The sequence below is a fragment of the Lemur catta genome, chromosome 14, assembly GCF_020740605.2.
Source record: "Lemur catta isolate mLemCat1 chromosome 14, mLemCat1.pri, whole genome shotgun sequence".
NCBI lineage: Eukaryota > Metazoa > Chordata > Mammalia > Primates > Lemuridae > Lemur > Lemur catta.
Window position 1 is genome coordinate 9,024,752 of NC_059141.1, and position 72,089 is coordinate 9,096,840.

Here is a 72,089-nt window from a genome sequence, read left to right on the forward strand (position 1 = left end):
GCGCAGTGGCTCATGCCTGTAATCCTAGCACTTTGGGAGGCCGAGGCTGGCGGATCGTTTGAGCTCAGGAGTTCGAGACCAGCCTGAGCAAGAGTGAGACCCCGTCTCTACTAAACATAGAAAGAAATTATACAGACAACTAAAAATATATATAGAAAAAAAAATTAGCCGGGCATGGTGGCGCATGCCTGTATTTCCAGCTACTCGGGAGGCTGAGGCAGGAGGATTGCCTGAGCCCAGGAGTCTGAGGTTGCTGTGAGCAAGGCTGATGCCACGGCACTCTAGCCCAGGCAACAGAGTAAGACTCTGTCTCAAAAAAAAAAAAAAAAAGTACAAAGAATAATTAAAGAAATTTTTTTGGGGGGGGGTAGGGATCAAGGTGTTCAGGCAGAAAGGAAAAGTAGAAGCCTGTATTTTTTGTCCTGTTTTGTTTTACCGCATAGGGATTAGAAAATGTAGTCATACACTTTTGACTTAATGGACTTTATTGAGGTTTTCTTCATGACTGATTGATTACATGCTCAATTTTTGTAAATGTTAAAAGACTACTTGAAAATAAAAGGTCGTCTCCATTAGCTGATATACAATGTATAGCTATTAGATTGACCTTATTAATTACATTTTTTAGATCTTTTAAGTATTTTTTTGTATTTCACCTAATTATTAGGGTAAATTTGACTACTGCCTCAAAAAGACTCAAAAATATACAATGATTCAAATATAATAGAAGTTTATTTCTCACTCTCATAAAATGCCAAAGTCAGAGGTGGTTCTCCTCTAGGCAGTGATTCAAGAACCCAACTCTTTCCACCTAGTGATTCTCCACTGTGTCAGGGGAAGAGGGAGAAGAATGAGTTTCTTAAAAGCCTTGGCCCCAAAATGTCTTATATCACATTGGCTGGAATTCAGTCACATGGTCATGTACAATTGCAAAGGAAGTTGAGAAGTGTAGTCTAGTTGGGTACTTGGGAAGGAGAGAACACATTCTGATGAGCAGTTAGTGATCTCGGACCAACTTTTGTGTGCTAACATAAATGAGGAGTTATGTTTATGTAGATACATAAACCAGTAACATAGCAGTTTATTATGTACTATACATAATTATATAAGCTTTGTTCTTTCTATATGCAGTCATGAGTTCAATGCTCACCACCAGCTGGTGCCCATCTTGTCTCCAGTTATCTCTTTCTGCCCAAGCTCCACCCTTAAATATGCTTTGCCCCTTGGCTTCCTAGAGAATTCTTTCTTTTTGGATTTTATTATCTTCATTGGGATATGTCTTAGTATTGATCAGTCTTTATCTTTTTTTTCAGTGATACTGCCTTTTATCAGTAGATCCTTCATTTCAGGGGGCAGGAAGTTTTTTTCAATGTCTTTGAATATTTTATCTATTCCATTCATTGGATTCTCTGTCAAGGACACCAAGTATCCTTGAGTTGAATCATTCTGTTTTAATGTCTCTGTTTTTGTGCTCTAGATTATGAATAACTCAGCCTTTTATTCTAGCTCTCTTAATTTGTTTTTAGTCAAGTCTGCTCTCTTTCATGCAGCTTCATTAATTTTTTAAAAAGTTCTGATACCTATTAATATTTTTAATCTCTTCATTAAGCTCTTGCTTTACTGAATTTAAGCTCTTCTGTACAGCAAAGCACTTGTTGGAATTACCTGTCGCTATTCCTCTCCCGTCTTTAGGTGTTATGACCTTCCCTCCATTATCCCTTCTCTAGTGCTTACAGTTTCCATGTTGTTTCTCTTCATAGGACACATTATGGTTAAGATCTTCCTTTTCAATATAATGCAAATGAATCACCCATGAACCTTTTCTCATCTTTCTTGGGACTTACTTTCTTCTTAGAGCTTCTGTTTCGGGCCTGAATATGTTAAGTCCTTTGCACATGTTTGGTCTCCTGAGAGGCGGAAGGAGTGCGGAGAGCTCCCCCTGGGGCAGGGGTGGGAGGTGCAGGAGACTGTGCTCTGCTCTTCCTTTGTGCTTCCACTTAAAGTCCTGCCCTTGGGCTCCACCTTCTAAGGTGGCAGCGAACCCCACTGAGGTGGGGAGGGTGCTCGGACTTCAAGGTACATTTCTTAATTCAGAATGGAGCCCTTGGCTTCCAACGGAGATAATCAACCTGGTGTCCACGTTCTACATTGCTTCTGCCTTGCCTGGGAGCCATTTCCACTTCATTCTCAGGACTAGGAGTAGAGGTAGGAATTAGGCAAAATGCTAACCTTGGCCATGGCACTCCACCACTGAATAGGGGAAACTACATCTTCCCTCTCCTAGCATGTTGCCCCTGGATGGCCCTGAGGGTTTCTGCCCTGGGCTCTCGACATTGAGAACTGAGGGAGGTTGTTTCTCCTTCACCCTCTGGTGCCCCTGGTGCTCTGGCCCTGCAGTTACCCCATCCATGGCTCCCTGTCCAGTAGGGTGACCTGAAGCCTAATAGCGGTTGGCTGAGGCAGGGTCTGCCCTATGGTGACACCTGGCTTCTTCCTCCCTCCTTCTGAGTGTCTTCTGGGCTTGGTTTCAGCAGTGGCCGTTGTGGTGGGCAGCCCTCCCGGCTTCCACCCCTAGCAGCCAGTGGCAGAGGTCCCTCCAGTACTCCCACTGCCCTCTGCCGGCTGGTGGACCTCACACAAACTTTCGCTTATGAAATGAGGGACAACCCATATCCTCAGCTTACTTCCCAAGCAGAGAGGAGTGACGTGATTATCCTCCACAAAGATGCCAGAGCAAATTGTTTAAAATGTAAGTCAGATTATGTCACTCTTTTGCCTGAAACCCTTCAGTGGCACCTCCACTGCATCTTGAATAAGATCCAAAGGCCTCACCTTGGCCCACAAGCCCTCCACAGTGTAGCCTCTTCTGTCTCCCCATCATTCATGCCTCTCCACGGGATATGCCACCCCCAAATACACCACCTGGTATATGGATCATTTTTAGCTGAAGGCATTTGAGAGTCAACAGGTGTGGGAGGAGTTCTCTTACCTCCCTTTTTCTGCCTAAAAGCAGGGCTTAAATTTCCCTTAGTGAAGCATCCCTTTGTCCCATACCAGGAACGGGAGAATGACCCATCACCAAAGAGTCAGCACTAAGAGGAATCTGCATAAACAAACCTCTCTAAGATAGCCCTTATCTGCCATTACTTCCCCCATGTATTTCCTAGTCACTTCCCCACAATTCATAGTCCCTCAAACCCAATCCCCCTTCTTTATTAAATTGGTATATAAGCCCCCAAGTCTAACTGCTTCTTTGGGTTTCACTTCTATAAACTCCCATCCACATAAAACATTCATAAAATTTGTCTTCTTTTTCTCCTGTTAATGTGTTTGTTGTTTTCTACCAGCCCCAGCCACTGAACCTAAGAGGGCACAGGAAAAGTTTTTCCTCCCCGACACTGTCTCCTCCTTGCCCTCTCCACCCCATCCACACCTGCCTCCCCAGCTCCTGGAAAGCACTGAGCTCTTCCCAGCTCCTGCACAAATCCTTCCCTCCCCTAGAAATGGCCCCCACTCCCCACCTCTGCATATCTCATCTCCAGATTTCAGCTTAAATCCGATAAGTAGGTCTCCTCTACCGATCTCCCTTGCAGCACAGTTTGTTTCCTCTTCAAGATGTGCTTTTGTGCTCAGCTATCGTACCATCAGAATACAGCCCCCCAAAGGCAGGGACCAGTTCTGGACCCCAAATCGCCCCAGCACCCAGCACAGCACTGGGTACGCAGTAAGTGCTCAGAAACATTTATTGATGAATGAATGCACTGCCCTAAATAAATGATTTGGGTAAGGTCAGGAGCCACACCCACTCCCCTCTGGAGTCCTTCCCATGGTTCTCCCAGTTCCCAACCTCAGGACCCCAGACTTCCAAGACTAAGTTTACAGTTTCACAGACTCGAAACTTCTTCACCGGTCTGTAAATGGGGAGGTGTTTCTCCCAAGAAAAGGGGATGAGGGCCATCTGCCCTCTCATCCTAGACACACACAGACCACCCAGACAATTTCACTTCCTCTAGATGGCCAAGGTAGAATGTTAGAGAGAATCTGAACATCACCTAAAGACCTTCCTCATGTAACTTTCCTGAGAAACTCAGAAACAAATGTTAGAACATTTTAAAGAGATTTGGCATTTTCTGCCACATGAGGATACATAAAGTGAATTAATTATTTAGCTATTTTCTGTAAAGCAGTTCAGTAATACCTTTGAGGCCTCTGTGTTTAATTCTACTAAAGGATTAGCAGTCAACCTAATTTCTCCCTTTCATATTTTACTAACTTTTTTCCCCTCTATGTTTACTCCATTAAAGTCTATAGCAGCATAAAAGATGAAAGAGTGCATTCAATTGTTTTAACATGCTAATTTCCCCAAGCCTGTGGTGCTGTTCAAGATGATTTCTCCTTTAATGAGGAAATGACTTGGTAAATTTCTGACTCCCAATGTAAACTGTTGGGTGTTCAGTTCACAATTAGCCTTGTTAATTAACGTGTTAATTTGATCAAGAGTAGTTTACATTGCAGACCTAAAAACCCGCCTTTCCTTCACTGTTGGCAGCTATAAGGAATCTAGTCAATGTATGTAAATCAAGCATTTACTCCTGTTAGGAAGGCAGAGAGTGCTAACCATAAGGTGATGGAAACCACGCACTTGTAGCAATTCCATGTGCACAGAAACTATGAAAAAGCAGAAATGATAGGATAAAAAGAAATTCATAGTAGTGGCAAAAATAGGTAGAATGGGATATTGGGCAGTGTGGTGGTTAATTTTAGGTGGCAACTTGACTGGGCTAAGGGATGCCCAGACAGCTGGTACAACACTATTTCTGGGCATGTCTGTGAGAGTGTTTCTGGAAGAGATTAGCATTTGAATTGGTACACCGAGTAAAGAAGACGTACCTGCCTTACCAGTGTGGGTGAGCATTGACCAATCCATTGAGGGCCTAAATAGATCAAAAAGTCAGAGAAAGGGCAAATTCTCTCTCTCTTCTTGGGCTGGGACATCCATCCTTGGACATCAGTTCTGACCCCCTATTTCTCAGGCCTTAGGACTTGGACTGAATTACACCACTGGCTTTCCTGGTTCTCCAGCTCACAGATGGCAGAACGTGGGACTTCTCAGCCTCCATGTTCACATGAGCCAGTTCCCATAATAAATCTCCTCTTATATATCTATCTATATCCTATTGGTTCTGTTTCTCTGGAGAACCCTAATACACCGGCCAACATACCACTGCAAACTGCCCCAGTGACCTGAGGTGGCGGCCATGGGTACCACTGAGTACCCGCCTCCCCCAGGAGAGCACCAGGACATACCCCATCATCCATCCACTCACCTGCTACCCACTCATGTGTCCATTCACTTAAACCCTTATTAAGCACCTGATAGGTATAAGACATGATATTTAGTGTTTCATTTAGACAAATGAAGCCTTTTCAAATCTTTTCATTTCCAATCACATTTTCTCAATTTCTCTTTAAAGGGATGAATTTTATGCACATAAATCCCTTGTCTCATTTACAATTTCATCTTCAAGGCTGCAATTCAAGCCCTTTCTCTCCCCATAGAGGCCCCTTCTCCTCCACGCTATTTGCGTTGCTTGTACGTGACTAATTAACTTCTCTAATCATAATAAGCCTCCTTCCAACACTGTCAGTGTTAGGCAAGAACACATCATAAGCATTGTAGTATCATTTCTTAAAAAGTAATAAGGAAACAATAGCTTAGGGTTTATAATTTTACCAACCTTGCAGACATTTGCCAGGAAGAGAGCTGGATAAATAAAATCCAGTTCAGTAGCTAATAGGAAAAAAACCAACACAAATGCGTAAGCAGAGGAAAGGATTGTTGAAAATATGTGTGGAGCCTGCTTGTGCTGTCTCCAGAATAGTGTTTTCAGGAAGGATAATAACAACAGATGACATTTATGAAGGTCTCACTAAATGTTAGGTCTTTTGTGTGAATTGTTTTATTTAATTATCACTGCATTAAAAGATAAGTTTATCCATTATTTCCCTTTGTAGACAGAGAAACCAAGGCATTGCTCAACATTGCAGCCCAGCATAGGTAGCAATGCCCGGATCTTCAGCGAGGCAACCTGACCCCAGCGCCCAAGCTCTCCCATCCCGGCTCTCTACCCCTTTGTATATGGGGGAAACGCTGGGAATTGAAGCTTCATAGGAGGCCAGGTGTAAAGCGGAAATCACAAGGAGCACAGAGCCAAAGGTCCCACATGCTAGTCTCAGTCCTGCTGTTGCCTAATCTGTGACCTTGGATTAGTCACTTTACCTCTGTGGTCCTCTTAAAACAAGAAGGCTGGACTAGATGATCTCTCGTAACTATTCCAGCCCCAAAGCCTGACATATCTACATTACTACGTGGCTGGCTCTGGAATTCATCTGCAGTGTCAAGCCAAAGTTGCTGCAAAGCTTCCCAGGAATTAATGAGAGCAAGGATTGCAGGTGGAAATTTCAACACACCCATGGTGAAACAGTCTAGGCAATCCTGTGCCTGGAGGGATTGCCAGGGAAGATGCCGGCAATCAGACACTGTGGCACCAGAGCCCTCAATGTGGTCGCCTGGAGGACCTGCAAACCTCACAGCACCCTTTACAAGTAGCAACGTATGAACAGACGCATAATCAGTTTCCAGCACAAACAAGATGACTGGGTCACTGACTCCTCCACTCAACAAACAGGTACTGTGTACCCACTACGTGTCCTGGAAGAAACTAAGTGCTAGAGATGCCAGATGATTAGAACACAGAGACAGGAGACAGACATCCAAACAGCCACACTGGGGAACCATGGCTGCCCTGTCTCGGAGCTACGCACAAAACATTTTGAGGAGACAGACCAGGAACCGTTAATCCATGCTCTTTCCCATCCTGTGGCTTCCTCAAACTTGCTAAGCCCCTTCCTTCTGCTTTCCCAGCGTCTAAAGTGTTCTTACCCTGGCCCTAGGGATAGGTGGCTCCTACTCACCCTCCAAGGGTCACAGTGCAAGTCACCTCCTCAAGGTGGCCCTTTCTGATCTACAAGTTCCTCTGTCATTCTCCAGCTTAGTATCCTGTTATCTTTATATTATCTACTGCTGTTTTAAATCATTTGTGTTTACTTCCTTTTTTGTTTTGTACGCTCACTAAACTTAAGTTTCAGGAGGGTAAGTGCTGAATTGGCTACGTTAACCGTGGCATCCTCAGTGTTCCAGGGAGGGCCTGTTGTGTCATTTCAAACATTTTCTGAATGAGCAGCTGTCTGGGGAGGGCAGGAAAGCCTCCACAGGGGAGAGATCTAGAGGAAGAGCAGCATTCCCAGGTAAGAAAAGTGGGGACAGGGCTGTTTATGGGACCAGCATGTGCAAAGACACGGGGGGTAAGACAAAGAAGGGTGGCTCCCTGGAAACTGCCTGATGGGAACTGAGGGCCCAACCTTGAAAGTGTCTGCTCTTCCATCTGTTTTCACTGGGAAAACGCTGAGTCAGAGAACAAACAAAATTTCTCAGTCTAAAATAAAACAAGGCTAATAAAAACAAGGAAATGATGCAAATACAACTTATCGGATGCATAAGGGGGTGGGGGAACCTCACGGTTGATAAAATTGCACATGAAAATGAATCATGATTTGTTTCTAGATTGTTCTACTAAAAAGCGTACACTATGTTTGTCTTGGTATAATTTCCTCAAAGAACTGGCAGACAGTCATTATCACATTCGTTTAATTTATACTTGCTAATAGGCCCACGATGTCACTCTCACCACCCACGAGATCCACTCCATATAGCACAGCGCTGGGAAGAAAAGCCAGGCAAGGCTTGTCTGCCTTCTCCTCTCCCCAGGTATCAGGTGCCGCCTTCTCATCTCGTCCTGTCTTCATTCCTAAGCATGAGTGGATGCAGTTCTGAGGCCGACGGGGGACTTCCTCTGAGTGGCAGAGCATCACAGAAATCGGGTCTGTGGCATCTTCCAGCCCCTACTCAACTGAAGATGCCAAGTCTGTTCCCTCCATGCTACATATTTGCATAGAAAGTATACTCTGGGGCTTCTAGTTTGGGGAGAGGAAATTAACCAATGCTAAATGGCAAGGATGCGACGTTACATTCAGATTAATTCCAAACGTGCTCATCATGGGGTTGGTGCCACAGTGCATACAGCAAATGCATTAATGATGATTAGACACCCTCCTTGTTGAGTGGAATTGGAGAAGTGGTAATTACTGGGAGTTTATGCCTCCTCAAACGAAACAAATGAGCACATCCTTCCTAATAACCCCCACATCTAAGCATCAGCTGCTCCCTGGATTTTCAGCAGATGCCAGCTCCACTGCTGAAGGAAGCATTTCAAAGAACTAAGGCTGGAGACTATCGTAGGATCTTGCTAGAACTAACTTTATGATCGGATTATTCATGGAAGTTGAAGCATTATATCCTATAGATTTACTGAGTTATAAGACACAGGCAAAATTATGCTTTGAAATACCTGTAGATTGAGTACAATAAAGAGTTATTCTGTGTCTTAGTTTGGGCTGCTATAACAAAACAACACAGACTGGATGGTTCAAACAAACATTTACTTCCCACAGTTCTGGAGGCTGGAAAGTCCAAGATCAAGGTGCCAGACAGCAGATTCAGTGTCCGGTGAGAGCTCTGTCTGGTTTGCAGATGGCCACTTTCCGGCCGTGTTCCCACATGGTAGACAGTGAGCGAGCTCTGGTCTCTCTTCCTCCTCTTACAAGGGCTCTGTCCCGTGATGGGGGCTCCACTCTCATGACTTCATCTAAACCTAATTACCTTTCAAAGGTCCCACTTCCAAATACTGCCACATTGAGGACTGGGCTTCCACATATGAATTTGGGGCAAGGGGACACAAACATGCAACCTATAGCAATAAACCATAAAATATTTTTGTCCCCCTTATCAAACTCAGCTCTGAAATCTGTTGAAAACTTGATTTTTTCCCCCACCTAATAACACTTTGATTTTTAAAATTTCAGTGCTCCCCCAAAGGGAAGCTAAACATTTGAATTAATCAGAAACTTCTTAGTAATCAGGTGTGTAAACAATGCCCTGTCCTGTGATTTGAAGTAGTGCTTGTCTGACATTTCTCAGGGCTCCTGGACAGCATGAAATACTCAGAAAGCTCCCGGGGACAGCCGTTCTACAGCTATTGTACACAAGTGACAACCACGTTCCTTGAATTTCCAGGAAAACATGTTTTTTTTCCTGTTTCATTGTGATATACTTAAGCAACTTCTAAACCAAACAGCTTGTGCCCAAGGAATTTCTTGTTTTCTACCAAGAAGGCAGTTAGGGGACATGAGGACCAACTCCACAGTCACAGGTTAAATAAATGATGACTGCACCTCACAAAGATGCTAATGCAAACTGCTCCACTGAGTCTCTGCACAGTCCAAAACACATCTAAGGAGCGTGGGATGTTTCTTCTAGGAAACTACTTTGCTAACATCAATGATTTGCAGGCATTAAATATACAACAGATAATTGTTCCAAGACATAAATATTCTTTCTCCCGCTCCTTCTCCCGCCTCCTCCTGCCCCCATCACCCACCCTGCAAGTACCTCAGTGAATGTATGGTGCCCTTTTATCTATTATTAAAACGATGACATAAAATGAAGGAGAATAATTCAATAATTTGGCCTATAAAAATGAAATGGACTGGGGCTTCTATGCACTGGATCCCGGGATAACACGCTTTGCTCTTCCCAGGACGTCACTGCATTATTCAGCCTGCCCATGTCATGCCTTCCTGCACCTTCCTCCTGCTGGGCTAGTTCCCAGCCCTGGACTCAGGACCACCCTGCAGAGGCCCGAACATGCCAGAAAGTGTGTGCAAGGGAACCTCCACCGGCGGCCCTCCTCCCACGTTATGATTATTTTAATAAAGGCAATGCGTGTACAGGGAGGGGAAAAGAAAACCTCAAACTATACAAAGAAATGTTTAAAGTAAAAAGGACCATTCCCTCTCCTCCCATTCTCAGTCCTTTGCAGAGACATTATCAATATTTCTTGCACATCCTTCCAGTAAAATATTAATGCTTGTAACTGCATATATTTGCATATGCTGTTAAAATATTCAATTAGTCATATTTTATATATATATACTATTCTAGACTTTTCTCTTAACATAGGTTGAAGATCATTTCATATCACATAACTATTATTTATATTTTACTTTTTTATTGTGGTAAAATATACATAAATTGTACTATTTTAACCATTTTAAGTGTATACTTCAATGGCACTTCACAATGTTGTATAACCATCACCACTATCTAGTTCTAGAACTTTCTCTTCATTCCAAACAGAAACTCTGTACCCATTAAGCAATAACCCTCCATTTTCTCCTCCACCCAGCCCCTGGTAACCTCCTTCTACTTCCTGTCTCTACAAATTAGCCTACTTACCTGAAGTAAGTGGGATCATACAATGTGTCCTTTTGTGTCTGGCTTATTTCACTTAGCATAATGTTTTCAAGCTTCATCCATGTTACAGCATGTACAGAATTTCATTCCTTTTTAAGGCTGAATAATATTTCACTGTATGGATGCACCACATTTTGTTTATACATTCACCTGTTGTGAATACTTGGTTGTTTCCATCTTTTGGTGACTGTGAATAATGCCATTAGTATACAAGTATCTGTTGAGTCCCCACTTTTAACCATATTAAATATGAGTATGTAGCTAGGAGTGGAATCGCTGGATCATATGATAAGTCTATGCTTAACTTTTTGAGGAACTGCCAAACCGTTTTCCACAGTGGCTGCACCATCTTACATTCCCACCAGCAATGCACAGGGTTTTGATTTCTCCACCTTGTCCCCAACACTTGCTATATTTTCCTTTCTTAAAATAATAGCCAACCTAGTGGGTGTGAAATGGTATCACATTATGGTTTTGGTTTGTATTTCTCTAATGATGAATGATGTTGAGCATCTTTTCATGTGCTTATTAGCCATTTGTTTATCTTCTTTGGAAAAATATCTCTTCAAGTTCTTTGCCCATTTTTGAATTGTTTGTTATTTTTGAGTTGTACCTTCTTATTTTTAAATAAACTTCTTAAATTGAAACATTACATATATAAACTGCCAAAATCATCAGTGTAGAATGTAATGAATTTTCAAAGTGAATACATTCAAATAATCACCACCACCTCTGTCAAGAGATAGAATATTACTCAGCACCCCAGAAGGTTCTCTCAGGCCTCATCCCAGTCATTACTTACCCCCAACAAAGGTTGCCCTACCCCAATTTCTATCCCTGTCATTTAGTTTTGCATGCCCTTGGGCTCTAGACATCTGGAATCATATATGATATGTCCTACAGGTCGAGTATCTCTCATCCAAAATGCTTAAGACTAGAAGTGTTTCAAATTTTGAATTTTTTCAGATTTTGGAATAGTTGCATCATCCTTACTGATCGAGCATCTCTAATCTGAAAATCCAAAATCCAAAATGCTCCAATGAGCATTTTCTTTTGATAACCATGTCAGCACTCAAATTTTGTATTTTAGAGCATTTCAGATTTTGGAATTTTGGATTAGGGATATTCAACCTGTATCACCTTCTCTTCCATGTCTGGCTTCTTCGACTCAACATTATGAACATTATGCTTGTGAAATGCATCTATGTTGTTGCACAGAGCAGTTTATTCATTTTCATTCCAATAGTATGTCTATTCTATAATTTATTGATCCTATCTCTTATTTTTGTATATTTGAATTATTTCCAGTTTGGGCTAATATAAATATGTAGAGCAGTTACGAACAGTCTTAGAACACCTTTTGGTGATTACATGCACGCATATCTGTGGGGTGTACACACAGGAGTGTACCTGCTGTGTTATACGGCATGCATTTTTTCAGCCTTAGCAGAAGCTAATAGTTTGCAAAGTGGTTGTACTGATTTGTACTCTAACCAGAAATATAATTACCCAGAATAAATGTCCCAATTAATTTTAGTAATCCATTGTATAGATGTGCATAATTAAACTCTCTGGTCTCCTACTGAAAAACATTTAGGTTATTTGTAATTCTTAAATTTTTATATTTTGCTATTATAAACAATGCTGCAATGGGCACCCTTGCACATATACATTAGCAGAGTTTTACAAGCATCACCATAGGGTAAATTCCTAGCAGAGTACTTCTTTGTCAACATGTCTGTGCATTAAACATTTTGACAGACATTACCAAATTACCCTTCCAAGTGGATGCAAACTATGCTACTCCCACTAACATTGTGGGATTGACTGCCAAACACTGCCTCCCTCCCCTGTCCCCAACAACACTTAATTTAATTATTTCCAATTTGATAGGTGAACAATGGCATCTCTTTCTTGGTCCAGTTTGCATTCTTTAATTATGGAGTGAGGTTCTTGCTTTCATTTTTAACCTGTCACTGCAGTCGGTGACAGGAGGAGTCAGCTGTTTAAACCAAAGTTAGGACAAGAAGCTTCCTTCTCACCCCACCAGCAACCTGTCCATGCAAGACAAATGGTAAATCTGACTCAAATTTGGCTGCTGGGCTATAAAGTTATCAGAAGCATCCAGAGCATATCATAACTTCACCCTTTCCAGTATAATTCTTAGCATGCCAGGTGCGAGTTGGGGTCTCGGTGGGCAGCGTGGCTCTCATGTGATTGGCCACTCCTTCTTGCCCCGTCTTTTTCCTAAGAGCTGGTTTGTCATGTCCACTGAGGAAGGAGATGATCACAGCTCCACCACCGTCAGCCTCATGCCTTGTGAGAGGACTCACCTGGGCTGTCGAAGGTCTTCACATCTTACTTTAACCAAGAAAGTTTGAGCTCTGAATTCTCCCTGTGGTTGGGTAACACGTCTGTGTGAAGACTCTAAGGGTAAGTCCCGGGCCAGCTGGTTTTCAGGAAACATGGGAGGCTTCCCTATTATCAGGGCCACAGTAACAAATGCCCACAAACTGGGTGGCTTCAAAACCAGACGTGTTCTCTCACATTCTGGAGGCCAGAAGTCTGAAACCAAGGCATGGGCAGGGCTGCATTCTCTGGATGTGTTCAGGGGAGAATCTGTTCCAGGCCTCTCCCCCAGCCCCTGGTGTTGCCAGTAAGCCCCGGCATTGCCTGGTTCGCAGCTGCACAGCTCCGATCTCTGCCGCCACCATCATCACACTGCCTTATCCCTGAGCGCGCCTGTGTCCAAGTTTCCCTCTGCTTATAAGGACACCAGACATACTGGATTAGGGCCACCGTAACGACCTCATCTTAGCTTGACTACGTCTGCAAGGATCTTATTTCCAAATAAGGTCACATTCACAAGAACTAGGCTTAGGACTTCAACGTATATTTTTGAGGGGACACAATTCAGCTCACAACAGCTGCCTAAATCTGGAAACTTGCCTCCAAAATTTCACCTTTCCAACCCACTTCTTGCCATCAAATGACCCGAGTCATTTTTCTAAGTTATGTCCTGCTACTCCCTGCCTGGGAAATCTGTCACCGCTCCAGCCATCTACAGAATCAAATCGGAACTCCTTAGCATGGAAGTCCCCCGCTCCCCCAATCTGTCCCTTTCTCACTGCTGCCTCTTCTGTCACCACTTCCCCATCATGTTCCCTGCACTTCCCTAAACATACCCTGATCTCTTTTATTTCTATGCCCAGAAGGTTCTTCCCTCATGCATTCTACCTCCTGAACTCTTATTCATGCCTCATGCCATCTCCGAAGTGCTACCTCCTCCAGGAAGCCTGCCCCAAGCCTCCCTGTCAGTTAATCTCTTCTTCTATAATCCAGAACCCACTCCTTGTATTACCTCCTTCTGCTACAGCCAGGTCCTGAGATGTCCACATTCCCAGGGCATCTCTCTTACCCAGGAACCTTGGCCTATATGAGTGAGTGCCTAGCACATAGCAGGTGCTACCAAAGTTTCTAGAAGAGACACATGGATGATCATTTAAGGACAGTGGTGTGAGTCTCTAATTGTTTGCAGCAGAGTCGAGTCGGCACATCCGCATGTCAGATGATCATGAAAACGAATAGGGACCCACCTTAAGCAAACTCTTTTCCCTACTGAAGAAACAAAGACCCCTTGGGCGTACACGTAGCACAGCAACTGAACATGGCACTGACTCATCCATCCCCACTCTGAGGACATCCCAAGGTCCTAGCACAGCATAGTCAGTCCCTGGAGAGGAGTGTCTGTTCAATCAGTTAATCCCTTGCCTACCAAACCAGACCTAGGCTTGCTGGTGCTTGTGGGTGGTCTGACTTGGAACAGAGCTTAGGTAAATCTGCAAATATTAAGCACTTAGCACAGTGGCTCTCACAGAGTGGTGGCTGTTGGTACTGGGTTTTTGTGTTTTTTGGGTTTTTTTTGGTTTTTGTTTTTTGTTGTTTTTGAGACAGGGTCTCAATCTGTTGCCCAGGCTGGAGTACGATGGCATCATCATAGCTCACGGCAGCCTCAAAGTCCTGCGCTCAAGTGATCCTCCTGCCTCAGCCTCCCCAATAACTGGGACTACATGGGTACACCACCACAGCCCAGATAATTTTTTTGTAGAGATGGGGACTCGCTCTTGCTCAGGATGGTCTCAAACTCCTGGCCTCAAGCAATCCTCCCACTTTGGCCTGCCAGAGCCAGGATTACAGGCATGAGCCACCACCCCCAGCCAGATTTTGGTATTTATTACTACAAGGAATGTGAACTTGACTCAAACTTGGTCTGAAAGTGCAGTTCTTTCAGAGGTTGAATTGAGTTCCCTGATGAGCACCAAAAATGTAGCAATTTCGTGGTATTAATTGGGGAGAAATCTGAAAGCATGTTTCCAGAAGGGTTAGTGGCACAAAACTCAGAAGCAGCTTCTTCCTTAGTGCAGAGTGGCCACAGGGCAGGGTCAGGAAAGGCCTGAGAGTACAGAAGGACCTGCAGTTTTCCATGTCCTTCCTGTGCCCCTCTTGCCCCCACTTGGCTCTTTGCCAGTGTTTCCCGTCTCAGCCAATGGCCCCACTGTCCAACCTGGTCTATCAAGTCAGGAGCTTAAATGTCACCCTTTACCCTGAACCTCTCCATCACCTCCCTTTCTAAATCTAAAACTTGTCAATTGCATCTCCTGAATTGCTTTCAAAGGCCCAGTTATTTCCTCCACCATCTCCATTCAAGTTCTCCTCTCTCCCTGGTTTCCTGCTGTGCTCCCATTTCCACATCTGCCCCCTGCCCCCCGACACTGCAGCCAGGGGTTCCCTGTGAGATGGGATCAACTGTGTTTAACACACACACGCACAGACAGTCATTCTTCAAACCTTCTAATGATTTCTCATTGGAATAAAAACAGAGCTTCCCGGCCATGCCTACCAGACCACCCCCCCCAACCCGCATCTTGACTTGCTCACCCCTCACCCACTGCCACACTGGCCTTTTCTCAATTCCTGGAATGTGCGAGCTCCCTCTCACCTCAGGGCCTTTGTACTTGTCCCTCCATCTTTTTGGAATGTTCTTCTCTCACCTGGAAGCTGGTGTCAAGTCAGGGTTAGCCGCCCTCACCCTTCCAGTCTCCCTGCAAGCACCATGTCCCCCACAGCCTTCCCAGCCCTTCTGCACAGGTCTGAACTCCCACTGCACGCCCTCCAGCACCCCGGGCTTCTCCTCGTTTCCGTTTCAGTGCTTCCCTGCGTGACTGTTTACCACGGTGAATGCCCACAGAAAGGCACCATGTTTCTTCCTAACAACGGCGCTCTCCTGACCTAGGTCAGGACCTGGCATGTCATGTGTGCACAGTAAACATTTGCTGAACAGATTCATGATGAATTAGGAATGAATGAACGAATGAGTGCCTTGTCGTTGCCCACGTGCCCACTTGACTGCAGTTCTGTATCCTGCACCACAGAGCAGGGAAGATGACTGGCTTTCGATCACATGTCGTGCAGGAGTCTCGGTGGGGCAACCACTGCAGCTGCCGGGACTGCGAGCCAGTGAACAGCCAGGGCTGCCCCCCACCCCCCCGCCCGCCGCCTTCAAGGGCACCAGCGGCAAATGCTCCCCGAGTAACTTACCTGAAACTGCTCAGGGAAGGTATTTGTGTTGATTTGTCCACTGGAACACTGGAAAGTGCCTGCCAAGAATAACAATTTCCATTTCAGCACAGGTAGCGCTTCTTCTAGCAAAATTACCCACTGGTCTGGCTGCCTCTGCAGGCACCTGTTTGAAGACAGAGAAACGATGACAACAAAGTAGAAAAGGACCTTTTATCGCCCCTCATTTACTATGCCGAGTGAACATGCAGCCGTTCAACTAAAACCCAGTCAAGTAATTCAGACAGAAGTGAAACTAAGAGCAGCACTGGTGACAACGGTGCCATTTACTGCATGCCGGGCACGGTGCAGGACACCCCCTGGCTACACCCTCATTTAATTCTCACCAACACCCTCCAGGTGTGGGTTCCATTATTATCTCCCTTTGACAACAGAATGAGCGGCTCAGGGAGGTTAAATGATTCAGCAAGAGTCCACAGCAAGGAAATCACGCAGCCCAGAGCTTCAGCCCTGCGCCCGTGGCCTGTGTGACTCCAGCAGCGTGTCGTTGTGGACTACAAACCAAGTAGCGTCCCCACGGCCCCAGCTCCCCCACCGTCTGGCCCAGTCCTGCTACAGCTAAACAGAGGAAGCAAACCCACATCTGAATGCCAGCTGTGTGACTGCAAATGCAGATGATCCTCACAAAAGCCCTGTGGGGTACATACAGTACTATCCAATTTTGCAGACGGATCAACTGAGACCTGGGCAGGTTAATTGCATGCCTATGTCACTTCATTAGGAAGTGCCCATTCAGGCATGTGAACTCAAGACTCTGGCTTCAGAGTTCCTTACTTATTTGACTCCCTTTCCCCCATATAATGTGCCACTCTTCTGCCTGTAGGCAGTATCACTCTCTCCCCAGCAGAGGTTCCCAGCAACACCTAAAGAGAAGGGATTAGGGAACTGAGACTCAGGTTGATGGAGAAACTGGGTTTAAAAAAAAAAACAAAAAAACAACCAGCCAGGTTTCTTTGCATTCATGGCAGGTGCTGAATGCAACAATTACTCTCCTCTCTTTCCAGAGATGCTGAAAACATATAAACATAAAGTCTGAGATCATGTAGCAAAATAAAGACACTATTGAAATCACAGGTCTGATTTAATGTTCTATAGTATATCTGTTCATTTTGAGGGGATCAGAAACCGTAAAAGAATTCTTCTATCAAATCTGCAGGCTTTTCCAAAACACAGCCACTGCTGAAACTCTGAAAATGAACCCCAGATTCCTAAAACATTGCCCCCCACCCCCGGAAGTTCTAGAAAAGTGCCAGGTTTCATTGGAGACCTCTGTCAGTCCCCAGACACTTCAGAGCCTGAGGACGCCCTGGGAAAATGGTTCTCTGAGCTGTTTAAATTACATCTGCTGAGAAAGGAGAGTCGCCAGAATACAAGTGAGAAACTCCATCAGTGTTTCCCTGACAATAGATCTCTTCCATCACGACTTCAATTGTTCTCCCAGCATTTCTAATTAAAATGCAATCACTTTTGCATTGGCCCACAAAAGACAGGATCCTGGAAACAACTCTTTCTACATAAAAATAAAAATGGCAGATTTTTAAGAGATACAATCTGCAGTTAGATGTGCGGGATTTGGGCAGCATCCATCCACATGTAAAATCCCACACTTTTCTGACCATCACACCCCAGAATCTTGCCCAGGTGGTCAAGGAGGGTGTAAACAGCTGTCCACTGCAGTAGACTACACAGGGACAAGAATCTTGGTCTAAAACAGAACTTGGCATTTAATAAATGCTTAGTATTTATTGAATGATCAAATAACAAAAGTGGATACAACCCAAATATCAATAGGGAATGGTTAAATGAGTTAAGGCCTACCCAGACAATGGATCAGAGGTTAACTATAAAACAGGAGCCAACATGTAAGCTACCCATCGGATACTCCTAAGGGCAAAGGGAACACTTCATATCATCACTTTTTTTTGCCAGAATGGAAAGGACAAAAACCATGGGGTGGGGCCAGGGCGGGGAGGAGAGAGAGAGAGAGAGAGAGAGAGTGTGTGGCTAAGTGTCTGCAAGAGCACACTGTTAGCAGTGTTACATCTAGGGAGCTGAACTAGAGGAAAAGATTCAGGGAATGGAGACTTCAACTATTTACTTTATACTCTTCTGCTGGGTTTGAATTTTTAACAATCAGTGTGTACTAGTTTTGTAATAAAAAAGTAAATCAGTAATGCAAAAAATAATGTCTGTTGCCTGTTGACTTATAAATTGAGATCGCAGCTATACAAGCTTCCAAGTTTCCAATTCTCTGAAACTGTAGCCTTCATTGGCATCGATCTGTCTCTCCAGAGGTCCTGGGGCTCTGGATTTGACTGTGCAGCCAGGCTCGGCCATCAGCCACTGAACAAGGGTGACAGGCAAGCAGGGGTGGAGTCAGAGGTTTACAGCACAAAGGCTGAGCCCTGCCCAGTCACGTTGCATGAAGCACCAGAAATTAAAATATCTACCTGAAATAATTAGAACAGTCGTGTAGGTTACCTGTCATGGGAACTTCGAGATAAAGCTCTGGAGTGGGAGCCACCAGCAGAAGCTCTACAGTAAACACCTGGCATCCACTGGGAAGCGGGTTATGATAATAAACACAAATGCCTGTTCACCTGGGGGGTCCCAGGCCACAACCTGTGGCTGGGACTAAGAAGGATGTCAGAGGCAGGAATTGGTGGCTCTGCAGGCTACTTTCCATCTCTTCTTTTCTTTTCTATCTCCTCTAGACCCTTCCAAGGGCCTTTCTTCCTTCTAACCCCAGTCCCTAGGGGTTAATGCCGCTTTGCTCTTTTCTCTTCAGTTACCTCTGCTAACTCCGTCTCTTGGGGTTCTTCTTCCCATCTCAATCTTGGCTCTGGAATAAAAGACAAGTGCCCTACTTCTTAGATCTTTAAAATAACCACTTCGGAATCTCTGTTTATTTGAAGAGGGATAGATAAGCAATTACAAAAATATACACGTAGATGATTTACAAAACCATTAAGCAGTGGTTCCAATTTGGGTACTCATCAAAAACACCCTAGAAGCTTGTAAAAGTCTCCAACCTTTAAGACTTCTAGGGTTGATATATGTCCAGATAAAATTTATCAGGTACATTTAAATTTTTTTTCACATGTACTTTAGTTTGTTGAAATTGCTGGAAGAGTTTCTAAATGCACCGAAGTGGAAAGTTAAAACAAGACTGACAGTCCAATTAATCTCATCCCTGTGATAAGATGAGCAACCAGAAAAGAGCAGGAAATAAGCAGAGGACTCAAAGAAGAAACAAGTTTGCACATTTCTATTCCTAAAACTTAGGTTTAAGTGTTTTAGAAAAGATTCCAGATAATATTCTAATTAAATACCAATTGTACAGTCCATTAGTATGTATTAGAGATATGGCTCATTGGCATCTTCTTCAAAATCCATAATTCAATTTTTAATATTTAGAAATTACAGAGAAAAAGAGACAATACAATTCTCCTGTCATTATATCAAACTGAAACACCAAAGACATTAACACACAGGCCAAAACAGTAGCAAAATGGAAAATGCTATTGATTTCAGAAAGAAGAATCTAACATAAAAAAAGCAGTCCATGACAGCTTCTGGGGTTGTTACTGGAAGCTCGGCACTTGTCCTTGAGGCTGCATCAGAAGAACAAGAACAAGTGGTTTGAGGAGAAGGAAAGAGAAGTTTATTACTTTTATGGCAAAGGAGGAAAAATGGTAGACCTTCTCCCTCTCAAAATCTAAATTTCCTGAACATCAGCAGAAATACAAAGCTTTTAAAGGGAGGACCCTCAGTTCTGGGCTATTGTGGCTAACTATTCTAATCATCCCATCTCTGCCAAAGACAGAGCCTGTGATTTCTGCCTACCTGGGGAGCTGGCGCCAGCCTGGGGTGGCTGTGCTATCTCCTGCAACACAAAGAACAAAAAATTATGACCCTGCCCCTCCCAACCACTGGCCTGAGACACAGATGCAGGTTTTAGTTCTCAGGATATTTTAAAGAGACAGAAAATATTTTTGGCAGTTTTTCTTCCAGGCCATTCCCTCTGTTACAGTGTCACAGCTGGAGGAGGTCCCCTGAGGCCCTTCCTATCTGCATCCTCAGCAAGCATCTGCTGTGGTGCAGCCTGAGAACAGAGGTCGCCAGGAAGGGGAAGCAGAGGAAGACGGCAGCCCCTAACCCAGGCTCGGGGCAGAGGATGCAAGACGAGAGGGAAACAGTCCAGGGACCATGATCGTCCATTTGGCCACCTATAGGAACAGATTCTGGAGAACCAGGAACACTTAGGACTTATCAAGAGCCCACCTGGGAGGGGTACCAAAGGCTTCTGATGGCCTCTTCCCTGGACAAAGTACTAAAGTTTCTTTGATTTGCAAGGCATAGATCAATTCTAGCTGGATCGGGGTATAAGGGGAGATGAAAGAAAATTCTTGGAAGGATGCTAAGGTACCTCATGGAGAAGATAGGAACCAGGGAGTTGTATGACAAAGGAGCCTGAGGCTTTCTCTCCAAACCTCCACCATTGCTCATCCAACACTGAGATGCAATTCTGACACGGACCATCCAGAGTCAGCACAGACTCCACAGGGTAAGGGCTCAGTCTCCGACAAGACTGCCTTCACTTCAGATACCAGCCACAAGTTCGGGGATCCCAGGCCAGCTCACCAATCGGCTACAAACTTAGAAGTTTCCCACCATCACTTCAGGTTCGATAATTCACTAGAATAACTCAGAGAACTTTGGAAAGCACTATACTTACAATTGAAGTTTTACTATAAAGGATACAAATAAGGACCAAATAAAGAGACATATACAGTGAGGAGGTCTGGGAATGTCTCAAATGCAGAGCTTCTGTGCCCTCCCTCATGGCATTAGGGCCTGTCACTCTCTTGGCACATCTTTCCACTAACCGGAAAGTTTACTTTGAGCCCCAGTATCTGGAGTTTTCATTGGAGTTTCATTTTGTGGCATGATTGATTGAACCTCCTTACCCCCCGCCCCTCCCCAGCGGTCAAGCTGATAGCTCGTGGCTCAAAGACCCAACCCTCTAATCACATGGTTGGCCTTTGAGGTGTGACAAGTCCCCACCTTGAGTCATCTTAGCATGAACTCGATGCAATCCACAGGCCCCTCATGAAGAATAACAAAGACATTCACATCATCTGGGATAGTCCAAGGATTTGGATGCTTCTCTCAGGAACTAGGGACACAGGTCAAATTATTTGTCTTCATGCCCTGCTTCTGATCCTGCATTTGTTTTCTCAAGAAAACAAGTCTAGTTGGTCCAGTTTGGGTCCAGAATCCACTCTTGGTATAATAACCTATAAGACCCAAGAGGCAGAAACTGAGCTCCTGGGTTAACACCACTGTGAAAGACATTTTGGGGAGCAGCAAGCAGACCCCTATCCCCACAGGTGTCTACAAGGCCCTCATCAGTAGCATCAGATCAACAGTCCAGCAACTGGAGACCTGGAGACCTAGGTTCTAGTCCCAGCTACTTCCTTGAAGAACAAAAGAGGCAATTTTATATGCTTCTAGTGGAAGAATTGAATGTATCCTTGAAACACTGGCAGGTTGAAACAAGCATTATAAAATCTGTCAATAATGTGCCAGAGAAGCCTGTGATGGGTGGAACAATATATTTCATTCAAATGACATCATTTTCCTCAAGTAATTGAACCTTTCTTCAATCTTGCCAGAACAATAGCAATAATCTATTGATTATAGAAAGTTCAGAAATGATATTAGGCCCTCAACTTCGTAAAATAGGAAAATTTATATTTAGGAAACATTCATCACTCTGAAGACTCTAAATTTAAAAATAGTCAAAGATGAAACAAAAAAGATTGTGTATGTCTGAAATAAATTGTGTGTTATTTCATACAAAAGGCAAGCTGAAAATACGAGATGGCAGCATCCTGCCAGAACACACGGAGGCAGATTAATATCATACAAGAATGGAGAAATCCCATCTAGTTGCTAACACCTGAAGACAGAACACTCTGTAGTTTTGACTCCTGTTAATCATCCATCCCACAGAAACTGCTCTGCATGGTCGGTTTACAAAGTGAGTTGATAAAGAAGCTTTTAGAACAACTGGACAGAAACACTTGATGCTCAGAATCTCGTTATGTTTTATGACACGCTTTCCCTTTCACACTTGTCAAGTCCAACTGGAAAAAAAGACTGATGCCTGTGCGCTACCCCCAGGCAGCCCCTCAGCTCATCCCGCACCGACTTAAACTCTGCATTGTAACGTGGGAGGAGCCGGGCCCTGTGTCTAGTCTGGCTCTAGGCAGCACTATGCAGTTGACGTGATTTATCTCCAAACAGACACAGTCATATCCCCTTTCTCCTTTTAGCAGACAGGCTGACTCTAAGCTGTGCACACACAGAAAGTAAAATGCATGTAGGGGAGAGTAAAGCGGTTGCAAAACACCAGCAGGGCGGTGGGTTCTGCTATTCCTTGACCATGACATTTAACTGAAAGGACTGTTTATCCCAGTGACCCATAATGCACAGGTCACGGACCTGAGGGCACACGGGAGTAATTTCACAGCATCCATGAACACGTGGCAACAAGACTGCCATTCTGATCTTTATTTAGTTCCCATAAAAAATAAAATGATGCCAGACTTATGCCTGCAGGGGCTATTAAGATTAAATACTTTTTTAAAAAACCTACTTTAAAGGTGTTCCTCATATTATCCCCAGCATTTTGTCATTATATCTGTTCTCAATTAACAAAGAGTAAAAGTACAACTACCATAGAAGATCTGTTGAAGTTTTTGCCATTAAAATGGGGTGTTCCTCAGTCCCCTCAAAGTTGGGAACTGCTTGTCTAATTCACATGTTTGGGTGCCCCACAAGGAGGCTTTACTCAAAACTAAGTACTTAATCCACAAGCAGAGAACAGCACACGGCACACGTAGCGAACCACTCCAGGAAGGGAGTGGAGAGTCAGGCTTCAAGCTTACGGGTCAGGGGATGGTAATTATACGCAGGAAACACCCCTACAGACTCCCAACCCAATTTAAAACAGGAATGGTTTTAAAAAACGGTAGAAGTACCTCTTTGTGAAGTGTATGTTTTTCTGAGCAAAATGTTCACAGCTGTTCAACTGGAAAGGATTTGGGGGTTAGTCATTCATTTGTTCAGGAAACACGTAGAGGTGACTTCCCCGCATGTACTTTATTGCAGAAATAGGATAGCTAAGAGTTGGGCTCTGCCCTCGAGGACTTCCATCTGGTGGAAACGTGCAAGAGTACAAATGAGCATGCAATTACATACTCATGTAATGAGCAGATTTCCAAATGAGAAAGTGGTAAACCCTCAATAACAGAAGTACAAATGACATGTTCCAGTAAACCAGAAGATGGAGAGAGATTTGTAACTGCTGTAGATCAGGGAATATGGCCTGGAGAAAGCAACATTTGACCTAGTCAGTAAAGATCGCTTCATTTTGCTGCTAGGGGAGGAGAGCGTCAGATCTTAGGCAAAGTGCAGTACTGAGACCTGAGAGCTGTACGTGCTTCATGGAGCATGGACTTGGAGCCAAGACGGGTGCCAGGGTTAATGGTATCTTTGCTTTTCCTTTAATCACTGTGGGCTGTGCCACGTCCACCCAAGAGATGACATGGAAACCAACGCTAGATCCACATGTCACTAAGGGCTCCCCAGGCCTCACCAGCCTGTGGCTACAATGAGGGTCACAGAAAGGGCATCAGCCCCGGTGTTGCTGGCTCCTTTCCCACCTGTGCACCAGTCCCCTGAGAAACACATGTATGTTCATATATGCGTGCTTACTCATACACATGCACATGCACACATACATGCACCCTTGAGTCACCAGGGAGTCTGCACACTGGCTCAGGATTCTTCATGCCGCTGCTCTGTCCGCCCATGCAGGCCAGTGTCCACACTGCAGGTGCTGACGCTGGCATCAAAGGGCAGCGCCTCCATTCTCCCTGTGCCACCTGCCTCTTCAAGCCGTGCCCAGCTGCTTTTCCTACTCTGAAGCTATGCTGTGTCCCTTGCCTAGGTGGAGAGTGTCCCCTCTTCCTCACATCTTGGGGGGCGCCCACCCAAAGTCACGCCATGGTGTCTGTCACTCATCTCACTCTCTCCAGAGGACTCAGACACAGTCCTTGGGGTCAGATCAAGACCACCAATGCCCTGGACTGACCCCATCCCAGTCTTATTTCCTCCATACAGAACCTCCCTTCTCAGCTGAACACACAGGTCAATAGCCTTCTGGGCATAGGTGGTTCAGAGGTGAATTACAGAGAAACAACGGGGACCCCTGGTTTGAGAGAAGGAGTGGGAGACGCCTCCCTTCCCTTTGTCAGTTCAGGTCGCTCCCTCTTTGGTCCTGACAGACTAACAGGTTTGGGGAGGTGGCCGAGCACTGATGCTCATCAGTCCGTCTTTAGATGACACTAACGTGCATCTGAGGCCAAGGACCACTGTCTAGGTGCTGCTTACTGCCAGGAGGACATCAGCATATTCGCAAGCCCTTCAGAAAAAGAAAACATACTGTAAATACCAAGGCTTTCTTTTTTCAAACCAACCAGCCATCGTGTTGAAATATTAAATTTGGGCTCGAGATCTAGCAGAGTTTGGGGCCCAATAACTTCAGTCTTTAGCTGTTTCTGAACCAGGCAGAGGGAGTGAGGCCTCCGCGATTGTCCCAGGGCGCTTGCCTTGCTCTCTGCCTTGCTTTACCCACGTTACAGTCATACTGAAGACGTCGGAAATGCAGACTTATCTCACAGGTCTCAGCTCACAGGACCGACGTGGCAAAGACTGAACCAGCCCGAGGGCCAGCAGAACGTGAGGGCTTTGGGGGACCCAGGGCAGAATCCTTCCTCAGAGCCATTCACATTCTCGTGAGCAACCCATCTGCCTCCCCCAGGGTGCTCGCCAGGCCGTGCCCACGTAGCTCCTGCAGATGCCGTTGCCGGTTGCCTTACAGCATCCATCCATCTCAAGAAGAGCAGAATAGAGCCTCCTCGACATGCTCTATTAGGGACCCCATGCAGATACTCCTTATCTTTCACGTTCCGCAGACTCCTAAGTCATCTTCAAAATGGAAGCAGAAAAAAATAGCCCCTTCTGACTACTCAAATACTTACTTTTTTAAAAAATAATGTTTTATGAGACACGGTATTTTAAAATAGCACCCAGAAATCAGTATTTTTTAAATTTTATAACCTCATTATTCAGAGTTTAAAACCATGCCCACAAAGAATTTCCTTGCTCCAAGTGGCTCAAAGAGCCATTAGAAGTGGATCTTGTTCTTTCAACCTTCTCGTAAGGACTTCTCTATTGCTGCTCAAATCTGTGTTAATAGCATAATGGCTCTATACTGCCAGCTAATGCAATGCATTATGAACTACGGAGAACTGAGTAATTTTCAGATTATGGGACTCAAATCTATTTTTAATGGGCACCTAAACTTATATTTGTATAATATTACCATGTAATAAATCATAGAAATGACCCAAAAGTTTTTAAGTACATATTTGAAAACTCCTAACAGCTCCGGAAACCCCAATAAATCTGATTGTACAAATTAATATGTAATGATTCATTTGACTTACACAAAAAAAATGTAGTTTAAATGCTTATGAACAAAAAAAAAATACATCTATATATGTCACCTTTGAGTTCATTTGTCAAAAGGAGAAGAGGGAAAAAAAAAAAGATGTGCTGAAAAATCTGTTGACTTAATTCCATTTCCCATAAATGAGATTTTTTTATAGCAAAAAAGAGGAGACTCTGCTTTGAGAAGAAAATTTGAGTTAATTATCCAGATAATTTTTGTTCCCTTTGCATGTCTATAATACTTTTAGTAGTACTTATGAAAGAGGATATCAACTAATACTATTTTCTTATGAGCCCTTAAAAAATAACATCAACACATAGGTAGCAAAAACATTCTGAGTTCTTTGTTTTTTTTCTTTTTGAGTAGACCTCATGTTTCTGTTTAAATCAACTACAAATTATATACCTCCTGCCTTTGTAACGTTACACACAAACATTTATTTTCTTTATCTCCTATTTTATTTTTAGGGACAGGGTCTCGCTCTGTCACCCAGGCTGGAGTGCAGTGGCTCCATCATAGCTCACTGTAGACTTGAGCTCCTGGGCTCCAGCGATCCTCCTTCCTCAGCCTCCCAAGCAGCTGGGACTACAGGTGTGCACCACCACACCTGGCTAATTTTTATTTTCTTTTTCTTTTTTGCTTCCTGAGAGATAGGTCTCACTATGTTGCCCAGGCTAGTCTCCAACTCCTGGCCTCAAATGATCCTCCCACCTCAGCTCCCCAAAGTGCTGGGATTACAGGCATAAGCCACCATGCCCAGTTCAGAAAATTTAAATTGAATTAATATTTATTTGGAATACCTAGATCATTAGGTCCATCTGAGGTAGAATGATTTGAATTAGTTATACAGCACAGGTACATCAGTCGCCTTTTTAGTGTTTGTGTCACTTTCTGTTCTAGAATTGCTCCAACTCTCAGAACAACCAGTTGCCACTATAAGATTTCAGCTTTTTTTTTTTTTTTTTTTTTTAATTTCAGCTCATCATGGGGGTACATAAGTTCAGGTTATATACAATGTCCATGTCCTGCCCATCCCCCCGAGTCAGAGCCTCAAGCGTGTCCATTCACCAGACAGTTCGCCTGGCACTCACCATGTAGTCATACCTCCATCCCCTCCCCCCACCCCCCACCTCCCCAAGTCTGCACCCTCAAGCATGACCATTCCCCAGACGGTGTGCAACGCACTCATCATGTAGGCATACACCCATCACCTCCCCCTACCCCCCATCTCAATCTGATATCTAATTGGTACCCTTCCCCGATGTGCAATTTAGGTGATGGTCAGGGAAACCAATTTTCTGGTGAGTACATGTGATGCTTGTTTATCCATTCTTTGGATACATCACTTAATATAATGGATTCCAACTCTCTCCAGGAGAACCAAAGAGATGTCGTATCACCGTTATTTCTTATAGGATTTCAGCATTTTCTTAACTCCCTATCCACAAAATCTAGGCTGCTCCCCACCCCCTATGTAAAGTATGAAATTACTTCTGCTGATTGGAAACTGCCCTGTAATGAACTGTGGCTCATTAGCTGCAAATGGGCTTTTTCGGTGGCCTGGACTCAATGCCCCCTCTCTGGGCTTGTTCCCGAGATGTTCCACCAGGACGCTGGCAAGGCAAGCTCTCCTCACCCCATGGTCACCCCAGGAGAAGAACCTCGGCTTTGTGTCTGGACAGTTTCTGTCGACTCCTCAGGATCTGTCCTCTCCCCGGGTCCCCAGCAGTGCACTGTGTTCTGGAGGCTCTGCGGTGGACAGTGTCAGCGGACCACCACTTGGTTCCACCGCAGGAAGCACTGCCAGGACACAGAGGGAAGGAGGAAAGTGAAGTGGGTGTCTATGTCCCTGGGCTCATTCGTGGTCTCTGCAGTTTGGCTGGGTCCCTCTACCAAAGGCCACATCCTGGTGCAAGGTCCCCTCCCCCAGCTTCGGCTCCTCCCTCCAGGTTCCACTCTTGCCCCCTCAAGCCAAGGGGTGGTAGGAATAACTCTAGGGTCTTGCACCTTCCCTTGGCATTTTCTCTTAACTCTGCTCACACCTTTATCAATAGCCTCTTTATTAAACACTCCCCATCTACTCTGTTGAAACGTGCCTGCCTTCCTAGCTCCTGCTGGACCCTGGGCAATGCACTCCATGCACTGTTTTCTTTGCAAGTGTGTATATATGGCCTCCAGCAAATCTCTCTGGGTACTATTTTTCCTCTTTTCCAGAGGTGAGGGGACATGAGGACACAGATGCCAGAGGGCAGGCAGGTGCCCCAAGCAGACAGTTATCAAAGCCAGTGGGGTAGGGAGGGGAGGACAGTGAGGGAGGGCAGATATCCCAGTGAGGGGAGGGAAGGAGATGCTACCACCTTGGGAATCTGATGAAATTCTCAAGTGTATGAATCCTGGAACAGATAGGAATTATGGAAGTAAGTCATAATTTTGGTACCATTAAGACAACGTAAAAAAAAAAAAACACCAAATATTTTCCCACCAAGATAGAAAAGGAAAATGAGAAAAATTATGGGTGCTTTTGTAGAACATAACTGACAATGATTCCAATCACATCAATTCTATTCAGGGGGTGCGCTGGGTTGACAAGCATCCCCCCCAAATTTATGTCCACCCAGAACCTCAGAATGTGACCTTACTTGGAAATAGGCTCTTTGCAGATGTAATTAGTAGTAAGTTAAGAGGAGGTCACACTGGAGTAGGCTGGAGCCCACTCCAGTGACTGTTCCTATGCGAGAAACACAGGCACGCACAGGGAAGACGGCCACGGGAAGACGGAGGCAGGAACTGCGGTGGACCCAGCTGTGACCCAAGGACACCGAAGACTGCCAGCAACCACAGGAATCTAGGAGGAGGCAGGGAAGGATCCTTTCCCGGAGCCATCAGAGGGAGCCCAGCCCTGCCGCCAGCACCTTGATCTTAACCTTGTGGCCACCAGAACTATTCAAGAGTACATTTCTGCTGCGTTATGTCTCCCCCAACACCAGCTTGTGGCATTTTGTTTCTGCAGCCACAGGAAAGGAACACGGGGCTGAGCGTCCTTCGTCACGTGAGCTTGTCAGCTCTCCCAGGACACGAAGCTCTCCTTCCTGCCACCATCCATACTTCGGCCATTTCAGCACGTGCCTGGGATTGGTAACTGCTACATCTCGACAGTGTGCTTCTCCCCGAGAATCTCTCAGTACCTGTGTGATACCCCCAACAGCCTCTAACCTTCCCTCCTTTCTCTCGGAGTCTCCCACACCTCCCTGCTTTCCATGCAAGACCCTTTCCCCACTGCCTGGGAGAGGACCGACAGGGCCCCAGGAGTCCCATGAAAGAGAAACCACCATGCTCAGGTGCTGCTCAGGTGGCCCCTCAGGCCACAACAGCAAGCAGCACAGGTCAAGTGTCACTGTATGTGACCACCTTTCCCACCACCTTAACGAAGCAAAGACGTGGGAGACTTTGAGGTGACATATTTTTCTTCTGAATTGTCACCTTGGCTCTGTGCTTCATGTTCAGGGTAGGAATATGCCAGGACAGAATGCAACCAGCCTGCAAGACTTCTTGATTTTGTTTTCCCAAATCCCAGGCCCGCAGAGTTGGCACAGCTTGAAGAAGAGCCAGAGGGGCTCCAAGAGGTCAGGTGATGCAGGAAGGGTCTTTCCATTGAAAAAGAAGAGGGTTTCCTGAGATGGGAAGGACAGCGGGATCTGACTCCCCCAGGCAGCCAGCCACGCTCAGGAAGGACAGAGGATACAGGGGCGGCAGGAGTCCAGCCTCCCCACCTCCCCAAGTCGGCACAGAAATCCCTTTGGGCTTGAACCTCATCAGCTTGGGAAGAGACAGGGCGAGAGACCCTTTCCTCTGTCTCCTGATCTGGTGACCCACCTAAGAGTGGGGGAATCCAAAAATGACAAAAATAGGATTTCTCCCAGCCTGGAGCTAAAAATGCGGTTTGAATTAAAAAACAAAGTGATATTTCTTACGTGGCTGAGTTTACGGCCTGAGCATTACTCGGACTCCCTTCCCATTTCAGTGAGGACTGAGATGGTTGAACAGGTGAAATTTACAACAAATGTCCTGGGAAGCCAGCATTTCTCCTTCTAGCTATGTACACAATAGAAATGTGAGCACATGTTCAACAGAAGACATGTTCTAGAAGGCTCTTTGGAACACTCCCCATAATTGGCCCAAAATTGGCAACTTCCCAACACCCGCTGCCAGTAGCATAAACAAACTGTGGGACACACGTACAGTGACATAGTGTCCGGCAATGAGAACAAGCTATTTACAATTGCACACAACATGGCAGAGTCTCACAAACAAAACCCTGACTGAACGAAGCCACGTGTTCCATTCACATAAACGCAAAGCAGGCACAACAATCAACCCAGTTACGAGTCAGGAGAGGGGCTGCCTGTGGGCAGAGGTGGTGATTAGAAAGGAATACAAAGGGGCTTTGGGGGTGCCAGTTGGGGTTCATGAGCATTCCCTGAATGGAGCTCTTATCATTTATGCACTTTTCTGTACTGTACATATATTATTCTTCACCAAAAAAAAAAATTAAAGATAAGGAAAGAGTTTTAAGCATAGTGAGCAGACAGACATGGAGACAGAAACACAAACAAGGAGAGATGGGGGCAGACAGGGACAGCAGGGACCTGATTTAACAGCCATTCCACTTTCTCTGAGACGGTGCCATCCTTGGGGTCCCAAATATGCTGGGATGGGGTGTGGGATGGGAGTGATGGATGCAATGTTGGAAACTGTTTCTATGGAAAAGCCTGGCACTTAGCAGGCAACCCACAAACGCTGGTCCCAGCCTCCCCTCCCCCTATCGCCTGCTGACTAGGAACAATGGTGCTAAAAGTTTCAAGTTTTATAATGAGCAGAGCTGTGCAAACTCATAAATACCTAGTGCATGAGAAAAGAACTTCTATAGCCAGAGACAAACATTTGCATCGGTTTGTTCCTGAGAGTGGTAAAATATATAGCACGCAGTGTTTCTTGGGGGGAAAAGCCTGCTCACTCAGATGTTACAGCAATTTAATGACTGTTATACATTGCTATTTTTTTTCCAAAAACCATAATATTGCTGGAATCCAGTAGAAGCCTATAATACTGCGCTCAGGATAATTCCATTTTGGAAAGAAAGCTAGGCTGCCGTTACGTGCCCTTCCTCCCTGTCCTGATGAACTAATCAGCATCCCACCCAACACCGCATGTGACACAAACGGTCTTCAGACTTTTTAACTAAGACTCGCTGGGGGCTTTTCAGTGGCCTGAGAAATATTATTTTGGTGGAGGACCCACGAGCCCCTGAAAGACATGACTGTGAATTATTAATTGCTGGCATTAATATATACAAAAAGAGTTTATATTTAGAAGTGACCCTTATTACTTCTTAAGCATTTTTCTCCTTGATTTATTATTTTCCCTTACAAGAATGCATGTTTATAATCTGCATTACCAGTCCTCTAATGATGCCGTGTCAGATCCAAATGTCACCTCATTATTTCTGACACTCACAGAACTCACGACAGTAGAAGCCAATTATAAAGTAGAGAAATCCCAAGAGACCTTACCTGCTACGACAGCTAATAAGCTTCAGCATCGTCACCCTGGGAGGTGGTTGCCCCACACAGTGGGCATCTGTGCATATCTGTCCTGGGCACTGGGCCCCTCCGTGCACAGAGGTAAAGAGATCTAGCTCGGCATGGCTGGATGTGGAAAAACCATTCTGAACATCCTGGCAAAAAGCTATGGGATTCGTTAGCAGTTCAAAGATGGAAGTGACCTGATGCTTTTATTCCAACAGACACAAGGAACTGGTTTCAGTTGGTGGTTCTTTGACGGAGTCAACTTGGCAGAGCAGGGACTGTGCCTCCTGAATGCCTTTTCTATTTATAGATCTGGCATAGCATTGGCCAGAGCAGAAGTTTGCCCAAGATGTGAAATGCAGAAGGAGAGCAGCAGCCACCACGCTCAGGAGGTCGTCATGGTTAGGCAAGGTGAAAAGAGAGACAGATCTATCGGCAGGTTCCAGCTTGTCCTTGCTGTCCTCTCATAATGCACCAGCTCTTATCCCCAAATGCCACCCGCCTCAGACAGAACAGCAGCCTCCCACGGACCCCACTCCCAGACCCTTGGTGGTCCCCAAGCTCTGCCTTTTTCTCTGGGCTAGTACTTCTGGAGAGCAGAGGAATGACTTTTCTCTGACCCTCCAACTCCTCTTCCTAGATTCTCCTCCCAATCTGAAGCACCAACCTGGTCCGGAAGGACCTGCAACAGATATTGATCAAGAATCTTGGTGAGCCAAGCTCTGACCTTGGGATATAGCAGGAGAAAGACAGCCAGAATCCTGTCCTCGCTGACCCTGCACACCTAGCAAAGAAGTCTAAGCTGTCATTTACTGGACCTTACAATACAGCAGCACTAGGCTAAGTGCTTCACATAAACAATTTCATTAATGCTCACAAGCATAATTTTATGATATAAGTAGTATCATTACCTCCGTTTACCGACAAGGAAACTGAGGCTTACTGAGGTTAAGAAACTTGGATGTCACCGATGCCAGAATGCAAACTCTCATCCATTCCACTACTGGGTCTCCCTGAGCAGCAAGACACAAGAGCCCAGGCCAGGACCCAAGGCACGGGGGACACACAGCAAGAACAAGCTGGCCCCCGAGTGAGTCTTGTCTCATGCCCAGGACATTTCAATGACTCCAGCTGAGGAAACTGCTAATCCTGGATCAATCCAACTGTGACATCCAAAAAAGGCCTGACCTGAGGACAGTGGACGGGGCGGGGCAGGGCCAGCTGCTAGCCAGGGGCACAGCCTGACCGCAAGGCAGGACAGGCCCACCTGGGTTGGTTTGGTTTGGTTTGTTTTAATGCTTAGAGAGATGAAGTCCCAAATCAAGCTCACAGTGTAATATTTGATCTTTTCTCCTAGATAAATGAGTAGTAAGCAGTACCAGCACAGAAAACAATGGCAAGAACACCCAACTGTGAATGGTGATTTTCTCTGACATGGCAGAGAAGGACAGTAATTCCAGAGAATTCTCACTTTCCAAGTCAGATATTTTATAGTATGTGAATTTTTAACAGGGAGGACATATGCTTTTGTAACCAGGAAAATAACTGAAACTGCTATTAATAATAAGGCCGGGAGCTTGTGTTGTATTATCGATTCAATTAGAAGATATCATCACCATGTGTACACAGGTAGCCAGCTGTCCCAGACCATTCCTTCCTCACATTCTTCCCCCGCTATGCCTTCATCTACGATCATAGAACAGAGCTGAATTTACTGATTGTTCCACGATAATGAAGTCCAAGTATACCCGTAATTGATCTTGCCTTATACTTCTTTCCCAATTCAAATCAAGGCCAAACCATTAATCATTCCGGCACAGCCCAGAAAACTTGCACACACCAACCTTTTAAATGTTATCACCTGCTGCTCAGGAAATATTGAACCAAAAAAACTTGACAGTGCTTTCATTACAATTTTAAAATATCATTTATAACTCATTTGTGGTCCTATCACAAAATGATCAGTAAATACATATCATTCAAGCAGTGGTACTAATGCAAAGGACAGATTTGAGTTTGCCAATATTCTTCTTGGATTGAGTTTTACTTTTTTAGGTCAAAGAAAATAATGCAAAACTAAACTGAAATGTTAAAGAGAGACAAGGTTTTCTCATTGACAGCATCAATAAGAACCAGGAGTCTAACTATACAGCTTAGCCCCATGAAAATTAGTCTTTTTTAAGTTAATAAGGGGTTCTAATTCTTAGGGATTTCTAGTTCCATTGTGTAGTTTGGAGTGGCAACATAAAAATAGATTTCAATCATAAATTCATCTTTCGGTGAATGAAAGTGTTCTAAAGGCAAAAGTCTGTGGGTGAATTGCCACACTTGACTATTCCTGTCTCCTGACCACAGGACATTTGCACTCCTTTCCATGGCCCTATGTCTTCCAACTCTCCAGTACCTCCAATTCCCCATCTCATTAATCCCACTCACCTTCAACCCCCAGCTCTGGGGAACACTAGTTTCCATAGTCTGTCTACTCCAAACTTTCCCTGTTGTTGAGAGGTCCCTGTAGCCAGAGATTGACTCTACTGCCTTTGACCTGGTGCCTAGCCCAGAGCATGCAGTCAATACTTGTTACTAACAAACAAATGGGGTGATGACCTGAATTCAATTTCCATCCTTGCCACTACCAGCTGCCTCATGTTGAACAAGTCATCAGACTCTCTGAACTACTATCTCCTTATCTGTGACATGGAGAGAAAAAACAACCAGTGCGTTGCATGACTCAATCTCAGGAATAACCAAGGCTATAAGGGATGGGAAAGCAGTTTAAAAGGAATAAACTAATACACATACCATGGGAGTATTCAGGGCCCAATTCAGAGCAAGTCATTTCAATCTAAAGGGAAGAAAAAACATGGTTTTCCAATCTTAATTCTAAATTCTTTCCAATGTATTTAAGCTCAAATAAAGAATTCACTTATATTTATTAATATATTTCTTCTACAAGTGAATTTAAAATCTTAATAGACTATAAGATCATGCCTGCCTTATCATCCAAATTTATCCCAGTTGGTCTCTTAGATTATGTGTATATAAAGTTATATGAACATAATAACTATATATAATAGCATTTCGTATATACCATTTTATTGGAAAACTAGGTATGAATAAAAATTCAGATTTTGTTTACTTCAATAAGAAGATTCTTTTTCAAATTTATTTAATCTGTTCTATTGTCTTATTCAGAAGTTGCCTTGGGAAACTATATCTTAATATCCCCTATAGACTCTTTAACAGATCTACTTTGCGTTGATTTTCTAGAACATTTCCACTCCATTTTCCAATTTTCTCTTCTTACTATTTTCAACCAAAAAGCAACAAACATGCATTTTATAGACGTAATTATCCCTAAAGTTAAAATTAATCTGAGTACTTTTCCAATGCAAAGGCTAAAATTCCAAAAGCAATGATGAGTAAGCAGATGGGCTGCTTATGGGTAAACACGAACAAAAATTATGCAGCTTACTTTATACACCTTCTCCAGGCAAAATAACTCCAGGTTCTTTACTTCATTATTAAAGTTATAAATTAATCCAGCTCGAGGGGTTGGCAAAGACATAGCAACTACAGAGAGAAAAGGAGAGTGAGGGAAAAGACTAAATGAGAATGAAGAACTGTGCTGTTAGCAGAGGAGCTGATATCAGACGTGTGGCAGGATCCCAGCTACAGCTTCCTGCCACCTCTAATGGGAATGACCTCCACTGAATTTATTCTGAATCCTTTTCCTGATGTCTAATAATGATTGGGAGTAGACAGAGTAGGATTCAGTGTAAGACCTGAAAGCCCATGGGACTGCACTTAGGAATGAACAGTCCCTCCACAGACCTCTGATTTCTATGTTGGACTTAGACATCGTGCCATTTGGCCATGGCACTGCATCCCTTTGCGTGCATGGCATTACCAAATGCAACTCCCAACATGAGAACTCTAATTTCAATGTGAATAATAGCAAGTGTACTCACAGGGCCTCTTAAGACATCAAACCTGTGTCAGGGATGAGGGTTCAACCAAATGATGCATACTTTATTTTTATTCTTTGGAAGTGCCAGATACTTGCGTATTTGCAAATTAAGTTATATCATTTCCCCTGTTTTTGGTGAAAAGAAAATGAACCACTGGTTGCAAACGTAAGTTTTAAATAGTACAGAAACTACTAATTTGCTAATCATTCTTAGACATTAAAAGGTTGTCAATTTTTAGACTTAACCATTTAACAATGGTTATTTACATATTCAGTCCTTATAATTTTATAACACTTAAGAAATTTCTAAGCACATAGGAAAAAAGATTATATTCCATAAAATTTATATTTTGGCTGTTAAAATTTATGGTCTGATTCTAAGCTTTCTAGACAATATTCTTAAAAACTGATCATTTACTAGGGTAAGAAGAAAATCTCGGGCTTAGATCCAGGGCCCCTGGATTTCCAGACCAAGCTCTGTGACTTAAGTTACTTTTCCTCCCTGACCTACATGTCTCCCTCAGTAAAACCTAAAGTTTATGAGATCTAGAGTATAAAGAATGTTCATTCTAAATAAGTCAAAACTCAGCTGCTTCTGTATTGTATTGAAGATTGCGAGGTTGTGTACAAAACTGGTAGAAAAAGTATAGAGTTCAATTAGCAACAAGAAAGGTAATCAACAAAAAAGGTAGAATGTGCAGAAGCAATGCCTGGACATGATGGCTAAGATCTCTTCACGGTCTAAAGCCCATGCAGAATATGAGCTCTGGAATGTACTTTTAATGTCTTCGCCTCACCTGCTCCAGAAACCCAGTTTAGGTACAATCCCTTATGGAGCAAGGAGATGTTGGGTGGGGGGACAAGAGGATGCTCATTTTAAGACACTGTTATCTTTAGTCACAGGGAATACTGAGATAGGAGACCCAGAGACTGGGCTAAGAGACAGGGGGTTGGGAAAGAAGCAAGGCCCCTGTAAGGGGTCAGAATAGACCATTTCAAAATCTGCCACCTTGGCATAAGGATGACTTTGAGCTAAAGACACTCAAGAAATAGCAGATGCCAAGAAAGCTCTCTGCATTCCCGCCACATTTGCTAAAAGTAGGCTGAGACTCTTAATCGCCAGAAAGGACACAAGACTCTTGCCAGCCTAGAGACAGCAGCAAGATGAGTCTTCATAACAAACCCTCGTCTTCCATTAGTTTCCCCCTTTACCTTTCCACAGTTCGCTGCCCTTGGAAACCTAAACCCCTTTTCCTTTGTCTTGTCACTTGTCTATAAATTTATTGGTCTTTGTTAAGATGCTATATAAGCCCCAAATTGTAACCACCCCTTTAATTTACTCACCACTGAGTTCCTCCCATGTGTATGCACGATACACAGGTTAATAAGCTCTGTTTGTTTTTCTCTTGTTAACTCATCTTTCTTCAGTTTAATTTCCAGGGCTCCAGCCAGAGAACGTAGGAGGGTAGGGGAAAAATATTTTTGCTTCCTCTAAACCCCAAAAGAAGAGCCATCCTTTTCAGATCAAAAGTCACATCCACACCCCACACCTGCACCCAGCTCTTTACCTCTAAGGCAGCCGAGCACAGGGGTTGAAAATGTCCCGAGTTTCAGACGACCACGGCTTAAAAAAGATACAGTAAAGTGCTGCATGTAGTAACAGGCACAAAGTAAGACTGCGGTAGGTCCCCAACAGAATCCCCAGCCAGAAAGACGCACGTGCATGTCCCGAGCTGGGGTGATGGGGAAGGAGGCTTGGCCAGCCCCAGAGGTTGACTGATCTCTTGTACCTCAAAACTCCAAAGTGACCTACCAAAGGTAGCATGGTGACCACTTAGAAGCATTTGAGAAATGCAAAACCTTGGCCTTCCCCCAGACATACTGTTTCAGGGTCTTTGGAGGTGAGGCCCAGGAATCTGTGGTCTAACGATCCCTCCGGGGGATTCTGGTCCACCCCCAACCCACTCTAACACCAGTCTTTTGGCTCCTCCCCCTTGATCTGATTGGAGGATCGTTCACTAAAGTGAAGTCCAAACCTTTGCTCTCCCATCAGCTACAGAGTCAACACTGAACAGTGGTGGCTCAGTTCTACCGTGTTGTCAGACTTGCTTGAACATTTTCTTCTCTGACCTCCCTCATTCTTGATGCTGCAATTGCCTGGATGTGCACTCAGCAAAGCAACTTCTTGGTGAGCCACACAACAGTGACCACAAACTCTCTTGCTTTTTGCCGGGCTGTGAAATAGCCACAGCACAGCGCTATGGAAACTCCAGGACAGCGTCCTCAAACTTCAGTGTACATAAGGAACAACTGAGGAGTTTGTTTAAAAAGGCAGATTCCTGGGCCCTGTCTCCAGAGAGTGTGCTTCAGTTTATCTGGGTGAGTCCCAGGAATCTGCACTTTAAACCAATTCCTAGCTACTTGGGGAGCAGGTGGTATAGGGGCCACACTGGGAGAAACCTGTCACTAAGTGATCCATCACACGGAAATGCTAGGAGCAACATGTCGCCATCCTCCCTGAAATGAGCTGATAGCTCTGATTTGTGTTTGATGATATCCATCAAACACGTTAATGCCAACCACGAATTAATGACTTTTAAGCAATTTGTGTAGGTGGCTGCCCACATAATCAATCTTAATTCGCAAACACTGCTGAGTGCCCACACGAGGGTAATAATGTGCCCGGTCTCACACATAAATCTCCCAGATGGAAATTAAGCAGGTAGATGGAGCACTCTGGTGAGCATTATTCAGCATCCCGAGGGAGAGCATTAGGCTAACAGGACTGAAGCTGAAAAATCAACTGGACAATCAAGAGAGCGTCCGTCCTGCCCTAGTCACAGCCACACCTGAGTTCAAAGCCAATGCAAAGACCTGGGCTAGAAGATCCTCCCCTCTGTGAGGCAGGTGTTCTATGAACCGGGAGTCACATTGGAAAGAAGGGTGTGGAATTAGAAAAATGCCTGTTCCCAAACCTCAGGCAAAGTGTTCACACCCTGCCTCAAATATTGGAAGCACCTGTTACTTTGCAAGACAGAACCCAGACAGAGGTCCCGGGTTGTCTAAAACCCTTTCTTTGGGGGAATGTCCTCTCTCTCCTGCCAGGAGGTTACACTGCCACACCCGCTCCTTAGTGGTAGGAGATGACCCAGACTGGACCTCAGTGTCCACAGCGATTGGCCACAGGATGATCATGTGGCTGAAGCTAAACCGATCAGAGTCCTCCTGTGACATTTTATACTGGATGCTGGGACTGGGAGCACTGACGACTGTGTACACTTGGAGCTGGCCCTTGCTAGTTTAGCTGCCACATGGAAAGAGCCAACCTAAGAAAAAAGCACCACAGAGGAAGCAGAGCTGGGAGCTCATATCTAGCCCTGAACTTCCATGTTACATAAGCCGATGCATTCATTTTTAGCTCTGGCAAGTTTTAGTTGGGTCCCTGTTCCTTGCAACCAACAGATTCCGACCTAAAACAAGCACATCATCGTCCTGTTTGGACATACTTGGTCCTGGCAAATGTGAGCACACGCAGTATGCCTTACACAGCTCACACAAATCACAACGTTACTGAGCAGCCCGAAGAGCACATGCCACTGTGATTGCTGGGCTTGCATCGGATTTCCATGTAGTTTGCTGCGGTTCAGTTACCTTCCAGAGAGCCTACCCAGGAGGGAGGAAAAGGCCCAGGGAACTTGAGTACAAAAGACCGAGCATGTAGGTCCCAGAAAGAGGGAATCTGACCATAGGCTGACCTTCCAGCACCACTGTTTGTAACTGAAAGGATGTGTGTGGGTGCCCAGGGGGGACGCTCTATGCCCCAAGCTCTAGAGTCAGAGGGACCCTATGCCACTTTTGCAGCCCCAGAGCACCTCTTACCCCACTGGCCCTGAGCCCTTGAGGGTCACGTGACTTTAGATAATTAGCTTGGTTTATGGCAAATGAGAAGGTTAAGCTGGAGTGTAATGAAACTGGGTTTGGGAGCCTTGCTCCTCTTGCCCCCGTCGTCAGCACGTGTAGTTTATGGGTGACATGCTGGCTGCTTGTGAAGGTGACAGAGATCTGAGACCAGCTGACCCTGGGCTTTGGTTAACACAGCTGGACGCACACTGACTGGGGCTCCTTTAACCACCTTGACCTCTGGGCACTGGGGCTGAGCTTTGCAGAGCACGTGAGCAGGGACACAGTCTCCATTGTCTTCAGACATAGCTAAAACCTACCACAGGGATGCGCACTCACATCTTTCATGCACAGAACGCCTCCCATGCCGATGGTTCCTTCTGCTGCCCTTGTGTAACTCTACTGCTCTCTGGACAACTCATTCCCTCTCCCCGTCCTGCAGCAATGACACCGCCTTCAAGCTGCCTTCCCCCTCCTCTATGAATGAACACTCCTCAAATGTTGCTGTGCCTTTATTTCAGCACTGACTTGCTGTTTCTTTGCACCATAATTAGCTGTTTAATTACGTCTCTCCCAATAGGTTGACAGCTCTAGACAGCAGGGACCTCACTTTGGCTACCTTTGTATCTATTCCACCCTCTTCTCCCGGAGTCTAGCACAATGTAATGCTTACACACAGTAGTGAGAGCTAAAAATAAATCCTAAGCCTCTCCCCACCCCTGCCCACCGACTAAACAGGCCCCCTCTCAGCCAAGGGTACTCGAGAGAAACCTTAAAAACTGAGTTCTTGGTCATGATGGGACAGGAGGTCGGACACACCTTGTCATATCCCTTCCGTTTTGCAGTTCAGACACTCAGCTGACCAGCATTAATGTTAAAGTAGAGACTGACAGAATGGGCTCTTTGTGGCAATAAGATACCAAATTATAGACAAGACCTAAGGCCATGCCTGGCAAGGGCACCCCTACACTCGAAGAATAAACTGTGTTCTAACTGCCACAAGGTTTTCCCTTTTCTCTAGCAGCTAAGCAAGTACTGGCCTTGAGATAAGCAAGATTACAACAATTTCAGCTCCTCCCCCACCCCAGATGCCGACTACCTTACCCTATTCTGCAAGCCACACCTGCAGCTTTGATTGACAAGACACTGACTTCAGCAACTTTCTCCTGATCTCTTATCACCAACCAGGGACGGGTTCCGGCCAGCTGACAGAGGCTGTACGCTGGGTGCCTTCGCGTCCCTGCTTCACACTTTGACACATAAGGCCTAATTGTAATGTATTTAAATGTTAAGTCTCCACCCCAAAGTGAACGTGGGTCGTATGGAACAGACATATTTATTCAGTGTGTGTGTGTGTGTGTGTTAGGACCTCCTCATGAATACCCATAGCGCCTCCTGTGACCTACTGAATACGTATGTTCAGCCACGCAGCACACACCTCCGGCCACAGCCCTCCTTCTGGCTGCAGCCCGAGGCCTGCCTGCCACCTGCAGGCTGTGGTCCCCTCCTTAAGAAACAAAGCTCCCCTCTCCAAATTTATAAAGACCTCTGGTTATTTTTTTGTTGACAGTAGGTACACAGTAAATGCATATTACATTGAAATCAATTGAATCTCATATTAAATGAATATAGGAATTACACACAAACTGCAGGATTTTTGGCTTTTAGGTGCTAAGGAGGCTCAAACTAGGCAGCTCTGAAGAGAGAGAGAGAGAAAGGTATTTTCACAAAGAAGAGAGCTCGTCATTAGGAGCCAACAGGAGTGAAACAGGTGCATGCTCTGCCCCACAAAAGTGCTGGGTTTCCTGCAGAACTCTCACAGCCACAAGGACAGCCATTTGGAGATGCACAAGAGTGAGTTTTCCACCCACTACAGTAGCACCCCCTTGTCCAAGGTTTTGCCTTTTAAGGTCTTAGTTACCCCAGGTCAAATGCAGTCCCAAAAATATTAAATGGAAAATTCCAGAAATAAACAATTCATACGTTTTCAATCTCATGCTGTTCTGAGTAGTGTGATGAAATCTCGAGCCATCCAGCTCCATCCTGCCCCAGGCATGAGTCTTCCCTTTGTCCGGCATCTCCACACTGTAGATGGTCCCCATCCATTGGTCACTCTGGAGGTGTCTCAGGTACCAGGCTGGCAGAGCACAAGAAGAAAGGTGAGTACAGTATAATAAGGTACTTTGAAAGAGAAAGAAAGACCACATTCACATCACTTTTGTTACAGTATATGGTTATAATTGTTCTATTTTGTAATTTTATTCTGTATTGTTCTATTACTGCAATTTAATTTATAAACTGTACCGAATTTATACATTAAACTTTATCATAGGTATGTATGTATCAGCAAAAGTACAGTATATACAGGGTTCGGTACTATCTGAAGTCTCAGGCATCCACTGCAGTCTGGGAACAGACCCCTCCGGGTAAGGAGGGCCGACTGTGTTTCTCACCCACATCCATCTCCAGGGAGAGAAGAGGAAGCCGACTTCTAGATAATTACACGAACTCAGATCATCCGCTTGGCTCTGTGAAATTGGATTTAAATGGGGAAAAAAGGCTTAAAGGGAATCATTAATTATAAATATCCTTTTAAAGTTACCCTAAAATAATACATTTCAATCCAGCATGAGAGAGAGCTGCTGGATGGTGAAACCACGGGAGCTTTACTGACTCAAACGCTACTGGGCATCCGAGTCACCCTGGGAGCTGGCTCAGAACACAGATACTCTGACTCAGGGGTAGGGGTGGGCCCAGGAACCTGCATTTTAGCAAGCAGCCCGGGGTTCTCATGCAGTTGGCGAGAAGCACACTGCTCCTGTCTGGGTGTCCCATCCTCGGGGGTGCAGCTCTGTGACAGTCACTGCTGCCCTTAGTGGTCTGACATACAAAGGAGAGGGGGCAGGGGTCACTCTTCTTCTTGTTGAAAGTATATGAAGATCTGATCAGGCAGAAGTGCAGATGTGAGCCTGTCCTCCTCCCCATTGGAGGTAGGGAGGGTGGCACACCAGGCCCCATCACAACTGTCCCCAGGGCCGCCATGAAGGTTAGGTGCATGTATCACCTTGGCTAGGTGGCCGTGCCCAGTGACTCAGTCAAACGCTAGGTGTTGCTGTGGATGGAGGTGCTTTGTGCGTGTGGTTCACACCCACAGCTGCTGAGCGTAAGTAAAGGAGACCGTCCGGGATAGTGCAGGTGGGCCCCGTCCAATCAGTCGGCAGGTCTTGAGGGCAAAACCTGAGGAGACCCCAAGGGAGACGAAAATCTGCTTTAAGGCCGTAGCAGCAGCTCCTGCCTAAGCGTTTCTGGCCTGCCCGACAGAATCTGCACTTGCCAGCCCCCACGAACATGTAAGCCACATTTTTGAAATAAATTTATTTTTATACATAATGTATGTAACACACACACACACACACACACACACACTCGTCCCCTACTGGCTCTGTTCTGTGCAGAGCCCTGACTGATCCAGGCATTGTACCCTTCCCAAAGCAAATGTATAATGATGAAGGCTCCAGGCTGCAGGAAGCAACAATGAAAGTGTAAATACGTCCCTAGAAGGGACAGCCTGAGAGAGGCGCAGGATGCGGGGCCACTCCCCCAGTCAAAAGCAGCGAGAAGATGGGGAGAGAAGGGGATGGCTTTCTGCCTCCGTGGATCCTTCCAGGGTAACTTTAGACTCTGAGTCTCAGTTGCTTCTCAGCCCTGCTGGGCTCGCTGCCAACCTGGCCCTCCCGCAGCTGCCTCCCTGAGTCCCCAGCCCTCCAGGAACTGCCACCATCTGCCGTAGAGATGTACCCACTCTCCTTGAACACAGACTCGGCTCCACTCCCGCCGTCGCGGAGCACAGGTGCACAGTAGGGCTGCGCCTCATTGAGATTTCGTAGTCAAGGTTCCCCCACTTTAGAACAACCCTGGAGGCCCAAGTCAAGCGCTCACTTGCAATTTGGTTGGGATCCAAATCTGAATCAGCAGGTGGTGGCAAAGGTGAAGCCTGGAGGCACTCTGTTTGCTTGAGGTTCTTCAAGGTGTTGTTCTTTATCCATTGTCACACAAGAAGTAATTGCCCTTGAAGTGATTAAAAAAAATGTCATTTCCAGGTAAATTCATAATTTATGTTTCTACAGAAATTTTGAAATGTCATTCCCAGGAACAAGACACAGGTGCCTGCTCTCCAGGGGCTACGTTCTGGTGGCGGGACATAGACCAGGGCAAGCGAGCAAACGTCCATCTGTCAGTCTGCTCAGGCTGCCCTCGCACAGTATCTCAGGCTGGGCAGCTCGTGAACAACAGAAATCTATTTCTCACAGTTCCAGAGACCAGGAAGTCCAAAATCAAGGCCCTGGCAGATCCGGTGCCTGGTGAGGGCCCATTCATTGTCATGGATGGTCCTTTTTGATACATCCCTACCTGGTAGAAGGGACAGGGCAGCTCTCGGGGGTCTGTGTCATAAGGACATTAATCTCATTCATCAGGCCTCCAGCCTCACACCCTAATCACCTCCTACCCCTATCACGTTGGTGATTAGGATTCAACATATGAATTTTGGGAGAAAACAAACATTCAGATCATAGCAATATCCCATGTTGCAAGTTGCAGAAGAAAAGTCAGACAGGCTTTGTGATCAGAGATGAGTCTACATTATTCATAGCTAACCTTAATATCTTATATCTCTCCCACTTTTTGTTACATTTATCTGCATTAACTTTCAGGAACATCTCTGAAAAGGTGACATTTAAGAAGCCAGTCACACGAAGATCTGGAAAGAGACAGAAAAAGAAAATATAAAATTCAGGACAAGCAGAGGCCAGCTCATGGCGAACCTTGTAAGCCTGGGTTTGCTTTGATAATTTTATAAATGATAGCACCAGAGGAGATAACAATGTAGCAAAATTTCTCAAGCCACCCCACAAGGCACTGATTTCCCCCAGTGCCTAACATTTTCTCAAGAGGCAATGTGTTCAGCTAAAAAAAAAACCCAACCAAAAACCCTATCTCTCTCAGTATCATCTGCAGATACGAGTAGCCACATTTTGGTCTATGAATAACCAAGTTCTGGTTTGTGACACAGAAACAGAAAGAAGTTGTTGGATAAATGACAGGAGTTGTAGATTCTGGAAAAGTTTCCTAGAAGGAGGGGAGAGAAAGGAGGAGGAAAATTCAATTGTTATGTACCTTTCGCCCTTCTTATTCCTTCTTCCTGCCTGGAACTTGGATGTGATAGCTGTAGCTCCAGCGGCAGGTTTGTGACCAAGAGGCCACCTAAAGATTCAAAGCCACATACTAAGCATGACAGAATGGAAAGGCATAGGAGCCTTGATGCCTGGTTACTTTATGGAGTCCCCATTCTATACTTGGACTTCCCACCTTTCTCTTTTGTTAAGAAAAGTAAACTCCTGTTTTGCTTAAGACACTATCTTTCACGTCTATATCACTCATAGCTAAACTTGATATATTACATCTCTGCCACTTTCAGTTTGCAAGCTTGACTCCCTGGGTCACAGCTGGAAGTGGACTGAGCCATCTCATGAGCCTGTGACTGGCTCTGATGCCCACTCCTGCCACTTCTGCTCATGGATTGGCAGGTGCTGCCACCCGCTACTCACTCCCCTGACATCTGTGGGCGCAGCACTGGGCACACTGGTTGTCCTCCTTTGGATGCTGTGGTCAGTACACTTACAGAGGGGCCACTGGCCTTTCTGGGGGGCTGATGTCTCAGGTTTCCAGGTGGGGCTCCAGCTAAGAGAAACACAAAGGCCCCCTCCAAGTGTAAACCCTGCATCTGCCCATGATGCCTCCTACACGGATTTTACCTGTGTCAGACTTGATTTCCAAAACAGAGATGACAAAATGGGAGGCAAAAATCACAGGAGAAAAATGCAGAATGTTTTTTTTTTTCCCCCTAATTAACACTTTCCTACTCTCAGGGGAATTAATTAAAGTGTAACTGTTCCCATCTGCTAAGATTTCAGACATACTCAGCAGAGTAAGTTACTGTTGGAATGCTCAGACATGCGACATAACCACAGTAGGAGAAGACGAAGAGGAAGTGGTTTTAGGGCTTGGGAGGAGCTTTCTGTGGTGATTAGATTTTCTGGGGCGAATGTGATTAGATTTTGATTTACAGTTTCTAATCTCCCTGTGTCACCACGTTGAATAGCAAGCTCTCGGCATCAGGTGAACAGTGACAAGAAGATTTGGCAACTGAGGGGAGAGAATGCTTTTCATCTCAAAACAAAAATATATCCACATCCTCAGGTTAAAGTTAAGAGAGTTTTGAAAACATCTGATGAGAAGATGCTGTTGCCAAGTTGAAAAAAAATAAGTTGCAAAGCCTTTGGGAAATCAGCTGTTTAGGTTTAAACTGTTTTGCAGAAACATCAAGATCCAGAAAGTCTTACTCATATTTGCCATGGACTGAATCGTGTACCCCCTAAATGCACATGCTGAAGCCTTAACCTCCCAATGTGCTATGGAGACAGACCCTTTACAAAAGTAATTAGGGTGAAATGAAGTCATAAGGGTAAGGCCCTGGTCTGATATGATTAGTGTCCTCATAAGAAGGGACAAAAGAGAAAAAGCTTCTTCTCTGTCTCCATCCTGTGATGACACAGCAAGAAGCCACTGTCTGCAAGCCGGGAAGAGGGCTCTCACCAGAACTCGACCATGCTGGCCCTGCAGTCTCAAACTTCCAGCATCCAGAGCCTTGAGAAAATAAATTCAGTTGTTTAAGCCACCCAGTCTATTGTATTTTGTTACGGCAGCCCGAGCTAAGACAATGCAATGAAGTTTCTCCGTAAATTGACTGAATGAAAATGAAGAGTGCGGAGGCAGTTGTTGGAGCACTTCACTGCCGGGCTGTGGAGTGACGCTTCTGAGCCATGCGACCGTAAGGCAGGCACATAACTTCTATAAAGCTCAATGTCATCATCATCTGTAAGATGGGCATAACAATGAAGAATACAGCTAGGAAGAATAAATGCGGTACAGCCCTGGCAGAAAATGCATATTGATTTTTATTTTTTGGTGATTTTTTAGCGCTCTTCATCCTTTTAATGGCTGGTGGGATGCAGGGACTCCCAGCTGAAAAACCAAGGCCCAAATGCTACTCCCTTGCTCCCACTGTCCCTAAGGTGGCTGACTGGGGACCCAAGCTCTGCCACGCGGATGCCCCAGCCTGTTGTTACCTAGGAGTGAGGGAGGCAGAGGCGCAGGGACAATGAGGAGTCCTTTCTACTGGTGGCGTGGCTGCATCCCAGGTCAAGGGGCACAACCTGTGTTCTGGGCCTCGGGGCGAATGGGCAGCAGGGGATGGTAACCAGGCTGGAACGGTGGGTGACGCTGTGTCCTGGCTGCCCAGCGCCCCTCACACCGGGCCATCATGAGTGTCGTTCTCTGGGCGTCTCATTGCGCTTCCCGATCTCCTTCCCACACAGTCCTTTTCTGCTTAAATTAACCAGAGTCAGTTTCTGCTGTGTTTGGTCAAGAACCCTGCTGGGCACAGTACTCAAGAGCTCTTGAGCCGATATTACTGGGACTTTAGGGAGTTAAGTGACATTTCTTTCCTTCCCCTCTAGAGTTAGGAACTAACGGAGAAACAAGACCCAGACGACCGGCAGACAGAGATCAAAACGTCAGCTCGACTCCACTTCCTTACTGGAAGTCGTTCCCCACCCAACAGCCAGAGCAGGCCCTCCGTGTTCTCTCGACAGAAGTGGGGTATTTGGAGGGCTGGGGGCAGTCTACACCCTCACCCTTGCTCTGGGCTACTTGTCACTTCTCACCTGAAAGCCTGCAGCCAGGGAAATTGTAGATCCCTACGGTGATTAGCACATTTATTTAAAATATCATCCAGTTTCTAGTCAGAGCACTTCTGGTAAGATTTTTCTTTCCTGTCAGTAGTGGTAGCAAGTTTAAAACTATGCCTCATGCCAGAGAATTCAAAACCCCAGGCAAAATTCGAAACCCTTGGCCCACTATCAATTTTCACTTACAGAAAACCGATCTTGCTATATTTCTCCTCAACACTGCACAGGAAGTTGAAGCGCTGCCGACACCACACTGCTATTTGGAGCCTGGTCCGCATTTCTGTATCAGAATGCAAACCTCAAGGAGAGAAATCTCAGCGCTGCATCTCTGAAGAAAAAGTATCGTCAAGAATCTCATTGCGTTATCCCAGCTACTGTCCCCCGAATGAAACCTTTCTTCAGAATTCCATCCACATTTAATCTTTGGGTTTAAATGAGCCTAAAATAATTTAAATATAAATCAAGTGAGGTCACTGAAAATTCAGATTTAGGTCAGGAATGTACGAGAAAGACTGAAATTATCCAGGATATGAAAGGCTGAGACCATATAGTCAGGGTTCTCCAGAGAAAGAAAACCAGCAAGATAGACATAAACATAGACAGACAGACAGACAGACACACATACACACACACACACACACACACACACACACACACTAATTAAAAAGATTTATTTTAAAGAGTTGGCTTGCTTGATTGTGGGGCCTGGCAAGTCTGAATCAGTATGGCCAGTGGGCCAGGAACTCGGGTAGGAATTGATGCTGCGGTCTCCAGACAGAGCTTCCTCTTCTCCAGGAAACCAGTTTTTGCTCCTAAGGCTGTCAGGTGATGGGACCAGGACTCCCACAATGTCAGCGTAGCCCCTTATTTCAAGTCAACTGATAACGGATGCTAACCACATCTATAAAATCCCTTCACACCAACACCCGGGCTACTATGTGATTATACACAACTGGTGCTATGGACTAACCAAGTCGACACATAAAACTAACCCTCACCGGGACATAGCAGAACCCAGTGAGTGATTCTTTTCAAGGGTTTCCTCCAGGCCATAATTCAGCCAAGTGAATTATTTTGCAAGCTACATAGATCATAAAAAATAATTGGATTCACCACATTCCTCCATTTAATTAATTTTGCCAATATACTTGTAACTTTACTTGCGTATGTAAATATACATACATCTACACATATACATCACTCAAGCATCCGATTGTACATACACACGTATATAGTTAGATACATCACTTTTAAATGTGATCCAAATGCATTCAAATATGTTCCAAAACCCTTTTCCTGCTCCTTTGCCCTCCAAACTGGCTGTACTTTAACATTTTAAATTACTTTTCCTACAGATGATGCTTTCGGATTCATTACATCTCCCTTTTCTTGTCATAATAATGATATCTAACTTGCATTTTCATTTCAAGCCATTATGTGGCTATTGTTCAGAGCCTGGAACCTAATCTGCTCTTTGCCTGCCCCTCAGACATCAATGGTTTTGCCACATGGAAATGCAAAAAGAGAAACAAAATAGGCTATTTCACATCTAAGCTGCGACTGTAGCAACAGGATGTTTGTTGTCCATTCACCTCTTGTTTAATTACTTCGGCAAATTTGATTTAAAAAAACCTAGACGAGAATATCAGTTCCTGCTTCTCCATAGACAAAGCACAGTGGGCCTGAGTTCCCCGCATTTTCAGAGGGCTGATTTTTAGGAGGTGGGCAAGAACAATCAGTGGAACTCCTTGTTTAACCATCCTCATCTATTTGTTTCCTCCAGACTTTACGATGATCATTCTGTTAGATAATACCCTGGACAAGCTATAATTCAGAGTGATTTAATTAGCTTTAATAATAACACCAATGCTTAGCCCTTCTGAAGATTCATTGCAACATGAGGGCATAAATTGGCCTACAAGAGGGAATGCCTGGTGATAACTCTCGCCTCTGGGCTCTCATAAAATCAAAGAAACATCGTGGTCAGTCCCTTCCATCTTCAATTTTCAGTGGATTTTCTTCCTCAACCTCCCACCAGGTAAGGAATGACATCCTCTTTGGTCTATCTGATACTCAGCACACTGACATTGTCACAGACACAAACTCACTCCCTGGTTTCTCCAAAACTTGGAGTTATTTTTATTTAATGATTTCTACTATTTTATTTAATTATTTCTATGTAATCTGGAAAATAACTAATGAAAGCCTTTATCACAAGAAAACACTTAGAAAGATTAACCAGTTTATACAATGTTTCTCTATGGCTTTAAGATGAATTTAAAAATAGAATCACTCCAGAGATACTTATAAGAAGTTATACCACCCTAACCAGGACAAATTGCTTTTTTTATTTTTAAAATTTCTTATTTTTATGTTTAATCCCTCCATTCCAGACAGACGCGTAACTGAGCAATAGAAGCAAAATGGCACGTGGCTAAGTTTTATGAGAGACTCAAAAGAGAATATAATTTCCAAATTTTTTTTAACAAACTTTAAACATTTTCATATGTTGGTCAGAGCTTACATTTAAAATTTGCCTTTTATTTTACTTTAGTAGCTGAATTGTCCTGAAACACTGAAAAACTTCAAAAGAGATAACAAAATTCTTCAGTTTGAGCTATCAATACATCAAAATATAGATCATCTGAGCAAATAATCTGCATTTTCTATAATAGTCTTCTTTTTAATACCTGAGGACAAGGCCCAGTTTTCCACTGTCATCACTGAAAAATCTCTATAACTTAATTATGTTAGTGGACAGGGAGCATCACTCCACTTGTGCCAATAAAGATTTCGTCAAACTGTTAATACATCTCTCATTCAAAAAGAGAATGGCAATGCCCAGATATATGTCCGTGTACTTTCATCCCTGAATATGTAGTTCTGAGTATGAGTGCTGGGCAGTGTGTATGGGGGGGGGGGGCACGGATTAATAAACAAAACATAATTTATGCCCATACTGTGGCTTTTTCAGCCTGACCTTGGGGCCTCTGCAATGGAGAACCACATTTCTTAGCCAATTTTTATTGTCTAAGCTACCTCCAATCGCAAACATAAACAAGGAAAAGAGAAAAACACAAGCAGACTTTGAGCAAGAATCCTGATGATTCTTAGCTTTAGGCAGCCAGAAGCTGCACCAGCTTCCAGGACCCTCCCCATCCTGGTCAGAAATATGTCTACAACTCGGTCACTCCGCTATACAACACAAGAGCTAAAGGTGGGGACAAACAACCTGCCGAGAGTGATTATCTTCCAACCTACATGCATCCAGCCCTCAGTCACCTGCTGCGCTTCGCTCTGTGAAGCAGTGAAATGCCCGAGGATTCCCCCTCGCTTTTCGGATGCATCCTGAATACAGCTTCAGAAAGGAAGCCCACGTCCGCACAGTTTGCTCTCCTGATGGCTTTGGTGAAAACAACGGCAGCCACAGAAGCACGTTTCTCAAGCAAAAGAGATCCAAAGGAGTAAAACAACTTGGGGAATGAGGTTCTTCTCTTTGCCAGTTATTGGGACAGATTGGAAACCTTTGCCCAAAAACAGTTTCTGCCAAGTGCACCAGTGTACCTGAGCTTCCATCAGAGTTAACAGTCTGAGCCACACACTTTCCGTCGCACCTGAGTGAGCAAAAGCAATGAACGGTGACTATCACAGAGACGTTATGTTTACACCCCGCCTCATCCCCTCCACTGTGTCTGCCTCAAGAAGAATGAGTGTTAAAACATTTTCAATCTCACTTGTAATCATGGAAATGCAAGTGAACACCAAGAGATGTTTTTTATCCATCACGCTAGTAAAGATTTTTAAAATGCTATTACCCATTATTGACGAGGCTGCAGGAAGCAAGCTCAGATACTCTGCTAGGGAAAGTGTAAATTGCTACAAGCTTTTTGGAAGATAATGTGCACATGCGCATTGTAAACCTTCAAACTTTATCTATGAATGAGCTTGTTTTCCAGCTCAGAAAACAGACAACCTGATTTCAAATGACTTGACCCATAAGAAAACGTATCCTACAATACAAGTGTGGCTGTAAAAAGCTTCAGGACTGGTCATTTCGGAAATGCCTTATCAAAGGCTTCTGTCTGCTCTGCCGTGGTCAGCTTGGGGGCTCAGGCTCACAAGAGGGCTCCTGGAAGCACATTTTCCCACACTAGCATCCAAAAGCAAAAAACAAACAAAACTCTGCCTCTTTTTTAGATCTCTTTAAGATCTAGATCTCTTCTCCAGGAGCACCCTTGAAAACTGCCCCCTCTACCATTCCATTGCTGAACTGGCTGTTCTCAGCATGTGATCCTTGGATCACTTGGGAACTCGTTAGAAATGCAAATTCTTAGCCCACCCTAGACCTACTGAGTCCAAAACACGGGCTGGGACTGATTCCAATACTCAAGTTTGAGAACAACTGACCTAAGACAACTGGTTGACGAGAGGAACGGGATTGCCACAGCTGGCTCTAGACTAATCTGGACCCACTGGGGATGGAGCCACCTCCTCTGAGCTCAAGGCTCTGGCCTCTCTGACCTCCATCCTTCCTGCCCTCTGCCTAACGTGGTCCATTTGTAGCAGTTGAAACTTTTCAGCTGTAGAGATGGAAACCTAACCCCAAATGCCTTTACCAATAACGGGCTTTATGGACTCAAATAATAACAAGTGTCAGGGTAAGATGTTTAAGGGTTCATTCAGATGTTAAAGGTAACTTAACCCCTCTTTTCTTTCTAACGTAATTTAGACCCTGTTTCTGATTCTGGCCCCTTGTATGCAAACCACTTCCTCTTTTATACTGATTATTTTTCTCTTAGACATCCTAGCATTTGCTCCTGCAACTGATTTCCATGGCTCTTTGCTATTCTGCGTTCCAGCAGGAATCAGACGGAAAGAAACTCCACCTTAGCCCACAGCAGTGACTCTAGTGGTGGAAATTTCTGCCATACATCAGGGGTGCAGAACAAGGGAGACGTATGATTCAGGGGCAAGCCTGTTAGCAAACTTCAAATCCCACCTTGGAAGGATGGTGGGGATACCTACTGAGACATCAACACTTTCTGGAAGTGTAAAGCAAATTGGATCCTCTTTCCTGTAGGCAACTTGATTCCTCTGGCTTGTAAGGCTGTGCACTTCTACATTCTGCCTGGAGTGGAGGTAGACTCTAGGCCTGTGTCCCTAGAAAGTATCCATAGAAGCTTCCAGGTCAATAGGTCCCCAGCAAGGTCAGGGGTACAGTGCAGAAATGAAGGCAGCCCACCTGACGCTTACACACTGCACCGGAGCCTGTAAACACCAAGAACCGTGTCTGGGGTGCCCAGGCTGAAACTCAGAGCCTAAGTCAGTGTTCCCCATAGGATGATGAGAGAACCACCTGGAAGTGCTTGTTAAAAACAGCTTCCTGGACCCATATCTATGGTCCATGGACTGAATCCCTGGGGTTAAACCTCTGCGTAATTAAGAAGCTTCTGTTGTAGCATACATCTTTTGAGAACTCTAGCTATTTTTTGAGGTATGATTTACATTCGATCAATTTACATTCAATAAAATACAGATCTTTAGTGTTATACTCAGTAATTTGACAATTATACACACCTGTGAAACCAACACCCAAAACAAGATAGAGAGCATTTCCATCACCCCAGAAAATTCTCTCCTGCCTTCATCCAGTCAACACCCCCGGCCCCAGGAAGCTACCACTTTGGAGTTTTTATCATCCTAGAGAATTTCACTCAGAACTGTCACCTTTTGAAACATGGAAGCTAAAAAAATAAAAAGAAGCCAGTCATTTGAGAACTTTAAGTGAGCCATTTCTGCCTGGCAGGAGGAAAAGATTTCAATAGTCCATTTGAGGAGACTGTTCCATTTTTCTGGGAAAACCAGCCAAATGGTCCTCTTAGTGATGCAAATATAGAGCCTTCTGAATTGGTGATGTGATTGGAGATGTGATTCTGCGGAGCGGAAGCTGCCTTGAGTGGGAGAGTGTTAAAGGTTTATGTGTTGAAGGCAGGGCTGCAGATCTTGAGTGTCATAAGAAAAATGTATCAAGGGCAGCAGAGTTGCTGTGGCATTTGTCCCTGCCGAGTCCTTGGGATGGGGTCCAGCCCAGGGTTAGGGGGCTGAGAGCCAAAAGCAAATGGGATTGTTTTCATGAGAGACCCTGTGACACTTGGGCTCAGAGGAGGGAACCCAGCCCCCCAACAAGGGTGGCTATGACGAATAGCATTTTCCCCCATCATGCTAACTGACGTATTGCCGGCACAGAGGGAAGTCTGTGATATTTATGTTTATTTTCTACCTGGCCATCTCATTGAATGAATTGTCTTATTAATTCTCATAGCTTTCCAGTTAATTCACTGGGGTTTTCTAGATCTTCTGAAAATAAGGATACTTATTTTTTCCCTTTTAATTGTTATGGGTTTATTCTTTGTGTTTTGTTTCCAGTTTCTTGCCTTATCACTTTGGCTATTATTAAATCATCCTAAAGTTCTTTAGAATAAAGAAATTGGTGTTGTATTTTTGAGCAGCCTGAAAATGATAGATTTCAGACTAGAGCCACTATAATCAGAGTGAAGAGCAAAGAGGCCACATCTATAGTTTGAATGTGCTAAGTGCCGGTGGTGATTTTGAATCCACCCTAAGATCCTTTAACGTATATTAAAAGAGGTCAGAAGGAGGAAATTAACTATGTCTCTCAGTTCACAACAGATTTCTGACTAAAGATTCAAGACAAATTAGCAAGTAGCTTTATTTTCTACTATATATCCACAGTGTGACTCTTAATCTACCAACAAGCAAAACATCTTTAATAATGAACACCTGACTTTGAGTATTCTACACAAAGCAACCTTTCCTTTTCCTTTGAGGTCACAGATTCATAGAATTAGAGTGACATGGTGAATCTAACCACCTCAAGTCAGTTCAGGGCACATGAGTACCAGGAGTTCACATACAGCTGTTTCAAAGTATTGTTTACCGTTGCCCCTCCACCCAGTCTCTAATCCCATTCCACACTCTGTACACACTCCAATGCATTTAACATGGAGCTTCCCTGTGTGACTTGATTTGCAAACAGAGGCATCCTTAACAATACTTCGTTAGTGTGGGTTATCTTTTTTCCACAAACATGACTGTGCTGGGGGTCTCATGTGACTTTTTTTCATCCAATATTACATGTTTAAGATCTGTCAATGTTATACATATAAAGAGTATTGAGGTTAACAATAGTATGAATACCTGGTGACCCACCACCTACTGTTAGGTTCCCTGCATCAGAGAGTCCCCAAGGTGCCCGACCTGATCCACCAACCTCCTTCTCCCCAGCAGGTCCCCAGCAGCCCAAATTCCTGCTTATTATTTTCTTACTTTTCCTTACCTTTGATTTTATCACCTACGTCACATGCCCATAAATAACACATCATTTAGTTTTCTATGCTTTTAAACTTTACATAAACAGAATTATATATACTCTTTTGCAACTTTTTAAAATTCAACATTATGTATGTGAGATTCATTCCAGTAGATGTTTGTGTCTGTTGTGTATTCATGTGCATCACTATGCATCATTATTTATCCATTTCCCAGCCTCAGAGCTTTGGGTTGTTTCCAGTTTTCTACCGTTACAGACAAGGCCGACGTGAACGTTCTTAAGCATGTGTGCAGAAGCGTCTCCATGGAGCACACACATCTTCAACTTCACTAGATGATGCCAGACCATTGTCCAAAGTGCATGCAGCAATTTGCACTCACACCCAGAGAGGACGAGTGTTCCAGTGGCTCCGACCTTCTCCAAGGCTTGATAGCAGCAGATTTAAACTTGTGCCAGTGTTGTAGCTGCAAAATATAGCTTTACTTTGAACTGCCTTGACCAGCAATGAACTTGGCCATCTTTTTGTGTAGTCACATTTGGCAAAGCGACTGTTCAAGTCTTGTCCTTTTTTTTTTTTTTCTATTGGAGCTTTTTGTCCTTTGCTTAATTAGTAGATAAATGATGGTTTTTAACTGCTGTATAACATTCCATTTTATGCATTTGCCACATTATTAATTCCCCTTACCACTGGCCATTGAGCTTATTCTCAACTCTTTGTTATTACAAACAATGCTATAATAAATATCCTTGTACACGTCTTTTTGCATTTGTAAGAAATTTCCCTTGCAGTGGAATTTCTGGGCCTTAGAGAATATATGTATTCAGTTTCCCCTAAAGGCTGACAAATTTCTCTCCAAAATAGCAGCACCAATTTACTATCCTATAAATTGATGACACTTTCCATTCATCCCCCCACACGTTTGTCAGCACTTGATATCATCCACAAAGCAGCTTTAGATGTATACTCTGATTTAGTCTGTAAATAATCCCACAAGGTAGAAAATTAAAAAGAACCAACATTTTTCTAGCACCTTACAATTTGCAAAGCACTTTCATTTGCATGATCTACTTTATCTTGTGCTCAAATCCTGTCATTTGTTCCCTTACAAGTCATATTCAATCAAAAACCAATGCTAATTACACTGATCTGATCACTATACATTTGCACGTGTTGAAACATCACTATGTATCCCATAAATATGCACAATTATATCTGTCAATTTAAAAAATATTAAAAAAAAACAAAGCAGCCAGGTGTGATAGCACATTCCTGTAATCCCAGCTACTGGGAGGCTGAGGTAGGAGAATCACTTGAGCCCAGGAGTTTGAGTCCAGTCTGGGCAACATAGCAAGATCCTCTTTAAAAAAATTTTTTTTAAACATTTAAAAAATAACTAATGTACTTTGTTCTCTGAATCCAACATGCTGCTTCACGTTTGCATGTAAATGCAGGTGTCATCTCCACCCTGAGTACACAGGAAAACATTTCCCAACTCCTATTGGATCATGAACTAGTCTTTATCTCGCACCAGGAGGAAGAAGATGAAGCCAGAGGTTGTTCTCTGTCATTGGAGTCCTTGAGAGGGAGGACCTGGCTCTGTTACCCTCTCCTCGTAGACTCTACCTCCTCCCAAGCTACAGAAGGTAGGGGATTCCTCAGACGTGGAAAGGAGTTTGGATGCTGGTCAGCCAAAGATAAGGACAAGTCATTCAGCACAGAGATTATCAGTAACAGGTCCATTCAGGAGACAGTGCTTCTGTCTTTTCCCTTAAACACACGCTTTCCCTTTCTTATTCTCCTCAGTCGACATCTGATGATGGGTTTGGGATAAAGGATGAGCCGCAATATCACAATCACTCAACCATTCCTATTCACGGAGGCGCCCTCATGAACTGCTTGTTTTTCCCAGGCTTTGTGACTGTGTTCCTTCTGTTGGCAATATGTCATCCTAATGACCGCATGCCTAACGATAATGACTTATGACTCCATTCCCCCGGCAAGGCATATGGCGTCCCTTTGCAATCCCAAGTGAATCAGGAGTGTTGTAATGAATCCCAACTTCATCAATAACAGAAGGTATAAAATGGTGTTCTCTAGTCACTGTCATCTCTTTCTGTAATCTTTACACTCCATCACTTTGACCAATACTTTTTAGATTTAATTTCCTTTTTATTTACAAAATGTTTGTGCATGTCTGCCTGAATTATAACTTCCAGATTCCTATGTCACTAATGATTTTTTGAATGGCTGTGTTGGGCCTTATTCACATAACAAACCCATTGTTTAGAACTGAGACAACCTGGGATCAGAAAAGTGAAGTTACTTGGTCAAGGTCACAGGCATGGAACCAGGATTTTAACCCTGAACTTAGAACTCAAAATCTAGTGCTTTTTCTACCATGCCACACCACATCTTTGCTGCAGGGTTTTACTATTGTTATTGCTTAAATTTCAGATATGGAATTCTTGAATCTTTACTTAACCTTCTTTATAATACTATAGAAATCTGGATAGTGTTACTCTACCTATGACATTTGAATTCTCACAGAGTGAAAGGTCAAACCAGCATTTCATGGGGCATCTCGTTACATTGCCCTGAGTCGCAGAATGGAAGTTGTCAAACTCAACCAGATTTCTTAAAAGATATCATGGTTAAGGGTGGAGAGATCTCCACCAACCAGCTACCTCCACTGACATTTTCATCACCTTTCCCTGTGAGATGGAATCAGTATCAAGAAATCTGAGTCTCTGGATTCCTAGCTATGCAGCTTTAGAGTCATAGATTTATGATTTTGAATATCTTAGGAGTCTATCAGGAAAGGATGAGAATACCCCCCAGTTTCAGGTTTCAAATTTTAATCTTCTGATAGGAATTTAGCCTTCAGAGCAGTATTGCAAACCAAAGTAATTATGACTCACATTTTGCCATGCCCACAAAACACTGGACTTTATAAGAATACGGTGAATCATTTATGATAAACAGTCAGGGACAGGCATACTTAGATGTCATAAAATTGTCATCATAACAAATCTTTTCTCTGAAATTTACTCTTGCAGGCCCCTTTGCCTTTCTAATTGCTATTCCCACTGCCCGGAAAGCAGCTCAATTCCTCTCACTCCTCATCCTCTGACTGCCTGGAAAACTCTCGGGCTGGAAGTCACATCCTCACTGTTGAAACCTTTCAGACGTCTACACCAAGCCTTATGACAGTCACTTCCTGCTCCCTGCTCCCACAGCAACCTGTGCATTCATGCATTCATTCACCCACCCAGCAACAGTCACTGAGGGCCCTCCATGTGCCAGGTACCACTCTAGGTCCTGAGTTATGTCATGAACTGACAGGTCCCTGCCATGTGGAGGTTACAGCCAACAAACGTAACAGGTAAGTGAAATACAGTAGGGGCATACCTCGGATATATTGCAAGTTCAGTTCCTGATCACCGCAATAAAGCAAATATTGCAATAAAACAAGTCACACAAGTTTTTGGTTTCCCAGTGCATATAAAAGTTATGTTTATACTACACTTCGTCCACTGAAGTCTTGAACCTCTCCAAGTCATCCAAGAGAACTGGCATCAACTTTTTCCAAACTCCTGTTAATGTTGATATTTTGACCTCCTCCCATGAATCACAAATATTCTTAATGGCATCTAGAATGGTAAATCTTTCCAAAAAGTTCTCAGTTTACTTTTCCCAGATCAGAGGAATCACTATCTATAGAAGCTATAGCCTCATGAAATATGTTTCTTAGATTATAAGATTCAAAAGTTAAAATTACTCCTTGATCCTTGGGCTGCAGTATGGATGTTGCTTTAGATAAATGAAGACAATATTCGTCTCTTTATACATCTCCATCAGAGCTCTTGGGTGATCAGGTGCATTGTTAATAAGTGATAATATTTTGAAAGGAATCTTTTTTTCTGAGCAGTAGGTCTCAAAAGTAAGCTTAAAATATTCAGTAAACCATGCTGTAAACAGATATGCTGTCATCTAGGCTTTGTTGTTCTCTTTCTGGAGTACAGGCAGAGTAGATTTAGTATCATTCTTAAGGGCCTTAAGATTTTCAGAATGGTAAATGAGCATTGGCTTCAACTTCAGGTCACCAGCTGCATTCGCTCCTAACAGGAAAGTCAGCCTGCCCTTTGAAGCTAGGCATTGACTTTTCCTCTCTAGCTATGAAAGTCTTGGATGGCATCTTCTTTCAACAGAAGGTTGTTTCATCTACAATAAAAATCTGTTATTTAATGTAGCCACCTTCATCAATGATCTTAGCTAGATTTTCTGGATAACTTGCTGCAGCTTCTACATCAGCACTTGTTGTTTCACCTTGCATTTTTATGTTATGGAGATGGTTTCTTTCCTTAAACTTCATGAATCAACTTCTGCCAGCTTCAAACTTTTATTCTGCAGCGTCCTCGCCTCTCTCAGCCTTTACAGAATTGAAGAGTTAGGATCTTGCCCTGGATTAGACTTCGGCTTAAGAGAACATTGTGGCTGGTTTGATCTTCTACCCAAACCATTAAAACTGTCTCCATATCAGCAATAAGCCTGTTTTGCTTTGCTTAAATCACTCATATGTTCAATGGAGTAGAACTTTCAATTTCCTTCAAGAACTTTTCCTTTGCATTCACAACTTGGCTAACTGGTACAAGTGGCCTCGCTTTCAGCTGATCTCTGCTTTTGGCATATCTTCCTCACTAACCTTAATTATTTCTAAGTTTTGATTTAAAGTGAGAGACATGGGACTCTTCTTTTCACTTGAACACTTAAGAGGCCATGGTAGGGTTGTTAATTGGCCTTACTTTAATGTTGTTTCTCAGGGAATTGGGAAAGGGAGAGAGATGGAGGAATGGCTGATCAGTGGAACAGAACCACCATATGTGGTCAAAATACACACATTTATCAGTTAAGTTTGCCATATTCTATGGATGTGGTGCATGGAGCCCCAAAACAATTACAATAATAACATCAAAGATCACTGACCACAAATCACCATAGCAGATATAATAAGAAAGTTTGAAATACTGTGAGAATTACCCAAACATTGGAAAAATGACACCAATAGACTTGCTCAACTCAGGGTTGCCACAAACATTCAATTCGTAAAAATGCAGGATCTGTAAAGTACGATAAAGCAAAGTGCAATAAAATGAGGTATGCCTGTATGCTGGACCGGGAGGACTGCATGGAGAAAAATAAAGCAGGAAAAGATTAGATCCAGAGCGCAGGGGCAGGGAGGGGGCCTCTCATTTACAAGAGGGGCCAGGTAGACCTCACTGAGTAGGTGACATCAGAGCACAAAGCTGAAAGAGGGGAGGGAGTTACCCACAAGGGGGAGAAACATTCCTGGCTGAGGAACTGATATGAGTTGAGCATCCTAAATCCAAAAATCCAAAATCTAAAATGTACCAAAATACAAATTTTTTTCAAAGGAAATTGCTCATTAGAGCATTTCAGATTTTGGATTTTCAGATTTGGGATGCTCAACCAGTAAGTACAACACACGTATTTCAAAAACAAAAAAAAAATCCAAAATCAAAAACATTCTGGTCCCAAGCTTTTCAGGTAAGGGATACCTGACCTGTGGTGACCAGGCTTAAGGCTGGATACAGGTTTGGCTGGAGCAAAATGAGCATGTAGGATGTGGTATTCAGACAGACCACAGGGACCAGGTGTGTGCAGCCTGGTTGGCCATGCTAGGGATGTTTGGTTTCTGCAACAAGTGAAACGGGAGGACAGAGGAGATTTTGAGCAGAGGTGGTCAGGTTCAGAATATCTTAGAAGCTAACAGGACTGATTATGAAACATGAGAGAAAGGAGAGTGAAGGATGATTCTGGGCACATTCCATTAAGACAGCCCTTATCATACTGGGTCACAGATGTTTATGTATCTTTTTCCCTTATTGGACCAGGATTTGGGAAGGGCAGAAGCTGTCTTTGGACTCTTAATGTCCAGCTCAGGGAAGGACAAATGATCATGAAATGTGTGCTGACTCTGATGGTCCAGATGAGTATCTCTGCCCGGAGACTTGTCAACGAACAGGAAAGCAGAGATGTGCTTTTGGACGCCACTTGGGAAAACAAGTCAGAGGAAGGGAGGGACTCTCCCCAGCCCTGCTAGCTTCTCCTCCCCAGGATGGGTATTCACCAGACATCAAAAACACTCTAATCTTCTATGGAATGGATGTGACTCCTAATGACTTCTTTATTCAAGGATGTGTGGCAGATGAAACTTTTTATATTTGTTGACATATAGGGGGACAGATTTGTCTTTTTCAGAGTGTTATGACCAGAATTATTTAGAGCCAAGAAATTTCTCTGATGCCAATTTCAACCCAGCAGGCTGACTGCTTATGGCTTTATGAGAACTTGAGATGGCCTTAATGCTGGATGGAGGCAGTGCCAAGAAGCCCACCAGACTGCCAGGAGATGCCCCTCTCTGGCAGCCTCTACTCTGCTGAGAGCAGAGGTGTCAGATGAATGACAGCTCCTTCCAGGTGCTGAGCATCGCCTCTGGTCCTGCCTGCTCTGTCAGTTCTGACAATCTATTTGCCGTCTACGAGGCCAGAGCAAACAAGCCACTGGCAATGGCACAATAAAAATTTCTGTGGAGTCTATTTTTCAGAGACCAGAGCTAAAGCCAGTGAAGAATGGAGTGAATATGGGCACAGGACTGGGTTATACGACAGCAAAATCAGTCCCTACCCAAGGTGCCAGCACAGAAGAGGGAGAGAGAAGAAACTAAAAAATCTAACAAGAGGCCATTTTAATTTCAGCATGTAAGTTTTGTATCATTTAGAAAAATGAATCATTGCAGGGTTTAATGTCAGTCTCATGCTGAATTCCGCATGCTGGGTGGTGTGATAAACTTGTCAGTGTGAGGAGTCTCTAATCCAGCCCCATCCACAAGCCTGGAGAATTCTCAAAGGTACATTATGGGCATAAGAAGCAAAAGCCCTTCATCTGATCCTAAAAGGCAAACTCTTCTATGTAATACATTCTATAAAGTTTCCAAAGACCAAGGATTGCTTGGGGTTTGTCCACACCAGGAAGCGGCTGGTGTGCAGCCAGTTACAAAGCAGTTTTGTCTGACTCTCGAGAGCATCTCCATAGACCGGCTACTGCCACATGTGCTAAGCCGTGTGGGATGCAAGCCTCCTTCCCCAGATGTACACAGGTTGGTCCCTAGTGGACCAGAACCACCACTGGCCCTCAGGAGAAGGTATTCTCGCCCTCATGGTAACAACCACCAAGTATTGCTTATATCTTTCCTGTGCTCCTTGACACTTGCAGTGTTGTATTATGCTTATTTACGCTCTGAGTCAGTAATGGGAACACATAGCACTGTGCCCTCTTACTCCCCAACTCGACCACGGGAGATGTCGTCTTTGGTCACAGTGTTTTTCCCCATCGATCCCAGATGAAGTCTCAACATTTTCTCCACACACCACTCCAGGCAGCCACGGCCACCCAGCCCACCACATGCCAGTGGCATGTGACATGCAGCCTGCCTTCCATCCTTATACCTTCCAGAGGGTCAGCTTTCTGAAGGGCAGGAGCCACACCCTCTGCCTGTTTGTATCGAATGTAGTACCAGCCCCCATCCTGGGCACAGAACACAACCTAGGCTCATTTTCCATTCCAGAAATTTAACACAGAACCAAATCAGATGTGGTTCTACAACCTCCGGAAGCTTAGAGTTATTCATCAGACACTTAGGAAGCCAGCTTCGATGAGAGTGTGTGTTATAGCACTGATCACAAAGCAATGACGTGTGGGCCACTCAGAAAGGCCGAAGAGATGACTCCAGAAATTAGGTTAGTCACCTGCAAGGTGCTATTCTAAACAAATGGCAATTAAAATGTCACTGGCTCCTTGAAGAATTGCCTTCCAGAAGCACCACTGTCAGGCTCCTGGACATCCTGGCACTGTGATAAAATGGCCTTGAGATGACATACATCATTACTAAGCCATTCCTTGCACATTGATTTTCCTCATTACCATCGTTAAGAAGCTGAACAGGGAAGGCATCTGCAACTGAAACAATGACTTCCAAACCCTTCACACGAGTTGTAAGGAGTTACCTGAACCATGGTCAGATTTGTTTTTATTTCTCCTGTACCCAACAGAAAGAAGAGTTAGGCTGTAATTTCTGAAAGTGCCTTAAAACTTTTGTGAACCTCATTAATAACAGGACTGAGCAGCACATTCGGGTTGGCGTCTGCTATTCCCACGGGGCAGAAGCTATAGCTTGCATGACACCCAATACACTGGCTAATGAGGCCCATTAATCAATCCTCACAGCTTTGGAGAACACTAGGGTGGATCTGTCATCCTTTGGATCAGACAGCACAGCCGTCATCATATTTTATGTGTCAAATTTCTAGCAAAGTTAAGTGCGGTTAGGTCTTCATTCTTGTTTACTAACAGTAGGTTCATGTTTTTACTGCCTTCTTCCCATTTTTTGACTAGGGCAATAACTGCTTGGGACAAACAGACTGAAATTGTGCTTTGGATCCTTCTGGAGAAGCTCAGTTGTTTATACTGCTTTAGCGTGAACGCCAAGACCAAATGAGTTCATGTCCATGAGAGCACAGCAAACAGATCAGTAAACAGTGGTCCACTCACCCAGCAGGGCCCGGGGCATTCCAGCCACCACATTGACTGCTCAGAGACACCTGGGCTCCCAATCTCTTCCCGAAATGAGACTTTCCGGGATTTCCATCAGCTAATCTCTGGCGAGTCTGTGGCTCGGTCAGATTAAGGGAAGAAATTTAAGAATTAAATAAATGTCTGTACATTTGTGACCTTAGTCATTTCATCTCTCCAAGTGTTAGACCCCATATCCATAAAATGAGGATAACTAAATACCAGACTCAGAGGGCTGGTGGGATGCATGTAGTGACCTCAGCAGGGTGCCTTGGATGGAGTGCCCCAATAAATGGGGCCCTTTATTATATTAAATATTGTTCTTAATCAACTTGAATGCTTTTGAAAGTCAAATGAAATCTATTTCACCCATTATAAACAAATTCTCTTTGTCCCCTTGGGATAAATGCCCCCTTGTGATAAGGTAAGTCCTTTTGCTTGAGTAGATGGAACTTAGTGGATGGGGACAAAGCGACCCTGGAGGGTCTCTCTTCAGGTGGGGGGAGGACTGGCTGAGGCACAGAGAGCAGCAATGCCTCCTAGGATGCTGTGTGGGGTTTTGAGCTTCTTTTTTTTTTTTTTTTTTCCAGCAGAAGAGAATCTCTTCGGAACTTTTCAAAAATACTCATGCCAACCCCACACAAGGGACAGAAGAGACTTTCTTATTTTTCAAAAGCAAAAAAGGAGGAGATAAGTGTTTTGATTAATATTACCCAGGCAATGAACAACTGTGCCAGGTTTTCTGACTTACAGTTCAGTGTTCTCTCCTCTAAACCAGGTACTTCTCACTGCAAGGCTTTGGGCTAATTCAGAGAAATCCCGAGAGCAGACAGTTTCAGAGGCATCGACAACTGCAAGGTCAGGAGCCCACAACCCACAGCGTTCGTACCGGCATTACCTTCACTCCACTGTGCGGAAACTGAGCCCTACACAGTCAAGCAGGTTTGGCAGGTAAGGTGTGTGTTTGTTTTTACCTTATACAAACTATTCCAGGGAGTAGAAAAGAGGGAAAGCTTCTCATTTCATGAGATTTTGAATTCAAAACTGGGCAAGAAAATAAACCATACTTTAATCTCATTGACGAACACATGAACTCCAAATGCTCAATACAAGAAAACTGAATGCGGCTCTGTCGCACACAGACACAAAACATTAGGGCCGACTAGAATTTATGATAGGAGTGCACGGATGGGTTGACATTAGAATGTTTTTAAGTATAATCTATCATATTAACAGATAAAGGAGAAAAGAATAGGATTATCTCTATTATAGTGCGCTGCATGTTAGCCCCCAAAAAGGTATGTCCTCATCTTAGTCCCTGAACCTGTGAATGTTACCTTATTTGGAAAAAGTGTCTTTGTGTATATATAGTTAAGGATCTTGAGATGAGGAAATCATCCTGGATTATACAGGCAGGACCTAAAGTCAATGACAAGTGTCCTTATAAAAGACACATGTGGAAGACAGAGCAGAGGAGAAGGTAAGGTGAGGACAGACCTAGCAATCGGAGTGATGCAGGTATCGGCTGCGGAGCACCAAGAATGGCAGCAGCCCCGAGAGCCCGGGAGAGAGGCGTGGGACGGATTCTCCCCCTGAGCCTCCAGAAGGAACCAATCCTGCTGACACCTTGATTTTAGACTTCTGGCCTCCAGAAGTGTGAGGGAATAAATTTCTGTTATTTTATCTAGTTTGTCATAATTTGTTCCAGCAACCACAAGAGACTAATACATCAATGAATAAAAAAGTCATTCAGGAAAATGTAGCATTCACTCATAGAAAATAACTTTTAATAAATTAGGAAGTAACCATGTAACAAAAACACTTGTACTCCCTTAATAAATATTTTGAAATTAAAAAAGCCTACATAAGCACACACACGCAAAACAAACTAGGAGTGGAAGAGAAAAGCAGTTTACAGATGGGGAGAAGATATTTACAAGATCTAGATCTAACAAAGAATTTAACATTAAAAGTGTGAAAAGAATTACACATCAGTAAAGAAAAGACAAAAACAAAAGGAAACATGGGCATTATAAATGAACAGGCAATTCACAAAAGAAACCCCTCAGTCATACTTGTAATCAAGGAAATGCAAACTAAAATACTAACGAGATACTGTTTCACACTCATCAGCTTGGCTAAAAGGTTAAGATGAAAATATCAAGTTGGCGAGTACGCAGAGACATGAACTCAACAGGCCTGACTAGGGGGTGCCTGCTGGTGGGACAGCCCTGGGCTAGCTCCTGGGAACTGAGCTATTCCCTATGCTACTAACGGATATGGGTGTTTTAAATACCAGGATCCTTTATTTATCCATGCTGTATCAGCTTGTCTAGACAATTTGTGCAAACTTGTGGTTATGGTGAACATCTGCCTTCCTTCTGCAGGTCTGGGGTTTCAGTAACTACAGCTAGTCACAAAGGCAATATGTACCTGTTTGACCAGCCTCCATCAAAACTCCAGACTCATAAAAATGAAAAAAAACAAGGAAAGAAAAAAAAAAAAACCTCTAGACCCTCAGGCTAAAATAAGCTTCCCTGGACAGAATATCTTCACGGGGTTGCTGTGAAGTTGCTGGAGGAATAAACATGTGCTGCACAATTCCACTGGGAGAGGATTCTGGAAGCTGATCTCCCCAGACTTGGCCCAACGTGCCTTTCTCCTTTCTTGACGCTGCTTTGCATCCTTTCACTGGAAAAAATCACAGCCGTGAGGAATAACTACTTCAGGGTCCCGTGAGTCCTTTTAGGAAATCACTGAACTGAGGGGCAGTCTCAGGGACCACTGAAAGAGTGAGAATGCAGAGAAACAGGGCTCTCACGGACAGCTGACATGTCGATCATTGAGGAGAGCAATGGGACAAAACTCGGGGAAAAGTCAGTATGCTCATGCACTGGAACCCAGCAATTCCTTACCTATGTTTCTAATCTAGAAAACTTTATGACAGAGGTTACTCCACAGAGAGAACAGGAATAGCATGGGGTGGGCAGCGAAGACAGGGGGGTTTACATAGATCTGTGATGTTTTATTTATTACCCTTCCCGCAAAAACGATCTATAGCAAATATGGCAAAATGTTAAGATTTATTAAAGCTGGGTGGCAAGTTTATGTTATTTTGTATATTTTTAGAATTCTACAATTAAAAAAAATATAAAGGTGAAGTGTCAAGTAATTTGCTTAAGATCACTAGCTACATTAAACTGAGATTTGAGCTCCAACTCTCAAGCCTGGCTATAGACTTCAATGTGTGTCCCCTCATTCTACTGGTCTATTAATTAAAACCCAGGCTAATTAACTTAATCTCATCCACAGTATACTCATGCAGGTCTCTGAATTAAATTTAAGCAAAAACGCTCACTTTACTTTAAAACTTTGGTTGCTATTTATAACATTTAATTATATTCTGAGATCATACAAGGTCTTAATATGTATGACGGGTCCCACATAATGACAAAGGTCTTACGGATGACTTCAGGAGGCAATAAAAACTCTAGTGAAGGAATTGCTGCAAGTAAATCTCGAGTTATGGGGCATATTGTTCATTTAAAATATTGAAGAAAATAAAATTAAAATCAATATAAAGCTCTTAAGATATACAACTTGGTCAGCTGAATATAAATTAGAAGTTCTTAATTGAACAATTTATATGTACCAATGGGTTCATTTCATCTTTTAAGAAACATAAATGTTTTCAGTTTGTCATTGAAACATCTTATGACTGACACCGGTATCTTTGATACTGAAAGATGAAAAGCCAGAGGAAGAAGATAAAAATCAAACACTTGAGTTCTCAAAAAGAAATAAGCAGGAGGTGTGAGGCATACATGCTGATGCTATCTTAAAATTTTAACTACAAAAGGCAGGGGAAACTAGTTTTAATTACCATTTTGAAGTTTTTCTAAATTAAAGCTTGCCAGAAATTACAAGGAACAGTTGTTATGTTTTTGTCAACATACTTTCACAATTCGATTTCACCAGTGTTTCACTAGGAACTATTTATAAGGGAAGCATTGATCTAGGTGCTGTAAAGCTAAGAAGGCCTTTTGGTATAACAATAATCAAAGTAATATTCATTGGGGGTGGAGAGGGGGAGGAGGGAGGAGGTGATGGGCAAATTCACACCTAATGGGTGCAGCATGCACAGTCTGGGATGGGCACGCTTGCAGCTCTACCTTGGGCAGTGCAAATGCAATTGATGTAACCCAAATGTTTGCACCCCCGCAAAAATTTTCTAATTAAAAGAAACCACTACTATAATACTATGGCTACTGTATTGAATGCCTGCCATGTGCCAGCAACTCTGCTAGAAGATTTGCATAATTGGGAAGAAAACGAAATGTGTGTGTATTGAGGCAGAGACTGAGGAACATCGAGAATTAAGGAACTTACTAAGACCAAAAGTTAACAATGGAGAGATGTGTTTACAGAAGGAACTTTTAAAGTTTGAGATCTTGAAAGCAGAGATGTCCTCAGTGGTTGCAAGGTTGCTAGAGTATATGTATTGCCCATTGCTGCCGTAACAAACTTAATGGCTTAAACACTGCAAATTTATTGTCTAACAGTTCTGTAGATCAGAAATCCAACACAGGCCTCACAGGGCTAAATCAAGGAATGAGGGGCTACATTTCTTCTGGTGGCTCCTGGGAACAGTCTTTTGTTTTTTTCCAGATTCTAGAAGCCACCTGCTTCCCTCACAGTCAGCAACAGTGCATCAAACCTTCCTCATGTCACCTCACTCCGACTTCCTTTGCTGCTGCCTTCTCCCACTTCTAAGGACACTTGTGATTATATCGGGTCCACCCACATAATCTAAGATAATCTCCCTATTTTAAAATCAGATGATTAGCAACCTTAATTCCATCTACCACCTTAGTTTCCCTTTGCTACATAACATAGCATATTCCTAGGTTTCAGAGATTAGGATGTGGATCTTGGGTGAAGGCATTATTCTGCTTACTTTATAGACATTGCTAGAAAATCCCAACCCAAACTAGCTTAAGCAAACAGGGCTTTTTATTGGAAAGATGCCATAATATCAAAATACCCTAAGGACAGCCCAGCCTCAGGAACTGAGTCAATCCAGGAATAGCTCTTTCTCCATCCCTCCTCTCCGCTTTGCTATGTGTCAGCAGGTCATGTCTTCCGCTGACTTCCTTTATCCTCCATTCACATATCAAGTTACGGCTGCCAGGAATTCTTGCATCGTACATCTTACGTTCCAGACCTCAAGAAAGGGAGCTGCTTTCTCTTCACTCTCTTCCGGTTCCAAGATAACAAGGAAGATATTGCTTGGCCCATCTCGAGCCAAGGTCCTATACATCTTGGATGAAGGTTCAAAAAGGCTGCCACATGGAACCATGGAAACGGGGCAGGGGTGAGAGGAGCAGATCCCCAAAAAGAGAAAGTAGAGGTAATGAGTAAACAAACCAACAGAGAGCTGCCGCGGTGACTAAATTGAATAGGACAACTTCCTGGTAATCAAGGACCACACGGGCCCGAGGAAGACACACAGATTTCAACACAACGGGATGCCTGTGATTATCACAGTTTGCACAAAATGCCGTGGGGACTCAGAGTGACCCCTTCCTACAGCAGAGCTCCGTGAGGCTAACACGTGAGGCGGGCAGAGGAAGCTGTCAGAAATGAGGCTGGATAGAAAGGGCGGGAAACAGATTGCAGTGAGTTTTCCAAAAGCTAAGGTGTTTCTTTAAAGTAGGTGACTAGCAATAGACCCACCTGTGTTTCAGAAAAGTCGCCCCCATGGTTAAAGCAGGAGTTGACAGTTGCTAGGTAGAACAAGACTCTGCCTAACAGAGTCACAAGTCAGAAAGCTGCAACCACAGTCTAGTGGAGAGCCCAGAAGTGGCCCGGAGTATCAGGACGGAGATGGGAAAGGATCAGGTGCCTTCACAGTGGGATTTTGGAAGGCAGAGGGGAGCAGAGCTGATTACGGGGAAGGGGAAATAAGCTTCAGTGGTCCCAGGTGACGGTGTCAACTGGGCTCTGGGAGCCTGGCGCCAGAGCAGGGACATCCTGCTGATCGAGAAGGAATTAAATCTAAACTGATTTTTGGTGACTTTCATTCCTTTTCTGGGGTGTGTTAAAATATGTTTAATTACTGGCAGGGGAGAGTGGGTGGGGGAGGGGAACCCCAATCTGTAGAGTTCACCAGTTTCTATGGTGTAACTACTCCTACTTGGCCTATTTCAACCAAGCAATGCAAAGTCACTACGTGCAGATTTGGGAAACCAGCCAGCAGAAGCCAGCTTCAGCACAACCCTGGGTTTTCATTCTTCATGATGATCCTGTGAAACTTCCGTGTCCCATTCATTGCAGGACCAGGTCTCTAGATCAAGACTTTCCAGCTGGAATTTAGGGGGCCTGTTGCTACAGACCTCTCTTGTCCAACCTTCCTCTGTCCTCCTCAGCAACTGAGCATCCACCCACAGCACAAAGGAGAGGAGAGAGCACAGTAGGATTTGCAAAAGCTTGGCCATGTATTGACAAGAGCAGCTAGTCAATGAGTGGATGCTGACAGAGCAGATGAAATGGAAGACAGCATAGCACAGTGGAGAACAACAATGGGCTCAGAAGCCAGACCGCTTGTTTTCAATCCAGTTACTCCACCTCCATGCTCTGTGACTTTGGCCCAGTTACTTAACCACTCTGTGCCTCTGAGTGTGATCTGCAAAATGGAAATTTTCCAGGATGTTAACATTTGTGTCTGCTACAAGATGGAAGTTTCCTGAAACTTACTAACGAGGCAATCAATAACAAGAGGCACCACAAACACATCTATCTCCAAAACACCAACCTCCTCTCTTAAAAACTTAATTGGCAGCTAAAGTGTTTTCTCTACTTTTATAAAAAAAATCATCAAAATGTCAGCCTTGTAAATATTTATGATCCCGACCAGACAGTTCATATCTAAACATCAATTGTTTAAAGATGATTCAAGTGTTTTTTGATAGAAATCTTACATCCTACACATGCCCTATACACAATACGTAGAAAATATGCCTTTATAATGTTTTCCAGGGTAAGGTCAGGAAGATAACCAAATGTGATTACGGGGCCCATCAGAGCTTCATTTATTCTGGCTGGTGCATTTGTAAAGGTTAGAAGCAAAGAAGGTTCACTGGCAGGAGGCCACTGGGATTCTTCTCATTTATAATTAAATATTATTTGGGTCACAGTGTTTCTGCTTCTCAGATGGATCTCCTGGTAGAACAAGGAATTGAGAGAAAGGGCAAAGGAGCCGTCACAACTCCGTTTGTCAGAGCTGCTCCAGCAAGGCACGGCACATGCCCTAGTCACGTTTGTGGCTTTCTGCTAGTAACTCCCTGAGACGTGAAACAAATCATCTGGACTTCAGTTTCCTCCACGGTAAGACAAAAATGTTAAAGATTATATCAATATGAAGCATTGTTAATGTACTATTAATCACTCATTTAAAAATTGAAAATATTTCCAACTTCCAACATGCCTTCCAGCTTTAAAACACGGTGGTTCCATGAACTTGATAGCAGGGCTCTGAGAATCACATGGAAAATGGACATATTTTACACAACTACTCAAGAATAAGCCTAAAACTCTCTCTGAAACCATGAGTCTCCATGTCTCATCCCACCAATACCCTGCCCAGAGCAAAAGTGTCTGGGTATTAATTAAATTTCAGATTTTCTCTATTTTTTTCTTACTCTGCTAGAAAAAGAAAGGGAAAACATAGAAAGGCCTTAAAAAATAATCCATTAAGTCTGACATCACCCAGAGCTGTTGGAGGGTTATTTGTGGTGGTGGTTCTGGCATGGTTTTCCATCTCCTGAAAGAAACACTACGATTGACATTTCCGATAGATCACTCTGGCCGCAGGGTGGACAGTGGTTGGAGGAGGCAGGCAGGGAGGCAGGGAGGCCCATTAGAGGCCTGCAGCCACCCGAGAGAGAACTGGGTGGTCTGGCTGGAGGGTCGCAGGGGTGGCAGTGGGAAGCGTATGGACTCCAGTTACATTTTGGAGGCATGAGGTTTGTGTGGGCTATACTGTGTCCCATAAATATGTGTCCGAGTATTAATCCACCACACCTGTGAACATGATCTTATTAGAAAGAGGGTCTCTGTAGCTGGAATTAAGTAAAGATGAGGCCATACTTGACCTCCTTTAGGGTGGCCCTAAATCCAATGACAGGTGTCTTCATGAGCGGAGAGAGATGTGAAGACACAGACTTGCATTTGACGGGAACTTGCATCCAGGGAAGAGACTGGAGTGATGCAACTGCAAGCCTAGGAAGGCCAAAGACAGCCAGAGATCCCCACGAGCCAGAGAGGCAAAGGAGGATTCTCCTCTGGAGCCTTCAGAGGACACGGCCCCGATGACAACCGGACGTCAGGCCTCCAGCACTGCATGGGAACACATTTCTGTTGTTTTAGGCCACCTGGCTTGCCGTGATTGGTGGGAGCTGCCCTGGGAAACACATACGAGGTGGTGACACAGCATGGCCTGCTAAGAGCATGGCAGGGAGCTGCACAGACGCCGAGTGAAGGAACACGCATTTTAACGATGGACTGAGCTCTCTATGAAGGAGGCCGTAACCCACGTGCTCATCTGTGGAAATGCACAAAAGCCTCTGGAGTGCGGACGATGCAAGTGGAAATTCCTGACCGTGGGGCACCGACTGTGTAACCAAGTCTACCGCACATGGCGGGGCGGGTGTCACACCCCACGCTCACTCCTCCCCCTTCACCACCTCTGCTCGCGGCCACTGGCAACGCTACCCTCACGAACTCCCGCCACTGGAAACAGTGCCAGTAAATCCATCCTGGACAATGACCTGCATCCTTATCTGAGCTTTGGAAAACTTTCCTTCTTTTGCATCAAGAGATCACTAGACACAGTTAAAGAACCAGCTACAAATCAGCCTCAGGATAAGCCGACTCTTGAAGTGAGCTCTTCACAGAGCTGCGAGACAAACACACACTCTCAGGGCCGCACAGGGCGGAATTCTTCTCATCTCTTCATTCCAGGGGACAAACTTTCTGTAAAGGGCCACATAGTAAATATTTTAGGCTTTGTGAGCCATGTGGTCTTTGTCACAACTAGTCAACTTTGCCCCTGTCATGCAAAAGTACCCATAGATAATATGTAAATCCATGGGCATGACTATGTTCCAATA